Here is a 72,089-nt window from a genome sequence, read left to right on the forward strand (position 1 = left end):
GGTGGTGTTCAGGACTTCTGGCTCTTCGCTCAGGGATCACTCCTGACAGACTTGAGGAACTCTATGTGGTACAGAGAATCAAACCTGGGTTAGCCAGGTGTAAGGCAAGTCCCTATCCACTATACTGTCATTTCAGCCCTGGGCTAGTAATTTTTTTTATAGTACATTTAGAAACCAAGAACAGTAATTACAAATTATTGGTTTGAGGACCATATCCAGTGCTATTATGGGGCTCCTTCCAGTCTGGTGCTTGTAGGTTGCTCCCAGTGGTGTAAGACCATGTTATGACAGGGATAATCAATATTCCAAAATTTCGTGTATTATTTACTCATTTTTATGTTGCTAAAATATAAAACTTTAAAATAATATAAATGCTATGAACTAAAAAGATGAGTTATTTACATTTGATTAAAAATGATATATACCTCTCAAGCTTAACAAACAGACCTGGCTAACTTTTCCTAAATAAGTTTGGTTTGGGGACATAACCTGGCAAGGCAAGCACTTTACTTCTATACTGTTTTTTTTTTTGTTTTGGGTCACACCCAGCAGTGTTCAGGGCATACTCCTGGCTTTGCACTCAGGAATCATTCCTGGCTTGGGGGACCATACAGGATGTCAGGATTAGAACCACCATCTGTCCTGAATTGGCTGCACTGCACACAAGGCAAATGTACTACGGCTCTGTTACTGCTCTGGACCCTTTTACTCCTATACTGTATCTCCAGCACCCTGCCCTCTCCTTTTCCCACTCAAAACCTAGCAGGGGCTCAGGGGACCATATGTGGTACCATGAATTGAATCTGGGCTGGCCATATGCAAAGCAAGCACCTTCACCAAAGCATCAGAAAATCACCACTACAGTCTTGTCTATATCTGAATAGTCAGCAAATCTGTTCTACATCTATTAAACAACTGCCTGACCATAGGCATTTGATACTTACATAACTAAAAGTTTTTCTATAGACCATTTTTGACAGCTCCCAGGAATAGCTCACCTAATAGAAGGCCAAAAGTAATTCTATTACATCAACAATGGAAATCTTGCATATGGATTTTATTGTATGTTTTACTTAATAAACATTTATTTAGAAAGCACCCAGATTGGGCCCGGAGAGATAGCACAGCGGTGTTTGCCTTGCAAGCAGCCCATCCAGGACCAAAAGGTAGTTGGTTTGAATCCCGGTGTCCCATATGGTCCCCCGTGCCTGCCAGGAGCTATTTCTGAGCAGACAGCCAGGAGTAACTCCTGAGCACAGCCGGGTGTGACCCAAAAACCAAAAAAAAAAAAAAAAAAAAAAATTGACGGGGGCCGGAGAGATAGCATGGAGGGTAAGGAGTTTGCCTTTCATGCAGAAGGTCATCGGTTCGAATCCCGGCGTCCCATATGGTCCCCCGAGCCTGCCAGGAGCGATTTCTGAGCGTAGAGCCAGGAGTAACCCCTGAGCGGTGCCAGGTGTGACCCAAAAACCAAAAAAAAAGCACCTAGATTTGTGTACATCTTTTTTTGTGTGTACGAAATATATTTAGATTAATGGGTGGATCTAATCTTTTAACAGCTTAACAGCTAAGACTCACTTTCAGACAAATTCATTTCTTAGGAAGAAGGAGCTCTTAATGGCAAGATACTTGGAAAATTGGATAAAATAGGAAAGAAGAAACTCAATTATATTCCCCCCAAGACTCAGAACAACACTGCTTTTTTTTTTTTTTTTTTTTTTTTTTATAGCTTTCATACCCTTGATTAGAACATTCTGAACCAGGACTACATGAGGGAAGTTCTTTTAGAGAATAATCTGACTAGAAGAAACCAATTCCACTGCAAGCAAAGGTAGTCAGCAAACATGTCTGAATTATGTCAAAGAAACCTACCTTCATTACCATTCAATATTTTCAGTCTTAAAACTACAGGCAGGCCTAGTTTTAACTACTTAGGTTATAGTTCTTTTAAAAACCATGTTTTCGGGGCTGGAGCGGCAACGCAGCAGTAGTGCATTTGCCTTGCATGTGTTTGACCTAGGACGGACCGCGATTTGATCCCCTGGCATCCCATATGGTCCCCCTAGCTAGAAGTGATTTCTGAGTGTATAGCCAGGAGTAATCCTGAGTATCACCAGGTGTGGCCCCAAAACCAAAACAAACAAACCAGTGTTTTCAAGGCCAAAGACATAGTACAGTAGGTAGGGTGTTTGCTTTGTACATGGTCACCCAGAGTTTAATTTCCAGCATCCCATATGTTCCTTCAAGAACACCTGGAGTAATCACTAAGTACCACCAGGTATGCCCTCCACCAATTAAAAATAACCATAAAAATCAGTGCTTTCTTGTGAAGGAACTTTGAATGCCGAAGATTTCTTCAACTGTCACTTGTATTCTGCAAAACACATTGCTTTATAATCAGTAGTATGGGAATTAACATCTGATTTAAGAGATACCAAAAAACACTCATAGAATTGAAAAGTCTGAACCAAGATGCAAGAATTTGAACTTGTTGGGTTTGTGATTAAATGATAATTAATTCTTAGCCATTCAAAATATTTCTCAAAAAGTGAACACTGATGGTGGGATTGGTGTCTGAATATTGTATGCCTGAAGCAATCAAGAGTTACTTTGTAACTCTGTAATTAATAGTGACTCAATAAAAGAATGTTTTAAAAAATAAAATTGCAGGGCCGGAGAGGTGACGCTAGAGGTAAGGCATCTGCCTTGCAAGCGCTAGCCTAGGATGGACTGTGGTTCGATCCCCTGGCATCCCATATGGTCCCTCAAACCAGAAATGATTTCTGAGTGCATCGCCAGGAGTAACCCCAGAGCATCAAAGTGGCCCGAGAAGCAAAAAAAAAAAGTAAAGTGTATGCACCTAGAAACTTTATAGTAACAAATCTAACTAATACTTGTCTGTTATATAAGGATCATATATTCAGGAAAATATACTTATATAACCAACTCTTAATTTTAAACCCTTTACAACTATAACTTTATTTAATGGTAGTCAAAATTGAGATTGTTCTTAACATATGTGGAGATTGAAATAAAAGAATACAAAGCATCCTTAAAAAAAGCACTCAACTCAATACTAACTCCTTCAATACTTACTGCCAAACTTCTGTTGAATCTCAGTCTATGAATAGTCTTGTAATAGACTAACAGCAACATGAAAGATGATTTTTTAAACATTCATTACAACTATTAACGATCTAATTAAAAATGTATGTCTATAATAGTGATGACACTAACATGATATGTAAATAGAAACAAAGATTTAAAAAAGTAGTATTTCTAAAAATACTGGACAACTTCAGGTGTTTTCCTTCAAATTCGCTTTATGTAATTGGGTGGATATAAATTAATGAACAAAAACTTAAGCAAGATACATGGAACAATTTAACAGAACTTGATAGTCTTGATTTTTTTCCCTAATTCATCATTAAGAGTTTTCATCATAGGGCTCATAGAAAATTAACCAACATATGAATACTACAGTCAAATGTCAAATCCATAAGAAGTATTTATGACATAGTAAATTCTTCAATAATGCAATGAGGCAGAACCTTGAAGATACTTACATTTTGTATGTAGAAAAGTGTTAGAGTCAAATATTCAACTCATCACCAAATAAACATTCCTGATTTGTCAGATTGAAACCGATTCTCCTTTTGCTAATGACTGATTTTTAGCTGTAATATCAGAGTTGAACAAATAAGTCATCTCTGAGTATGTTAAGGGAAAAAAAGATGCTAAATGAATAAAACATTACAACTACATCTTTACTAGATCATCTCTAATACTTTAGAAGCTTAGAGACTCAGAGTGTTCTTATAACTGCAAAAAAAGAAAAATTCCTTCTGAGATCACAACTATGAAGTCATGTGATTATACAAATTCTGTATTTGTGTGCAAAACATGAAATACATTATCTTAATTCTCCCTGCTAGTCAACTAGCAGGATTTTCCTTTCCAAGAAATAGAGACTGAGATGTATTCTATATAACTTCAATAACCTCAGCACTACAATAATGAGAGATGCAATATCCTTTTGCTATGGTTCAAGACAACAGGGAAGAAGGTCACAGAAAAGAACAAATCAAAACTGTTACAAGTGATAAACTTCAGTTTCACCATGGTGCCACTTTCATTTTTACATAAGCATGGTGGCAATAATTCAAGCTCAATAAACCAAAATCTTAATATTTAAAATTTCCTGGACTTGTATCACCATATTAACAACCAAAATAATTAGACAAAACATATACAAAGGGTAAGTTTTAAATCCCATTTTACTATAGTTGGTTTCTTGACACATTAACTAATTTTTTAATAGAAAAGGGATAGTGCATCTCAGTTTGCTTACAAGCTAGGAGATCATTTGAATTCTGCATTTCCTAACTGCAAACAGATATAGCACTTATAATAGGTTATAAATAAACTGGTTTTCAAGCATAGAGCCAGCCCCAACGATAATAATACACTATTTAAAAAGACCTAAGGCAATGAATTCCATTTCCAATGGAAAAAAAGAACTGTGCAAACAAGCTTTAAACTACTTTCTTTTTGTGCCAGTGTTATAAAATGTAGCTTTTAATAAAACCTTGACCCAAATGCCAGCAATTTCAGAAAAGAATTTGAGTGGTGGGCAGGGGGTAGGGTTTATTTCACTTAGGAAAAACAACCACTATCTTTTTCCTAATCTTCAACACACACAATTTAAACATATACAGCTGCTGTAACACTTTACACAATTCCTATGTACTGGAGCAATAACAAGATCTAAATACAATTATATTTTAAACACTGGGTCAAGGCTTTACATAAAAATACCAACCTACTTTCCCCCCTAAATTTCTAAAATATCACATACTTTTCTCCCAACATCTGCAGCCATTCAGGAATTTTAAGGAAACTTTTGTGCATGATCTTAATTCCTAATCCCTGGCTCTTTGGGCTCAGTGACAAAAGATCAAAACCACCAACAATGATGGTTCACTTGAAGTCAGATGAGAGACCCTGGCTCAATTAGTCTCGTAGGACGAAAGCAGTGCTGCATCAACTGGCTCCATGCAGGAGGGGCATGTGAAGGATCTCATCAACCAGTCATCTATACAGTCCAGGTGATAGATGTGCATGCACGGCAGAAACCGAATTGGGTCCCCATAAACAAAGTCCATCATACAGATCACACACCTGTTAGGGGTGAGGGAGAGAAATCAGAAAGCATTTTTTTAGAGAAATGACAAAGAACATTTTAAAATCCATTATAAAAAATAGCTTTTCCAGTCATCTGTTTAATGAAGCATGCAAACTGAAACACCCACCCCCTCGACTCATTCCCAATAAATTTAATCCATCTACCTCTTATTTCAACCCTTGGAATTTATCATTTGAAAGTAATCACCAGTGTAAAGAGAAACGAACTGATTGGGATTCAAGTTCATTGATAAAACATAAAAAACTACAAATTATAGAACTATTACAACTGAAGGGGAAAGTATTTTACATAGGAACTCAGCTAGGAACACTGTCTCCCAAAGTGGGTGAAAGCACCACTGGAGAATAATGGAAGGAACTAAACTTCAGGTATAATGAAAAAGTGCTCTGTTCACTTAAGATTGATTTCAAGGATATGCTGAATGATTTTTTTTTCCCTCCCTGAAAAAGAGACAATAGGCCAAGTTTGGTAATTTCTGAATTAGAAAAAAAATATTCTTTTTTTTTTGTTTTTGGGCCACACCCATTGATGCTCAGGGGTACTCCTGGCTATGCGCTCAGAAATCACTCCTGGCTAGGGGGACCATATGGGATGCCGGGGGGATTGAACCACGGTCTGTCCTAGGCTAGGGCGCCTTGTGCCTAGTGCCACCACTCTGACCCCTGAATTAGAAAATCTTTGTTACTGAACATTTTACTGAATTGAGTAATAGTGTAAGCATAGGAGTATATTAGTTTTTACTTTAGTAAAACATATAAACTCAGAACTATTAACTTAAGCCTATTCGCTGGGCTGCTGCAGGCTCTTTAATAAACACCATTTTTTTTTTAAAGTTCACTATATTTTGCTACAAGTTCAATTCTGCAATGTTTCTTCTAAGAAGTACGCAGTACTATGAGCACTAAGTAATAAATATGGTGCTATGGCTCAAACAACCAAACAGTGAAATAGTAAATTAGATTATGTCTGTGTTGGTAAAACCATTCTCTATCTAAACAATGGTTTAACTCATTACAGACACTAAGCTCTGAGAAAAAAAATCCCAGAAGTAAAGTTTTATATTAAACTTACTAAGCTTAATAAAATTATTTTTCAGAAAATAGGAGCAAGAGTGCATGTGGGTATTTGCCTTGCACATAGTCAACCTGGATTCGATCTCCAGCATCCCGTATGGTCCTCCAAGCACTACCAGGATTAATTCCTGAGTGCAGATTCAGGGAGTAACAAATGAGCTCTGCTGGGTCTGTACACATGTGGCAGGCCCCAGCCCCCCCTCCCCCAAATAGAAGAGGGGCTGGAGAGATAGCATGGAGGTAGTGAGTTTGTCTTGCATGCAGAAGGACGGTGGTTCGAATCCCAGCATCCCATAAGGTCCCCCGAGCCTGCCAGGAGCGATTTCTGAGTGTGGAGCCAGGAGTAACCCCTGAGCGATGCTGGGTGTGACCCAAAACAAACAATCAAACAAACAAAAAAAGGAAAAAAAAAAAAAAAGAAATAGAAAAATTTAAAGGCTTTTAGGAAACAATAGTTATATAACTACCAAAACATTCCTGTACCACAATCTACCTTCAGGAGTGATTCATCAGCAGAGCCAGGAATAACTGAGCACTGTCAGGTGAGACCAATCTGCCCACTCCAAAATATTTTAATAAGGTGCCTAAATCTAGGTGTGGGTGTGCAATACATATTTTGGGATAGTTCTCAAAACTTTGTCTCCGAGAGTAAAAACAAAAGGTTCTTCGACATCTTGTTACTGTTTTCCAAAAATTAGCTAACTATTTACAGAAATATTGGTACTAGTTTACACAGAGATGATTTTTCTTGTTTTGTTTTGTCTCCCAAGCAATGCTCAGGGAGTAGGAAGCCAATCCATGGCAATACTCAGTTAATTGGGCCAGTGATTCAGTGCTGGAGCCTGCCACAGTGTTGTTCTCCAAGATACTGGGGACTACACGTACCTTTAATCCCTATACTACTCATTCCAGATAAATACTATACTAATAATATAATTATTATTATAATCCCTACTACTCATACCAGGTAAATCATTGTTAACTAACATCAAATGTCATCCACATGAACAAGCAAAATATACAGTCAGAAAAACATGTAAAAATTGCTATATCTAAATATTCTAAGGCAGTGGTTGGCCACATGTGGCTCTTTACACTTTTAATTTGGCGGCCGCTCCCGGAGTCAGGACTCTGCTCCTAGCCTCTGTCAGTGCGCGCCCTGTGTGGCTCTCAAAATAAATTTCAATCGTGGTTTTGGAGAGATTAGGCTCACTTGAAAAAAAAAGGTTGCCAACCACTGTTCTAAGGGATTGATAAAAATATTTTAAAATGCAGAATCTTTTTCTAGTCAGTAATAAATATTAAAACTTACTCCCGGATTTTTTTTTCTGATCCATCTCTTCCAGGGTCATAAACTCCTTTAGGCAGATGTTGTATAAGGCCTATTCTTTGAGCTATCCTAATTTGTTCCTCTTCAGTCAGCTGAGTTGCTAGGCGAGTCTGACTAGGTGTTGGATGATAGACTGGAACTGGAACTTGTTCCTAAATTTTAAAAAAATAAAGAAAAGCATAATTTATTTTTATTTTTGGTTTTTAGGTCACACCTGGCAATGCTCAGGGTTACTCCTGGCTCTACTCTCAGAAATCACTCCTGGCAGGCTCGGAGGACCATACGGGATGCCAGGATTCAAACCACTGTCCTTCTGCATGCAAGGCAAATGCCCTACCTCCAGGCTATCTCTCTGGGCCCAAGAAAAGGGTAATTTTTAAAGTAATTTTTCCTGAGTTAGTGTTATTTTTTTTGTTAGTGTTTGGGGGAGCATGCTGCCCTTGTTAAGTTGGGTCACTAGTGCAGAAGAATGATTTAGCATATCTGACCAAGAATATAAACACAAGTTTCAATAAAAAACTAGCATGGATTACTATTTCAAGTATTTCTATATGAAGACTATATAGCCCAGATTTCTTTTTTGTTTGTTTGTTTGTTTTGGGGCCACACCCTGTGATGCTCAGGAGTTACTCTTGGCTATGTGCTCAGAAATCACTCCTGGCTTGTGGGACCATATGGGATGCCAGGGGATGGAACCTCAGTGCGTCCTAGGATAGAGGCATGCAAGGCAAATGCCTTACCGCTGCACCACCACTCCGGCTCCCTGATTTCTTTTAGAGGCTGGAAAGATAAATAGTACGGGGGGTAGGGTGGTTAAGGCATTTTGCTTTGCATGAGGCCGAACCTACAGTCCCCTGAGCACAGCCAGCAGTGATTTCTGAGCACAGAGCTAAGAATAAGCTCTGAGCACTGTCAGGTGTGACCAAACTGCCCCTCCCCCAATATTTTAAACTATTTAACCAGACTGGATATGTAGTTTTGTATCCAAAACTATTAAATTTGTATCCAAAAGAACAAAAAATTTCTTTTAGGCTTTGGATATAAATTTGCACATAAAAGCAAAGTGAATGAAATGAAGGGAAATTTGTATAAAATAAAATTAAAATTTCAGGGGCCACACAGTGGTATTTGCCTTGCAAGCAGCCTATCCAGGACTGAAGGTGGTTGGTTCGAATCCCGGTGTCCCATATGGTCCCCCGTGCCTGCCAGGAGCTATTTCTGAGCAGACAGCCAGGAGTAACCCCTGAGCATCGTCGGGTGTGACCCCCAAAAAAAATATTTTTTTCAGGGGCCAGAGAGATAGCATGGAGGTAAGGCGTTTGCCTTGCGTGCAGAAGGTCAGTGGTTTGAATCCCAGCATCCCATATGGTCCCCCTGTGCCTGCCAGGGGCGATTTCTGAGCATAGAGCCAGGAGTAACCCCTGAGCGCTGCCAGTCTGACCCAAAAACAAAACAAACAAAAACTATTAAAATATGTTTACTCCAAAAAATGCCCAGCTCTTCTCAATCCTTAAATATTGTTTATAGTGGACTGAGGTCGGCTGGACATACCTGGAAGCACGTGGTACTTATTCCTGACTATGTACTCAGGGACCACACACAGTGTTAGAGACTAAACCAGGTCAGTTAGCATGTGCCAGGCAGCAGTGCCTTAAGCCCCTGTACTATTTTTTCTGGCCCAAAGACAGTATTATTTTGGGATCCAAACAACTGCCATTTATTGGAGTAACCACATTTAAGCTATTTAACATGTGAATTTACTTGGTTTTGTTCTAGGCAAACCCAGCAGTTCTTGAAGTTCTATTTGGTGTTGGGGATTAAACCCAGGTTCCCTGCATGTACAGCATGCACTTAGCCTCATGCACCCAACTATCAGGCCTTGATTTTACTTTAATTTTACTTTAAAGGAAACTGGGGATTAGTTTCTATCATATAGATTATATTGGATGATGATGATGATGACGATTATTATTAATGTTTCTGGGCCACACCCAGCAGCACTTAGGGGTTACTCCTGGCTCTGTGCTCAGAAATTGTCCCTGGCAGGCTTTGGGACCACATGGGATGCCGGGGATCAAACCCAAGTCTGTCCTACTGCTGTGCTATCAATCTAGGCCCACATTGGAAGATTATCAAGAATATTGCAAACATTCAGTTAATCGAGTGTAATTATCAATTGATAAAAGACTTGTGCTGACTTCCACAAGAAGGCAAGTACCAAACTCTTTTCTCTAACATAGTTCCAAGGCCTTCTTTCAAAACTATCAAAAATGCAATAACCATTTTCTACATGCAAAAATTTAAGCAATTTGTTGCTCAAACTCAGAAAATCTCTTGTGACATAGATTTTGAAGCCATGTTTTATGGACTAGAAAAATAACTTAGACCTAAAATAACATGAAAGTTACATGACTTGTCAGTTACTAATGATGATAAATGTAACTGTTGCAGCTCAGATTTAAATATTCACAATTTTATAACAATGAGGCAAACTGCATAAGTTTCACAGTTTTTGAGCCACAGAGATAGCACAGCAGTAGGGCATTTGGCTTGCAACACAGCCAAGCCTGGATGGACTCCAGTTCGATTCCCGGCATACCATATGGTCCCTGTACCTGCCAGGAGCGATTTCTGAGTGCAGAGCCAGGAGGAACCCCAGAGGACCACTGGGTGTGACCCAAAAACCAAAAAAAAAAAAAAAAAAAAAAAAAAAGTTTTGTAGTTGAGAGTGAGATTAAGAAAAACTTGTACTACTGCCACAAATTAGCTATAGACTGCTGAACAAGTTATTTAACCTGATAAGCCTCAGTTTCTCCAAACAGTATTAGTCCCACTGTAAGAATTAAATGAAGCGGGGGGGGGGGGGGAGAAAAAGAAAAAAGAATGAAAGGGCAAGGGCAATGGTTCACAGAATTGAAGCATGTGCAGAAGTTCCAGGTTGAATCCCCCAAGCACTGCCAGGAGCAATCTTCAACCTCCAAGCAACAAGTTAGAAGCAGCATCCAAGTGCTGCAGAGTATGATCCACAAACCAGTAAAATAAAACAAAGACTTTCAAGATTTTCCTCATAAGATACACAAATAAAATCATTAAATATTAGAAACTATTATTTTTTTTAGCTTTATTATATGATGGTAGAAGAATAATCAAATGTTTAAGAAATAGATTGGGAACTGAAGGGCAGGAGAGAAAGTGAGGACTGGCAGAGAAAGATCTGAACATTAGTAATGGGATTTAGTGTTAGAATATTTTATTTCTGAATCTCAATCATGAATAACACAGTAGCTTTGTGATGCAACTTAGAATATTAAAATAATAAAAAGTAACAAAAGAAATATATTGGGGGCAGAGAGACAGTATAGGAAGCAAGACACGTCTTTGCATGCAACCACAACTAAGTACCCTGGTTTAATTTCTGGCACTATGTCTAGTTCCCCTAGTACAGTCAGGAGTCACTCCGGAGCACAGAAACCAGGAATATCTCCTGAATACTGCTAAGTGTGCCCCACTCTTAGGCAAAATAGATAGGACTTAAAAAAAAAGAATAGTGGCTGGAGAGATATCATGGGGGTACGGCATTTGCCTTGCATGCAGAAGGACAGTGGTTCAAATCCTGGCATCCCATATGGTCCCCTGAGGCTGCCAGGAGCAGTTTCTGAGCAAAGTGCCAGGAGTAACCCCTGAGTGCTACCAGGTATGACCCAAAAAAACTCCAAAACCAAAACAAAAAAAATGGGGCCGGAGAGATAGCATGGAAGCAGGGTGTTTTGCCTTGCATGCAGAAGGACGGTGGTTCGAATCCCAGCATCCCATATGGTCCCCAGAGACAGCAGGAGTGACTTCTGAGCATAGAAGCAGGAGTAACCCTAAGCGCTGCCTGGTGTGACCCAAAAACCAAACCAAACCAACAAACAAACAAAAAAAAGGAATAAACGTATTGGACATTGGTAGAGGTTTATCTTTTAAAAAGAAATCTGGGGCCAGAATGCTAGCACAGGGCCCGGAGAGATAGCACAGCAGCGTTTGCCTTGCAAGCAGCCGATCCAGGACCAAAGGTGGTTGGTTCGAATCCCGGTGTCCATATGGTCCCCCGTGCCTGCCAGGAGCTATTTCTGAGCAGACAGCCAGGAGTAACCCCTGAGCACCGCTGGGTGTGGCCCAAAAACAAAAACAAAACAACAACAACAACAACAACAAAAAAAAAAAAGAATGCTAGCACAGTGAGTAGGGAGAGCATTTGCCTTACACATGGCCAACCCGGTTTCAACCCTGACGTCCCATATGGTTCCTGAAGCTTGCTAGGAGTGATTTCTGAGCGTAGAGCCAGAAATGACCCCTGAGCACCACCAGGAGTGGCTCCCAAACCATAAATAAATAAAAATAAATAATGAAAAATATATCGTAAGAATAGTTCAAATACCTTCTAACTATTGTTCTCATTTCATAAAGCCAACTAGCCTACAGTCACATATTGAATTACTGAAATAATACTAGAATTTGAATTCTGCTCTCTTTTGTTGTTTTGGTTTTTGGGTAACACCCGGCAGGCACTCAGCGGTTATTCCCGACTCTGTGCTTAGAAGTAACTCCTGGCAGACATGGGGGATGTGTGACCCCTAAAAAAAAAAAAAAAAAAAAAAAAAAAAAACTTCAAAAAATATCAAATCCAGGCCGGAGTGATAGCACAGCAGTAGGAAGTTTGCCTTGAATGCAACCAACCTGAGTTCAATTCCTGGCATCCCATAAGGTTTCTCGAGCCTGCCTGGAGTGGATTTCTAAGCACAAAGCCAGAAGTAACTAACCCCTGAGCACCACCAGGTGTGGACCCAAAACCAAAACCAAAAAAAAAAAAAAATTTCCTTTTTTTTTTTTTTTTTTTGGGCCATATCTGTTTGGCACTCAGGGGTTACTCCTGGCTAAGCGCTCAGAAATCGCCCCCTGGCTTGGGGGGACCATATGGAACGCCGGGAGATCGAAAAGCAGTCCATCCTACACTAGCGCTTGCAAGGCAGACACCTTACCTTTAGCGCCACCTTCCCGGCCCCCAAAAAAGATATTCTTTTTTTTTTTTTTTTTTTTTGGTTTTTGGGCCACACCCGTTTGACGCTCAGGGGTTACTCCTGGCTATGTGCTCAGAAATCGCCCCTGGCTTGGGGGGGGGGGAACCATATGGGACGCCGGGGGATCGAAACGAGGTCCTTCCTTGGCTAGCGCTTGCAAGGCAGACACCTTACCTCCAGCGCCACCTACCCGGCCCCCCCCCCAAAAAAAAGATATTCTTAAAAGTCAAATTACAAAGCTTTTACATTGGATCCTTCAATAGAGGGTTACTGCATGTATTTCTTCCAGTAAAGTTCAGAGAAGGTCAAGCTACCTGAAAACATCAGAAAGATGTTTTCAAATAGTAGAGGGTGGTTCTTGTACTCACTTTGAGATTTCTTTTCTTTTCTTTTTTTTTTTTTTTTGGTTTTTGGGTCACACCCGGCAGCACTCAGTGGTTATTCCTGGCTCCAGGGCTCAGAAATCGCTCCTGGCAGGCTCGGAGGACCATAAGGGATGCCAGGATTTGAATCAACGACCTTCTGCATGAAAGGCAAACGCCTTACCTCCATGCTATCTCTCCAGCCCCAGGATTTATTTTCTAATGTCACTGATAGACTTGAATTCCAATAATTATTTTTTTGGTTTTTGAGTCACACCCAGTGGTGTGTGATCCAAAATCAAATTGATTTCTATGTCCCTCGCTTTGATCCATTTTCTAGCTGTCCCTGAATATTAGGCACTTCCTTGCTTTGTTTTGATCCTGTCAGTTCTGTGCTTTTGAACCCTAAAACTAGACTACCTTTCTTTCCCCCCCCCAAGACTACCTTTCTGATTTCCAGTTCTACTCTTATCTGACTTTGAAAAGCTGCCATGCGTACCTTGACAGAATATATAAAAACTCATTCTAGAGCTTGCTTCAGCAGCACATATACTAAAATTGTAACAATACAAAGAAAATTAGCATAGCCCCTGAGCAAGGATGGAATGCAAACTCATTAAGTGTTTCATATTTATAAAAAAAAAAAAAGCCTCTTTCTGTATGGGGGTCAAAGGGGTCAGAGATAAATACAGCAAGGAGGGCATTTACTTCACAAGCAGTCAACCCAGGTTTGATCCCCAGCATCCAAAAACAGAAGAAACCCACTTTAAAACATTTGGTCTAGGGCCCAGAGAGATAGCACAGCGTTGTTTGCCTCCCAAGCAGCGGATCCAGGACCAAAGGTGGTTGGTTCGAATCCTGGTGTCCCATATGGTCCCCCGTGCCTGCCAGGAGCTATTTCTGAGCAGACAGCCAGGAGTAACCCCTGAGCACCGCTGGGTGTGGCCCAAAAACAAAAACAAAAAACAAACAAACAAAAAACAGTTGGTCTAAGTATGAACACTAAAAAACTCCAAAATTCTTGTAATATGGGTAGAGAGGTAAAAAATAAAGAAAATCCACAAACAACTCACAATGTATTCATTACAAATAAAAACAACTGGGGCCAGAGTGATACGCAATGGTAAGGCATTTGCTGGCACACAGCCAATACAGAATGGACCCTGCTTCGAATCCCGACATCCCATATAGTTCCTTAGTCTGTCAGAAGCAACTTCTGAATGCAGAGCCAGGAGTAACCTGAGCGCCGCCGGGTGTGATCCCAAGACAAACAAAAAATAAAATAAAAACAAAATTAAAAAAGCAACTATATTGCTTCATCTCTCAGCGTGTGTGTGTGTGTGTGTGTGTGTGTCTGTGTGTGTAATTCTTTCGTTTCACAAATATAGTATGCACAGAACATAGAAAGCAGAACAAAGGAAAACTACTTTTTGAAGAAACAAGATGTTAATAGACATTGAAATAAAAATTATCTCCATGTTAGGATATAATTTTTGCTTTGGTAAATTTTGCTAAACAAAATGAACTCTCTTAATCTCACCTCAGTATTTTATTTATTGTGGAGAGATTTTGGGGCCAGACTCAGTAGTGCTCAGAGTTTACTAGTGACTCTACTTAGAAAACACTCCTAGTGGGCTTGGGGAATCACATGGAGAGCCAGGGATCGAACCCATGTCAGCCACATGCAAGCCCTCAATTAAATATTTTAAACATTCTAATTAAATTTACACTCACTTTATTTTTTTATTATTATTTTTTAGGTTTTTGGGCCAAACCGTTACTCCTGGCTATCATTCAGAAATCGTGCCTGGCTTGGGGGACAATATGGAACGCCAGGGGATTGAACCGTAGTCCGTTCTAGGTTAGCATGTGCAAGGCAGACGACCTACCGCTTATACCACCGCTCAGACCCCTACACTCACTTTTTAGAAGTCAGAGAGGGAAGGAAATGACTAAGAACTCCTCATACTTTGAAGATGAATGCAGCCTCACCTTTCTCAGCACATATACTTAATTCCTATCATGCTTGTTAAAAATGGCCTGATGGATGACTTACTGTTTAGAAGCTAGAGATCCAGTGGAATTTTTAAGCTGGCAAGAGGGATCTTATCCCACTTATGTCAGCTAGAAGACATTAAGTAGAAAATGAGACAGGGATATAAAATCATCAATTTCTAAGATTTAGATTCCAGTGCAGTTCTCATTATTTCCTGATGACTCAGTTTATATAAACTCTGTGTAAATACCAAATCTATGTTGGGCACCTGACTTTTCCTCAGTGTCTATATTCCCTGCTAGATAGCCCTGCACACATGTTGGTACATTTCAAAGTTAAATGAATTAAGTACCTTCTCTTTTTACTCCTCTAGGAAAGATGACTCTGGGAACTGGTACCTAGTTCCTAAGAATCTTACACTATAAACCTTTCCCTTTTCTGCCAACCTTCATTTATTTTTGCCACAATAAATCATAGCTGTGATAAATTAAATTCTAAATTCTGTGATTCCTCTTATGAAATTATAGGTAATATTTAAGATGACACACCTTGATAGTGTACTGATCTTTGCCAAATGTTTTTTGGAGCTACTCCTGATACAGGACTCGGGGGTTCCTCCTGGTGGTGCTAGGGAGACAAGGTTGTGAGCCAGGGATTAAACCCAATACCCAGCAGCAAATCTTGTACCCAAGCTCTAATTCCTTTGTTATTAAAGTAATTTGGTAATGTTCATTAGAAATGCTCCTTTGGGGGCCGGGCGGTGGCGCTGGAGGTAAGGTGCCTGCCTTACCTGCGCTAGCCTAGGAGACGGACCGCGGTTCGATCCCCCGGCGTCCCATATGGTCCCCCAAGCCAGGAGCGACTTCTGAGCGCATAGCCAGGAGTAACCCCTGAGCGTTACCGGGTGTGGCCCAAAAAAAAAAAAAAAAAAAAAAAGAAATACTCCTTTGTGGGCTGGAGAGATAGCATGGAGGTAAGGCGTTTGCCTTTCATGTATAAGGTCATTGGTTCGAATCCCTGCATCCCATATGGTCCCCCCCAGTCTGCCAGGAGCATGGAGCCAGGAGTAACCCCTGAGCTGCCGGATGTAACCCAAAAAACCAAAAAAAACCAAAAAAAAAACCAAAAAAAAGAGAAATGCTCCTTTGTAAAGTGTTTTTTTTTGTTTTGTTTTTGGGCCATACTTGGCAGCGCTCAGGGGTTACTCCTGGCAGGCTCGGTGGACCATAAGAGATGCCGATATTCGAACCATCGTCCTTCAGCATAAAAGGCAAACACCCGGGGCCGGGCGGTGGCGCTAGAGGTAAGGTGCCTGCCTTGCCTGCGCTAGCCTTGGACGGACCGCGGTTCGATCCCCTGGCATCCCATATGGTCCCCCAAGCCAGGAGTGACTTCTGAGCTCATAGCCAGGAGTAACCCCTGAGCGTCACCGGGTGTGGCCCAAAAACCAAAAAAAAAAAAAAAGGCAAACACCCTACCTCCATGCTATCTCTCCAGGCCCATGTAAAATTGTTTTTTTTTTTTTTTTTTTTAAAGAGTAGTATTTGTGTCCCATATGTTGGTGGCTGGAGACCATGGGAAGCCCCACTCTCTCAATCACATGATAACCTTGGAGGTCCCCACAGCTCTCCTTACTGCACTCTCAAACTACTGTCTGATACCAAAATTTGGAACCTCTGGGTCGGAATGATAGCACAGCAAATAGAGAGTTTGCCTTGTACATGGCTGACCTGGGTTCGATCCCTGACATTACATATTGTCCCGAACCTGCCAGGAATAATTTCTTTCTTTTTTTTTGTTTTTGGGTCATACCTGGCATCGCTCAGGGGTTACTCCTGACTCTATGCTCAGAAATCGGTCCTGGCAGGCTTGGGGGACCATATGGGATGCCGGGATTTGAACCATTGTCCTTTTGCATGCAAGGCAAACACCTTAGCTTCATGCTATCTCTCCAGCCCAAGGAATAATTTCTGAGCACAAAGCCAGGAGTAACTCCTGAGCATCATCAGGTGTGTCCCAAAAGTCAAAAAGAAAAAAAACTCTTTGGGACCAGAAAGATCATTCAGACTTAAGGCACTTGCCTGGTACATTGCCAATCCTTGTACCACATATGGTCCCCCATATTTGAGCACAGATACAAGAAAGAGTAAGCCCTGAGCTACTATGGTCCACAAAAAAAATTCCTAAAGGAACCAATATTTTGAACATTTATCATCTAGCTGTGACACTTTGTTACATATTGTTATGGGCTGAACTCTTTTTTTCTTTCTACCACCCAAATTCTTTTTTTTTTTTTGGTTTTTGGTTTTTGGGCCACACCCGGCATTGCTCAGGGGCTACTCCTGGCTGTCTGCTCAGAAATAGCTCCTGGCAGGCACGGGGGACCATATGGGACACCGAGATTCGAACCAACCACCTTTGGTCCTGGATCGGCTGCTTGCAAGGCAAACACCGCTGTGCTATCTCTCCGGGCCCACCACCCAAATTCTTCTTTTTTTTTTTTTTGGTTTTTTGGGCCACACCCGGTGACGCTCAGGGGTTACTCCTGGCTATGCGCTCAGAAGTCACTCCTGGCTTGGGGGACCATATGGGATGCCGGGGGATCGAACCGCGGTCCGTCCTAAGCCAGCGCAGGCAAGGCAGGCACCTTACCTCCAGCGCCACCACCCGGCCCCACCACCCAAATTCTTAAGTTAAAATTCTAATCCCAAGTACTTCAAAATGTGACCATTTTAGGTTACACTTTAAATTTGTCTTGACCTCTTCTCCCATTTTATATTCTTCATCCAGTAACTTCTGCTCAAATTGGAAGCTAAAATTACTGAGAGAGAAGTTAGTCCAATCTGTATCTTTCTCTTAAACTCTAGGTTTACAAAGTCAGAGAGACAGCTCAACAGATGAGCTTGTGCTTTGCATGCAGGAGATCGGGGTTTAATCACAGGCACATGATCTCCAGAGCAAAACCAGTGATGGACACCTACTCACAGAGCTAGAAGTAGACACCAAGCACTAATAAGTGTGGCCCCAAAACACACACACAAATAAAATAAAATCCCAGGCTCTAGTTTGATATCTCAAAAGTATTTCAAATTTAGTATATCCAAAAAGTAAACTCCCCCCTAAAATCTAATTCTATTAGGTTTAGGTTCCTGATACAAGTGAATGGCATGACTATCAACTTAGTCCTGTAAAGCAGTGATATACTTAGCTTTTATCCTCTCATACTTATTTTCTATTGAAATACATACATACATAATTTACATGCTTATTTCCTCATGTTTATTGCTAGTATTCCAAACCAGTTCTCATTTCTTTCCTATTGTCCAAAACTGGCTAGCAAAATCTCAATGTTCTCTACCTAAAAGAGGAATGTTTCAAAAATTTATCTAACCCTCCTCATCTATACCTTACCTTAAAGACGCAATGATTTATGATGGAAGCCCAAATCCTTAATAAGACTTCCCATGTTCTGCATAGTATGGAACCAACCTACTAATCCTTCCTGAGTAAGCAGTTACTGCTTCCTAATTCCACTGCTCTTTTTCAGATATGTATATATTTTTTAAAAGTGACCATTGCTGGGGCTGGAAAGATAGCATGGAGGTAGGGCATTTGCCTTGCATGCAGAAGGACAGTGGTTCGATTCTTGGCACCCCATATGGTCCCCAGAGCCTGCCAGGAGTGATTTCTGAGGGTAGAGCCAGGAGTAACCCCTTGAGTGCTGCTGGGTATGACCCAAACCCCTCCCAAAAAAGTGACCACTGCTGAGGCCTTGCATGAGGCCAACCTGGAATGAACCCAGTTTCTATCCCCAGCATCCCTAATGGTCCCCCAAGTCTACAGAAATGATTTCTGAATGCAGAGCCAGGAGTAACCAGCGTGTTGCTGGATGTGCCCCACAATATAAGGTAGCTCATTCTTTCGGCCAGAGCAATAGCACAGTGGTAGGGTTTTTGCCTTGCACGCAGCAGACCTGGGACAGACCCAGGTTTGATTCCACGCATTCCATATGATCCCCAGAGTTTGCCAGGAGCAATTTCTGAGTGGAAAGCCAGGAGTAACCAAGTGCAGCCAGTATGGCCCATCCACACACACCCCAAAAAAACCCACCAAAATAAACAAAAGTGACCACTGCTATTTCCATTCTACCAATGAGCAAACGGAAGCATATAAAGAAACTTGCCTAAATTATACCGCTTGTCAGTGGCAAAGCCAGGATTCAAGGTCAGGGAGTCTAGCTTTAATTTCATAAGATCTCAGAAAGTTTCTCCAGATAAATTTATGCATAGCTTATTACCTTATATTTTGTGTTGTTTTTATGCTGAATGCTTAAAGAATTATTTGTCCTTGATGTTGAATGGGTTAGCCAATAATTCAGTATTGATCATTTTATAGGAATTCTGACTAGAGTACATTTTGATCTTCCAAACTGCAGATTCAGATTTCTTAAAGAAAAGCATGGTCTGCCTATAAAAGTCATAGTATCTATTTTAATGTTTGCATGAATATTGTTATCTCCACTCCAAACACCTCCTTTTCTTTTCTGGGAGCCTAGATCAATTTCTACTTTCTCAGAAATCTTCTTAACGATTCTCCTATTACAAGTTCTCAAACTATAAATAACTTTTCTTCATAGCATTTGTTAACAGTATGAGCTTTGCACTTAGTTATGATGTGAAAGTCTTCACCACTAGACCCATGATAAATAGGAACTGAATTTCTGCTCCTCATTGGATGAGAAATAAAAGTAACCTACTAGTACCATGATTAAAATAACTCACTAACTCCTGTGTTTATTTCAGTGCTTCTTACATTTCCTAGGATTACGAAAAACAGTTAAATATTTGAGAATGTGTGTATCACATTGGTGTTACAGAGCTTTGTCTTTATTTTTAAGTACAGTCTTTAAAAACAACTAATAGTGATTTATATGCCTCTATCACTAAATGTATTACAAATTTTAAGATCTGTACAAACTAAATCATTTCCAAAGGGAACTAAGTACAAAAAGAAATACTATAGGGCAGGAGTGATAACATGGTGGTTAGGGTGCTTGCCTCACATGTGGCCAGCCTGGGTTCATTCTTGGCATCTCATATGGTCCCAAGCCACCCGGAGTGATGCCTGAGTGTAGAGCCAGGAGTAACCTGAGGGCTGCCAGATGTGGTCCTCCAAAGAAAGAAATACTATGTATGAATCAGTTTATAAAAATATAAATCATTGGGCTTGAGAGACAGCACAGAGGTAGGGTGTTTGCCTTGCACACGGCCGACCCAGGGCCATGGTTTGAATCCTGGCATCCCATCTGGTCTCCCAAGCCTACCAGGATCGATTTCTGAGCACAAAGCCAGGAGTAATCCCTGAGCGCTCCTGGGTATGATCCCCCCACCACCACAAAATCATCAGGCTGGAACAGTGGGTAGGATGCTTGCCTTGCATGCAGCAGTCCTGGGTTCAATCCCAGGCATCCCGTTAGGTTTCCCAAGCACATTAGGAGTGATTCCTGAATGCAGAACCTGAGTGTATGTGGCCCCAAAATCAAACAAACCCAGCCAAAAAATCATCAAAGTACTAAATTGTAAATTAGTGTAATGGCTGGCCTTAAGAGTACTTCAATGGTTTCACTCACCTTTACATCTAGAAATATAACTCAACATAGTTTGTGTTTAGGATTAGAAAGATGTAGGGCTGGAGTGATAGAATGGCATGTAGGGTAGGTTGTCTTGCATATGGCTAACCTGGGTCAACCCCCAGGAATGATTCCTGAGCACTAACAGGTGTGATCTCAAAACTAAAAACCAAAAACAAGCAACTTCCCAGCCCCCCTCCCAAAGATTTGTGATTGGGTCAGAGAGATAGAATTGGAATTAAGCATCTACTCTCCTTTCCCTGAGCACCAACAGAAGTGATCCCTAATACAGAGGAAGACCCCTAATACAGAACCAGGGGTAAACTGAGCACTGCCAGGTCTGACCCCAAAACCAAAATAAGTGAATAAATTTAAGAAATTAAAAAGATGGGGCCCGAAGAGATAGCACAGCGGCGTTTGCCTTGCAAGCAGCCAATCCAGGACCAAAGGTGGTTGGTTCGAATCCCGGTGTCCCATATGGTCCCCCGTGCCTGCCAGGAGCTATTTCTGAGCAGACAGCCAGGAGTAACCCCTGAGCACCGCTGGGTGTGACCAATAACCAAAAAAAAAAAAAAAAAAAAAAAATAGAAATTAAAAAGATGAGGCCAGAGAGATAGCATGGAGGTAGGCGTTTGCCTTTCATACAAAAGGTCGGTGGTTCGATCCTGGCATCCCATATGGTCCCCCAAGCCTGTCAGGAGCGATTTCTGAGCATAGAGCCAGGAATAACCCCTGAGTGCTGCCTGGTATGACCCAAAAAAAAAAAAAAAAAAAAAAAAAAAAAAGATGTGTAGGGGCCGGAACAACAGCACAGCAGTAGGACATTTGCCTTGCACGTGGCTGATTCAGGATGGACCAATCCCCAGTGTCTCAGTGTCTCATATGGCCCTCCAAGCCAGGAGCCATTTCTGAGTGGATAGCCAGGAGTAACTCCTGAGCGTCACCAGGTGTGGCCCAAAAACCAACAAAAGTGTGCACTATATGTGCACTATAATTTGATTATTGTCCTTCCTCAGACCACAATTCTGATAGAAGCAGGTTCTGTGTTTATTCTGCTTACTAATATAAACTATTCGGCACAGAATATGGCATATAATAGGGATTTAGTACATATCATGAAAAAACTGAATGGGGCCGGGTAGGTGGCGCTGGAGGTAAGGTGTCTGCTTTGCAAGTGCTAGCCAAGGAAGGACCGCGGTTCGATCCCCCGGCGTCCCATATGGTCCCCCCAAGCCAGGGGCGACTTCTGAGCACATAGCCAGGAGTAACCCCTGAGCGTCAAACGGGTGTGGCCCAAAATCCAAAAAAAAAAAAAAGAAAAAAATGAATGATTAAATCAAAGTGCTCATTGTTTTTTGGGGGGGGTTATCAAGAAGTTTTATATAAAGTGCTCATTGTTAACAGTCCATCCTATATTCCAAGTCTTCTAAAAATGCTTTGAAAAAATTGCTAATAAATTTGTTTATTAAGTTGCAATAAAACCAAAAAAGGGGGGCCGGGCGGTGGCGCTAAAGGTAAGGTGCCTGACTTGCCTGCGCTAGCCTAGGACGGACCGCGGTTCGATCCCCCGGCGTCCCATATGGTCCCCCAAGCCAGGAGCAACTTCTGAGCACATAGCCAGGAGTAACCCCTGAGCGTTACCGGGTGTGGCCCAAAAAAAAAAAAAAACAAACAAACAAACAAAAAAAAAAAACCAAAAAAGGAAAATGCAATATAATGCTAATCAGGATTTCTTATTCAAGTGGAAATACTTGGTTCATTGTCTTGTTCAAATTTCTACTTCTATATCCCATGGGGATTTCAATACAATACAATCCAAACCAAATTATTTCTTCCTACGGCCCAAATCTCAAACTCAGTATATTTTTGTGCTCATTGTCTAGGTTAATGGCAGAGAAATACAGTGAAAAAAGCAAAGATATTGTATGGACTATCTGATCTGTCTCTTATCACTATGATGAAATACTTACTTACTGCTTTCAAGCCTAAGATTCTAAATCAGAAAACATTGTATCTATTTAGACTGTTGCTTAGGAGTAACTAAAAATAGTGAAGTAAAGCACCTACCAAAACAGTATCTGGACCTTCCTATGATGACATTATAAGTCATCCAAGGTAGAAATGTCATCCTTCCTAAATCCTGATTCTCTTTCTTCCCCTCATCTACTTAAATGCATTTTTGTTTGTTTGTTTTTTGGACCCCAGTGACGGTGCCATTCAGGGGTCACTCCTGGCTTTGCGCTCAGAAATTGCTCCTGGCTTGAAGGACCATATGGGAAGCCTAGGTCAGTGGCATGCAAGGCAAATGCCCTACCACTGTGCCCCCCTCTGGGCCCTACTTAAACATCTTTCTTTTTTTTTTTTTTTTTTTTTTTTTTTTTTTGGTTTTTGGGCCACACCCTGTGAGGCTCAGGGGTTACTCCTGGCTATGCGCTCAGAAGTTGCTCCTGGCTTCTTGGGGGACCATATGGGACGCCGGGGGATCGAACCGCGGTCCGTCCTAGGTTAGCGCAGGCAAGGCAGGCACCTTACCTCCAGCGCCACCGCCCGGCCCCAACATCTTTCAATGTAAGTAGTGTTTCCTGTGTAAATAGGAGACACATATATACTTTGCCGTGTGCGTTTTAAATTTGAGGTTAATTCACAATTAGAGAAAACAGATTTTAAATAAATTTAAATGTTTTTTCTCTCAATTTTCCACAATAAGTCTTTTTAGAGATGATGGGGCCTACACTTGAAGATTCTCCTGGCTCTGCACTCAGAAATTTCTTCTGGCAGTGCTCTAGGGGATGCTTAGGATAGAACCTGAGTCAACTATATGTAAGGTAAATGTCCTGCCCACTGTACTATCTCTAGCCCCACCACAGTAAGTCTTGATGCAAAGAAAATAAGACTGACACTAAAGAGAAAATGGTAGAGGTCATTTTTTTTTTTTTGGTTTTTGGGCCACACCCGGTAACGCTCAGGGGTTACTCCTGCTATGCGCTCAGAAGTTGCTCCTGGCTTGGGGGACCATATGGGACACCAGGGGATCGAACCACGGTCCGTCCAAGGCTAGCGCAGGCAAGGCAGGCACCTTACCTCTAGCGCCACCACCCGGCCCCCAGAGGTCATTTTTTTAAGTGAAGCAAGATATTTTTGTTTTGTTTGGGTCACACCCGGTGGCGCTCAGGGGTTATTCCTGGCTTTGCGCTCTGAAATTGTTCCTGGCAGGCACGGAGGACCAGATTGGATGGCGGGATTCAAACCACCATCTGTCCTGGATCAGCCACGTGCAAGGCAAATGGCCTACCGCTGTACAATCTCTCTGGCCCCGAAGCAAGGTATTTTTATTGAATGAAATTTAATAAGGGAGGAATAAATGTTCGAGAGAACACAGGCTTCTTCAGTGAAAAATGCAGAAAAAATAACTCAGCAAAGATGTGCTCATGGGAGAACATGGGCTTGAAAGAGCAAACCTAGCCTATTATTTTTTAAATAGGGATCACATCTAGTAGTATTCAGGGGATCAAGAATTAGGTTACACTAGGCAGTATTTGGAAGACCATGCAGTATCAAGGACCAAAACTAGAACCTTTTATAAGTGAGGTATGTGCTCTATCACTTGAGTCAATCTGTGGCCCCTGCTTTAAGTGTTTTACTTAAATAAAAGCAATCATTTTATTTTATCTTTTAATTTAATTAAAGAACCAGGGTTTACAAAGTTACTGATAGTTGAGTTTTAGGCATATAATATTTCAACAACAACCCTACTACCAGTGTCAACTTCCATCATCATTGCTCCCATATTCTATCTCACACACACACACACACACACACACACACACACACACACACTCTGTCTGCCACCTTGGCAGGCACATTACAAAGTTCAACGTTTGCAGCTTAGATATCATGTTTTCAATGTTCCTAGGTCTGTAAAAAGCAATCATTTTAAAGTAAAATATGTTATGAAAAAGAAATGCAGATCATGGATGGGGACAGAACACAAAAAGAACAAAGAATCATAAACTATGCTGAGAAGAGCAAAGGAAAAAGAGAGTCTGTCACACAAAAACATCAACCTTTTGATGAGAAAAATCTCCAAAGCATTCCAGTGATAAAGGATCAGAAAAATGATGCATAGTGTGAAAAACAGAATAGGCCTCAATCTCAGGGATTTACAATCTGACAAACAGAGCAAAGTGTAAATTTCTCTATGCAAGTCATTGCATTAAACGTTGGACACAACTTAGGGAATATGATATAAAGTTCAGAAACTAAAATAATGCAGTGGGGAAGTGCCTAAATAATGTGCTGAAGCTGGAAATAGTATAAGTCTGATTCGTGGTGAAGGAAAAATAAAGTCACTGCTAAAGAATGCAGCATGTCACCAAAAGCTGTATCCTTTATCCCAGTAGGAAATAGGAGTCAGCTCTTCTGATTTTCTTCTTACAGTCTTACAAGCTGTTGCTGGCATCCCTCCTCACCAGCTGCAGTCTCCTACTGGTAATGTTTTTCTTTGAATTTTGTCAGACTGAAACTTAAGGCCATAAAATGGAGGATTTGTAATATATGGCACTGATACATATTCTAATTTTGATGTCCATTCAATCAATCTTGACCAAAAAGCAAACAACCCATTAAGGCCTCTCAAAGATCAACATTAATAATTCCTGAACCATAAAAGATAACAATTATATACATCGAAGTGGGAGTTGCACAGCATCATCTACAAATACCTATATAAATAATGTCATAATTAATGAGTAAATATACACCCAGAGCAAACTACATGGAAAGCGAATGTTTCTTCCTGGACATCCAATTGGTGGTTGTTTTTAAAATAATGATTTCTTCCATTAAATACATAATTATTCACTATGCACTTATACAGGGTTGATGGGCACTGCCACTATAGATACTTAGCATTACTGTTATGTTTATTCATCTATAAATTCAAGACAGCTGAAATCAAAGATTTCAGATTTTGAACGTAGGCAACAGATATAGAATTTCTTCTCTCTCTTTTTTTTAAAAATTCGGGTCACACTTAGTAATGCTCAGGGAACCATATGGGATGCCAGAGATTGAATCTGGTCAGTCACATGAAAGGCAAAAGCCCTACCTGCTGTGCTATCATTCCTGCCCAGATACAGAATTTCTTAAATATTTAACTAACTTCATTTCAGATGTTTTGAGTAAACTAGATATACAGTAAACAGAATGTAAGTCCCCCACAGTTCCAACTGTCCCTAAATTGCCTATGATTTATAAACTTCTGGGCTGGGCATACATTCCAGTAGATAGACTCAAAGACTAGTCAACATTTGATGATTTGTATATACCTCCTGGTACATGAAGAAAATCTGAATCAATGGGATTCTTTAGAAAAATGGAATCAGCCAGAGTGATAGCACAGTGGGAAGGATGTTTGCCTTACATGTGGCTGACCCAGGTTCAGTCCCTGGCATCCCACATGGTCCCCTGAGCCTGGCAGGAGTAACTTCTGGGTAGTCAGTAATTTCTGAGTGTTGCCCAGTAGGATTCAAAAGCTAAGGAGGAAAAAAAATGGAATTAACTGACCTAAAAACCCTATGGAGGAATAAAACAAAGGCATGTATAAGCAGGTTATCAGAATAGGAATGGTAGAAAGAAGCTGTTTTGATTCCTTGCCAGCTCTGTTTCAAATCCATGTATGTAAATCAAATAATCAAACTTTGCTCCGAGGTAATTTTGCCTAAAAACAGTCTCCAAAGAACCACCAACCAGGGGCCAGAGAGATACATGGAGGTAGGCCATTTGCCTTGCATGCAGAAGGACAGTGGTTCTAATCCCAGCATCTCATATGGTCCCCCGAGCCTGCCAGGAGCAATTTCTGAGCGTAGAGCCAGGAGTAACTGCTGAGAGCTGCTGGGTGTGAGCCAAAAACAAACAAACAAACAAAAACAAAAACCAAAGAACCACCAACCACTCCTTTCTTTTCTTTCTCAAGAAGCAAATTTGTTTCCAGAAAAGAAATGGCTTCTTTTTACTAAAAAGACTTTCTCAACAGTATTATAGACTTTTTGGGTAGTTGCAGGCCAAGAGAAACCCCTGAAATTTAAGAGCATGCAGTATTACGGGATCTACGACTTTGCTACCTTCAAAAAGATCCTGAGGGGCCAGAAAGATAGCACAGTGGATAAGGTACATGCCTTGCATGCAGTCCTCCCAGTTCAATGCTAGCATCCTAAATGGACCACCAAGCCAGCCAGGAGTGAGTTCTGAGTGTAGAGCCAAAAGTTACCCCTGAACACTACTGGATGAGGGCTCCTTTTTCCCAAAAAAGATCATAAATATTTCCCTCTCGTTTAAATGTAGATTTTATTTATTTATTTATTTTGGTTTTTGGGTCACACCCGGCAGTGCTCAGGGGTTACTCCTGGCTCTAAGCTCAAAAATCGCTCCTGGCACATGCTCAGTGGAGCATATGAAATGCCGGGATTAGAACCACCGACCTTCTGCATGCAAGGCAAATGTCTTACCTCCACGCTATCTCTCCAGCCCCTAAACATAGAATTTTTTAAAAAAAATTTTTGGGCTATATCTAGAAGTGCTGTGTTCTTTTGCTCCAGCCCTACCTTATGCTTTTTTTTTTATTAAGAGATCAATATACATAAAACTATGGGTACACTAGTCTTATTTTATATCTGAAAACTCTGGGGCACCCTCAGGATGGGGACGAGCTGAGTACCCCTGTGCCAAAGCCCCAGCAGCCACATCCACACCCCACCATTGCTGCTACATCAATGGCCCGACTTCACTGCTTCACAATCACTGCAGACAATAAATGGATAACTTCAGGTACGCCAGTTTGGGGGCTGAAATTCTGTGGTCATCTCCATACTTCTAGAAGGACGCCTCAGCAGCCACACCTATAGCTGCTGTCCTGTCAATTCATAGTCCCAGTTCCACAGATTCTGAATTTCTAGAGCATGTGGCTGCATATCTGGCCATATTACACCTTCAAATACTCAAATCTGAACCTCAGTAGGAACACACACCAAATCAGATGTGACAAAACCAATTAACACAGAATGCTCAACTAGCAACAATTTAGTAAACCTTCAAATAATGGCTTAATTTTCACATTGTGAAATATAACTCTTTTCATGAATTTTCTTTTATTAAGTTTTTTCAATAATTCGTTACTATTTCGTTGTATCAATCAACAAAGTAAATTATTTTGTGCCTGCTAAAGGCGCAGGCTTGGAGGTAGGTGAAAAACTGGGACAATGGTGGAAGGAATGTCATACTTGTGATGGGATTTGTGTTCGAACATTGAGTTCCAGACACAATAGTTATTATGAAAAATTCTGTGAACTACTGTGTTTAAAGAAAGTAATAAAATTTTAGACAAAATATATGAATTGGCCAGTCAGATATTGTAGTAGGTAGGGAGTTTGCTTTGCACACAGCTGACATGGTTCATTCCCTGGCACCATGTATGTGAACCCCAAGCCGCCAGGACCTGGTATGGCCCAAAAACCAAAATTAAATAAATATAAGACTCCACCCTGAAAATAACTATTTCAATGTCTATCAAAAAGGGAACTGAGGGCCCGGAGAGATAGCACAGCAGCGTTTGCCTTGCAAGCAGCCGATCCAGGACCAAAGGTGGTTGGTTTGAATCCCTGTGTCCCACATGGTCCCCCGTGCCTGCCAGGAGCTATTTCTGAGCAGACAGCCAGGAGTAACCCCTGAGCACCGCCGGGTGTGGCCCAAAAACAAACAAACAAAACAAACAAACAAACAAACAAAAAAGGGAACTGAAAGTCAACTGAATATTATATAGCTTTAGAGAAGAATGAAGAAATTCACTGGTGAAGAAGGTACACTGTATGACTGTAACTCAATCATGAACACTATCTGTGGAAAAAAGAACTACTATGAGCAACCTTGTAACCATGGTGTTTAAATAAAAAATGAAAAAGGAATAAAGAAGCTATTACATACTAACAGGAATATAGCAAAATGAAGGGGGTAATAAGTAAGGTGCAGGATTATGTGAATACACTACTTTTGTAAGGGGCTGGGAGGAATACTTATATTTTCTCAAGAGTGTCCTAAAGAATTCACAAAAAAAAAAAAATCAACATTTGCTGGAGCAATAGTATAGGATGTTTGCCTTGCATGCAGCAGACCTGGATTCAATCTCCAGCATCACATAAGGTGGTCCGCCCTCTGGCGGCAACATCACAAAGATTAATTCCATGAGTAGCCCCTGAGTATCACCAGGTATGACTCCAACAAAACTAGCACAAAAAAAAAAAAAAATAAAGAGCCCCATAAAAATACTAATGGCAACTAGCTGGCTAAGGGATGTAAAACTAAGTGGTAAAAGAACAAAGAATTTTAAAAATCTTTACTTTCAGACTTGCTATCCCTCCTGTAGTACTTCATCACTTTTCACCTTCTCAGAAACCCCAGAAACATATTTTTGGATTCTCTCCTTATCCAACATTTTCTGGAATCCCTCCTCCATCAGCTTACATAGTATGAGGAAGTCTTTCTAACTGAAACAAATTAAATCCAGAGACTGGAGAGCTAACTCAATGGGCTGAGCTCATGAAAAGCACTAAAGAGTACAACAGTGCTCGCTTTGGCAGCACATATACTAAAATTGGAACGATACAGAGATTAGCATGGCCCCTGCGCAAGGATGACACGCAAATTCATGAAGCATTCCATATTTAAAAAAAAAAAAAGAGTACAACAGTTAAGTACTACATATTCACTGCCTTGCATGCAACCGTCCCAGGTTTGATTCCCCGGCATCCCATATGGTTCCCTGAGAACAACCAGAAGTAATTCCTAAGAACAGAAGTAACATTGAACATCAGTTCCTGAGCCTCACCAACTGTGGCCCAAAATCAAAAAAGCATTCAGTAAACCTGGGTTTAATCTCTGGCACCACATGATCCCACAAGCACCTCAAGGGTATCCTCAGATTTCAGGTAGTATCTTCAGAACACAGAGCTGGGATTAGCCCCCTCCCCTCAGGACTGCCAGATGTGGCCACCAAAGCAACAAAAATAATCTACCTTCTATTTCATGTTGTGTTAAAGCACTGTTTCCATACAATCTCATAGTCAATTTTTTGCCCAAACCATCCAATTCTGAAGGTTTTATACCGTAATCTCTTCGATAGTCTTTCCAAATAGTCTGTAACTAAATTCTGTTTTGGGTTTCCTTCTGGGAGTAGAGGCCTCTAAGAGGGTCAGGGGCCACTTCCTAAGACAATTGGTCAACTAGGCAGGCAGTTTAGTATCAGCGGAAAGCTGTAGTATTCTCAAGCCCTGCAAAGCAGTACTCTTTAATTTGTTTTTAGAGACTGGGGGAGGGTAATAGTGGAAGTTTAAGTCACACCCAGCAGTGCTCAGGACTTAACACTAGCTGTGAATTCAGGACCACTAGTGTCACCCCAGTGGTACTAAGGGCCTCCAGGACTATACCCAGCAATGTGATTTCAGAGATCAAATCCAGATTGGGCACCTAACTATCTCACCAGTCCATTTTTATCATTTTAAATCACTTAGGTATCGTGATTTAAAATACTGTTGACACGAGTTTCAGGCATATAGTGTTCCAATTCCAAACCCAACACCAGTCAGTGTCCAAGTGGCAATGCCATTATCAAAGCCCACTCCCATGACTCTTAACTTATTTTGCTAATCCCCTAGACCTCAGTGTGGCCCTTTACTGATATTGTTTCCTTCCTCTGGCTCCTCCTGCTCTACACAGATGAGCCCATGGTCTGTGTCATGCTCCCCATTTTCACCTGTGGATTCCTTGGAATATCGGCAAGAGTGGAGACAGAGGTAGAGAAAATGTTATTTCTTATAGTATTTCTTTTTTTTTTCTTTTTTTATTTTTTGGGCCACACCCATTTGATGCTCAGGGGTTACTGCTGGCTATGCGCTCAGATATCGCCCCTGGCTTGGGGGGGACCATATAGGACGCCAGGGGATCGAACCCCGGTCCTTCCTTGGCTAGTGCTTGCAAGGCAGACACCTTACCTCTAGCACCACTTCACCGGCCCCTCTTATAGTATTTCTTACTACTCTTAATGCAGTACTCTTTAATTTGTTTTCAGAGACTGGGGGAGGGGAACAGTGGAAGTTTAAGTCACACCCAGCAGTGCTCAGGACTTACACTAGCTGTGCATTCAGCGATCACTTCTCTGACAGACTTGGGGGATCTTGGGAAAACTTTTATTTTTTTCATTTTTTTGGTTTTTGGATCACACCCAGCAGTGCTCTGGCTCTGCGTTCAAAAATTGCTCCTGGTGAGAATGCCATCTAGTCCAGCCTCTATGGAAAACAATATGGAGATTCCTCAAAAAACTGGAAATTGAGCTCCCATATGATCCAACTATACCACTCCTAGGGATATACCCTAGGAACACAAAAATATAATTCAAAATTCCCTTCCTCACACCTATATTCATTGCAGCGCTATTTATAATAGCCAGACTCTGGCAACAATCAGATGAATGGCTAGAGACTGTGGTACACGTACACAATGGAATATTATGCAACCGTCAGATGACGTCATGAAATTTCCCTAAACATGAATGTACATGGACTCTATTAAGCTGAATGAAATAAGTCAGAGGTAGAGAGATAGATACAGAATAGTCTCACTCATGGGTTTTATGAAAAATTGAGGACTTTTTTTTTTTTGGGGGGGGGGCCACACCCGGCATTGCTCAGGGGTTACTCCTGGCTGTCTGCTCAGAAATAGCTCCTTGCAGGCATGGGGAACCATATGGGACACCGGGATTCGAACCAACCACCTTTGGTCCTGGATCGGCTGCTTGCAAGGCAAATGCCGCTGTGCTATCCATCCGGGCCCAAATTAAGGACGTTATTGTAATAATGCCCAGAGACAATAGAGATGACTGGCTCACAATATGAAGCTCAATACGAAGAGTGCTGAGTACAATTAGGGAAATAAGTACACTAACACCTAGCAGGACAATGTTAATGAGTGAGAGAAGTAGAATGCCTGTCTGGAATACAGGCAGGAGTGGGGGTGAAGGCGGGGTGGTGGGAAGGTTGCACTGGTGAAGAAGGGAGGGGTGTTCTGTTTATGACTGAAACCCAACTACAATCATGCTTGTAATCATGGTGCTTAAATAAAGAATTTTTTTTTTTTTTAAAAAAATCGCTCCCGGTAGGCACAGGGGACCATATGGGATGCTGGGATTTGAACCACCCCCCTCTGTCCTGGATTGGCTGCTTGCAAGGCAAATGCTCTACAGCTGTGCTATCGCTCTGGCCCCATGGGAGAGCTCTTCTAAAATGCAGACAGAATATACATATTTCTCTCTAACCCACTTGAAATCCTTTAGTGGTGATCAGTCCTCTGCTTGAAGGTCATATCCAAATCCTTAATAAAGATAAATGTAAAGAATGTGACACAATCCTACATACTCATATACAAACATGTGTCCACTTCTAAAATATGCTCTTACAGCCTAATTTAGATTTGTAAGATCTTCTGTAAGATGAAGGACATTCAAATTTTAAATGTATTTCACAATCTTATCTTTTGGCTCTGTATCTTGGGATATTTACTGTAAGTCATGACATAATAAGGATTGTGATATCATTTGATGGTCACAGCTAGGACTCTTCAAAAATTAGGATGGATGGGGGCCAGAGAGATAGCATGGAGGTAAGGTGTTTGCCTTTCATACAGAAGGAAAGGTGGTTCGAATCCCGGCATCCCATATGGTCCCCTGTGCCTGCCAGGAGCTGCCTGCCAGGAGCGATTTCTGAGCAGAGCCAGGAGTAATCCCTGTGCGCCGCTGGGTGTGATCCCCCCCCCCAAAATAAATTAGAATGGAATATGTAACATGTAGTAAGGGATATAGTTTCACAAAATACTTCATTTTCATAACTCAAGTATGATATAAAATGCATTTTTAATGCTGTGGATTAGCACTCAGTGGTAGAGTGCTTGCCTTAAATGTGTGAGGCTCTAAATTCAATCCCTAGCACCAAACAAAAAAAGTACTTTTATTGTAACTTGCCAGTAAATACTTGAAGACCCAAATTGTTAGTCATCTTTTTTTGTGATGCAAAAAAATTACCTATGGGGCCGGGCGGTGGCGCTAGAGGTAAGGTGCCTGCCTTGCCTGCGCTAGCCTAGGACGGACCGCGGTTCGATCCCCCGGCGTCCCATATGGTCCCCCAAGCCAGGAGCGACTTCTGAGCGCATAGCCAGGAGTAACCCCTGAGCATCACCGGGTGTGGCCCAAAAAACAAAAACAAAAACAAAAAAAATTACCTATAACGAGAAATTAACTACTTCTATTTTCTCAATAGATTTTAAAATAGGTCCATTTCATGCAATAAATTCCTAAAAGGAAGTCTGTCAATTACAACAGCAAAACTTAACTGAATTCCTATTCCACACACCTATCAAAAACTCTGTGGCTCAAACCTCAAAGGCTTTGTGGTTTCTGGCAGCAGTGAGATACAAGCCCATGACCTGTAACTCAGAGACTACCTCTCAGGGATTCCTCCTTTGTGGTACAGAAGCCATTGACAATCTGAGGCAAGTTATAACCCCTTCAGTGTTTTTTAATGAATACATAGAATATCAAGAAAATCAATTCTACTGAAATGCAGCACTATTCCAACACAGTCCATGGATCTATGAATATGTAATTCAATCTACAGATTATGCTATTTCTTTTTTGTTTTTGTTTTTGGATCACACCCGGCAGCGCTAAGGGGTTACTCCTGGCTCTGTGCTCAGAAATCGCTCCTTGCAGGCACGTGGAACCAAATGGGATGCCGGGATTTGAACCAATGCCCATCCTGGGTCAGCTGCTTACAAGGCAAATGCTCTACTGTTGTGCTATCTCTCTGGTCCCCTATTTCTGAATTTAGATCTTACAAGGAATCCCAGCTTAATAAAGCATGCTTTAAGTAACAATACAAAAAAAAAATGTAGAAATAAAATGCTATCCACTAGAAAAAAATTCAGGCATTGGAACTGTAAGGGAGTTGTATTTTGTATACAACTGTAAGCTTTGTGAATGAAAACTCAGTATTAAAGAAGGCTTAGTATTTAAAAGGTTCCTTTATTCTTCTATTTGTATACCGATGTTTTTCTACCAAAATTGGATTTTCTTAAGGTTTTCAAAGGAATTTTTAGCATAGAAATTTACACGATGCCTGTGACTCGTCTCCTAAAAATTCAATTAAGTAAAAACACTTTGCTTTGAAATTAAAAAAGGGAGGAGGGCACACAGAGCAGCACTCAGGAATTACTCCAGATTCTGTACTCAGAAAATACCCCTGGCTATGCTGAATGAAAAAAATATAACGGGGAAAACATAGAACAACAATTCCCACTCACTGCTGGTGGGAATAAAAAGAATTTCCATAGTTTCCAAAATTTCCCAACTTTGGAAGTTTGACAGCATCTTCAAAACTAAACATACTCACCATACACAATGCAGCAATTATGCTCCTTAATATTACCCAAAGGAACTAAAATCCACTCAAAAATCCACACATTTGTATTTGGAACAGTTTTATTCATAATTACCAAAATTTGTCCACAACCAAGATGTCCTTTAATAGGTAAATGGGTAGAAATATTGGCACATTTAGCGGCTGGAGCAGGTAAGAGCATCTGCTGTACTATTCAATCCTTGGCATCCCATATGGTCCACTAGCCCTGACAAGAGGAGTAATCCCTGAGCTCAGTAAGTCTTGAGCACCAATAGGTGTGGCATTCCCCTCCCCCAAATATGTATTAGTATATCCAGAAAATATAAATGAGTATATCCAGAAAATATAAATGAGTCATACAAGAGGCTCAAATGCTTAATACTAAAAGAAACAAATGAGGGGCCAGCGAGGTGGCGCTAGAGGTAAGGTGTCTGCCTTGCAAGCACTAGCCAAGGATCAGGACCGCGGTTCGATCCCCCGGCGTCCCATATGGTCCCCCCAAGCCAGGGGCAATTTCTGAGCCTTAGCCAGGAGTAACCCCTGAGCATTAAATGTGTGTGGCCAGAAAAACCAAAAAAAAAAAAAAAAAAAAAAGAAAAGAAACAAATGCATATTACTAATGAAAGTCAAAGTGAAGTGACTATATATGACTCCAATAACATGCTAACAAGAAAAGGCAAAGCCATGGTGACAGTAAAAGGACTAGTGTGCCAGGTTAAGAAGGGATGAACAAGCAGAGCGCAGAGGAATTTAAGAGTAGTGAAACTACTCTGCATGACGCTATAATAATGAACACACTTACAGAATGAACATCACTAAAAGTGAAATACAAACAGAATAGGAATTATGGAAGAAACTGCCTCAATAAGGTTCAAGTTAAAAATATGATAGTGCCAGAGTGGTAGCACAGTGGTAGGGCATTTTCATTGCCTAAATGTGGGCTCAATCCCTGGCACCCATATGGTCCCCCAAGCCAGGAGTGATTTTTGAGCAGAGCCAGGAGTAACCCCTGAGGGCTGCTGGGTGTTGAAACCCTCAAAAAAAAAAACAAAAAACAAAAAAACAAAACAAAAAAAAAACTGCCAGATGACACTGAATATTTACAAAGATTTTCAGTGATTAGTCATAAAGTATCATTAAGGAGTATGAGTTAAGGAAATTTTTTTTTTTTTTTTTTTTGGTTTTTGTGATCACAGACGGCAGCACTCAGGGGTTACTCCTAGCTCTACGCTCAGAACTTGCTCCTGGCGGGCTAGGGGAACCATATGGGATGCCGGGATTCGAACCACCATCCTTCTGCACGCAAGACAAACGCCCTACCTCCATGCTATCTCTCCAGCCAGAGCTAAGGAATTTGATAAAATTTATTTAGCCGTAGTGAATAGAATGAATAGGGATGAGTATTAATTAGATTGCTTTGAGAAATAATGAGAATCTTAATTATGGGAACAATATAAGAAGGAAGGTAATCAATTTAAATCTCAGGGTAGGTAATATCTAATGTCATTTCACTGAGAAGTGTTTTAAAAGCTTCACATCTTTCTCCTTTTCTTTTGTTTGGGGGAAAGCAAAGAGAGGACAGACACAAACAGCTGTGCTCAGGGCTAACTCCTGGTTCTAAACTTAGGGATCACATCTGATTGGCTTGAGGAACTATATATAACCAGTGCTGAAAACCTAAACCTGATCAGTCACATGCAAGGCAAGCACCCTACTCATTGTAATAGCTTTCCAGCCCCATTCTTAAAATTTTCAAATAAATTATAACCAATCAGGCTGATGACAACTCCCCAGCCCCCCAAAAGAAAACTGGAGGTGATAAACGTTTGTTTTTTGTTTTGTTTTGGCCATATCTGGTGATACTCGGGGGTTACTCCTGGCTTGCACTCAGATATCACTCCTGGGATGGGGGACCATATGGGACAACGAGGGATTGAACCACATGTGGTCCGTGCAAAGGCAAGGCAGACGCCTTATTGCTTTGCGCCACCACTCTGGTCCCAAAGGTGATAAATGAATTCAGGTACAACTTTGCGTTTTTTTTTGTTTTTTTTTTGTTGTTTTTTTTTTTTTGGGTCATACCTGGCAGTGCTCAGGGGCTACTCCTGGCTCTGTGCTCAGAAATCGCTCCTGACAGGCTCAGGGAACCATATGGGATGCTGGGATTGAACCACTGTCTTTCTACATGCAAGGCAAACACCCTACCTCCACACTATCTCTGCAGCCCCCTCAGGTACAACTTTGAGAGGGACAAAATTTCACACAAAAGCAATTCTTTAAATTAAAACATTATTTTGCTATGAGAAATTATTTTGTAGTGATTTTTACTAATACATAAGTAAAACCTTTACCTAGAGTTATTAGAAATACAAGGAATGATCAAATGACAAACTCAGAATACTTAAAAAAAAAGGTGTTTAATTATATATTCTAGCTCTTAAAGGGGGGAGGGTTACTTTTTAATGAGTTCTATAGGGCAGCAAATCTATATTAAAAATATCTTCTAGGGGGCCAGAGAGATAGCACAGCGGTAGGGCGTTTGCCTTAAAAGCGGCCGACCCAGGACCCAGGACCAACGGTGGTTCGAATCCCGGCATCCCATATGGTTCCCTGTGCTTGCCAGGAGCGATTTCTGAGCACAGAGCTAGGAGTAACCCCTGAGCGCTGTCCGGTGTGACCCAAAAACTAAAAAAACAAAAAACAAAAAACAAAAAACAAAAAACTTTTTTTTTAGTTTGTTTTTGGTTTTTGGGTCACACCAGCAACACTCAGGGGTTACTCCTGGCTCTATGCTCAGAAATCACTCCTGGCAGGTTGGGGGGGGGCATATGGAATGCCGGGATTTGAACCACCGTCCTCTGCATCTAAGGCAAATGCCTTACCTTCATGCTATCTCTCCAGCCCCTCTTAAAAATATCTTGGAGGAGCCAGAGCAATAGCACAGTGGTTGGGTGTTTCCTTGCATGCGGCTTATCCAGGACAGACCTGGGTTCAATCCCCGGTGTCCAATAAGGTCCCCCAAGCCAGAAGCAATTTCTGAGCACACAGACAGGAGTACCCTGAGCATCACTGGGTGTGGCCCCCCCAAAAAAAAAATCTTAAAGAGGTCTAGTGATAACACAGCGGTAGGGTGTTTGCCTTGATGCTGCCGACCGGGGACCAACTTGGGTTCGATTCCCAGCATCCCATATGATCCCCAGATCCTATCAGGAGCAATTTCTGAGGGCAGAGCCAGGAGTAACCCTTAAGCACCACTGGGTGTGGCCCAAACAAACAAACAAACAAACAACATATATATATTTATCTTGGAGAAAGTTTTAGTTGCAATTTGATATATCCAAATGTTACTTGTGTAAGTTCTTTAAAACAATATAATATGGAACCAGAGAGATAGCACAGCGGTAGGGCGTTTGCCTTGCAAGCGGAGGACCCAGGACCCGCATTGGTTCAAATCCCAGCATCCCATATGGTCGTTGTCGTCGTAGTCGTCGTCCCCACCCCCCCCCACCCCCGCCTGCCAGGTGCGATTTCTGAGCGGAGTAACTTCTGAGCGCCGCTGGGTGTGGCCCCAAAAAACAAACAAAAAAACCATAATATGATAAATCTTCCCTTTCTTTTACATATTTACATATTTACATGTGATAGCCATATGGAATCAGATCTCTCTGAATCCCAAATAAGAGCTACACTGTACTTTCAAATGTAATGACAGTAACTTCTTGTCTACTGATTTTATTTTTTTTTAATATTTTGGGGGGTCATACCCATCAGTACTTGGGAATTACTCCTGGCTCTGCGCTCAGAAATTGCTCCTGGCAGGCTAGGGGGACCATATAGGATGTCAGGGATCAAACCTGAGTCCATCCTAGGTTGGCTGTGTGCAAGTTAAATTTGCCCTACTGCACTGTGTTATCGCTCCGGTGCCCTCTTTTACTGATTTCATAATTTGAAATAAATTAATCACAAAGTACTGGACATGAAGATTAGTAAATTCCAAACTATGTAAATTAATGGAAAACTGATATCTACATATCCAGACATTTATACTAAAAAAAAGTATACTAAAATAGAAAATACTATAAAGTGGCATCTGTTGTCCAATGACAACAGAATTTTTTTCAAACAGAATACCAATCTTTTTTTTTTTTTTTTGGTTTTTGGGCCACACCCTGTGACGCTCAGGGGTTACTCCTGGCTATGCGCTCAGAAGTTGCTCCTGGCTTCTTGGGGGGACCATATGGGATGCCCGGGGATCGAACCGCGGTCCGTCCTAGGCTAGCGCAGGCAAGGCAGGCACCTTACCTCCAGCGCCACTGCCCGGCCCCCAGAATACCAATCTTAAATTAGCAGATGACAAATTGGATCCTTAGAGGGAGACTGGTACCTCAATCTTTTCACGTATACTTTTCAGAGTTGGGTCTACATTTCTCTGGCTCTCTCCCCCCTTATGAACTTTCGTTCCCTACTCTTCTACTATCATTTATCCTCCCTCTTACAACCCTTTTAAGACTGTCCTTGATAAACAAAATCTGCCACTTTTAAAAAAATTATTTAGGGCCAGAGCGATAGCACAGCGGTAGGGTATTTGCAGAAGGCTGACCCAGGACTGACCTGGGTTCAATCCCTGGAGTCCCAAATGGTCTCCAAGTCAGGAGCAATTTCTGAGCACAAAGCCAGGAGTTAACACCTGAATGTCACCAGATGTGGCCCACACACCAAAAAAATTTAGACAAGAGTTCAACAAAAGACATGCTAAATTTGTTTTCACTAATTCAACAAAAGCTTTTTTTTCCCTTTCATTCCTTTCTTATTAAAATAAACATTTTGGGGCTGGAGAGATAGCACAGCGGTAGAGCGTTTGCCTTGCAAGTGGTCGACCCAGAACGGACAGTGGTTTGAATCCCAGCATCCCATATGGTCCCCCATGCCTGCCAGGAGCGAAGGAGCGAATACAGGGCCAGGAGTAAACCCTGAGCGCAGCCAGGAGTGGCCCAAAAACAAAACAAAACAAAAAAAACAACAACCATTTTGGGGGCCAGAGTGACAGCACGGTGGTAGGGCTTTTGCCTTGCACGTGGCAGATCCAGGACAGACCTGGGTTCGATCCCCTGGCATCCCTTATGATCCCCCAAGCCAGGAGTAACCCCTGAGCATCACTGGGTGTGGCCCAAAAAACTAAAAGCAAAACCAAAACATTTTGTTGTAGACTATATATGGAAAAATAGTGTCAAATATTATCAATAGCTTCTTTAAACCAATTCCTATTATTTTTTAAATACAACTCATTTTAGTATTGACTCATTGATTCCTTTAAAATGATTCCCAATTGGGATCAAAACATAGTATAGAAAAAGTTTGTTCAAATCCCCAAAGCTGGAGCCAGAGAAATAGTACAGTGGGTAAGGTGCTTGCCTTGCATAAGGCCAACAAGTTTGGTCCCCCAAGTGTCCCATATGATCCCTTGAGCCTTCGAGGAGTAACCCAAGCATTCACAGGGTGTGGCCCCCAAACAAAAATGAAAGCAACCAAGGCTCTAGCACTACATATAGTCCTCAAGCATAGCCAGTGCTGATTTTTTTTTCTTTTTTTAGTACTGATTTCTGAACAGATCCAGGAGTAAGCCCTGAGCAGGGCTGGGTTTAGTTACAAATCAAATCAAAACAAATGATCCACAGTCACTGAGCCCAGGATGGCTCCATGCAAAGCAAGCACCATACCCACTGTACTATCATTTCAGCCCCCAAATACCAATTCTTTTAAATCCCCCCTTCCTGGGGTCGGAGAGATAGCATGGAGGTAAGGCATTTGCCTTTCATGCAGGAGGTCATCGGTTCGAATCCCGGCGTCCCATATGGTCCCCTGTGCCTGCCAGGAGCAATTTCTGAGCCTGGAACCAGGAATAACCCCTGAGCACTGCCGGGTGTGACCCAAAAACCACAAAAAAAAAAAAAAAAAATCCCCCCTTCCTCAGGGAATTTAGTAAGAAATGATAGATAATAAAGTAGTATGTATTCAAAGCTATGGGGAAAAGCCAGAACAGGGCGAGAGAATTAGAGTATTGGGGCTGGTTGCAATTTGAAATAGGGTGGTCAGAGAAGATTTTATAAGGGTAATATATGAGTAAACGTAAGGAAGTCAGCATAATGAAAGCTGGAAGAAGAACACTCCAGGCACAGAAGTAACCAGGCCAAAGTAATAGTTTGTAAGGTGCTTGTCTTACATGCATTTGACCTGGGTTTGAGTCTTGACATCCCATATGGTCCCCAAAACACTGCCAGGAATGATTCCTGAGTGCAGAGAGAGGAGTAACAACCTCTGAGCATCCCCAGATGTGTCCACCCCTCCAAATACAAACAAAAATAAATGACCGAGGCAAAGACTGGTATACAGTAGAAATAGGGAGGACAGAGAGGCTAAAGGAAAGCCAGCAGTGAGGAACAACAGAGGAAGAGAAGGATTTGTAATATGGGCAAAATTAAGATTATACAGGATTCATGGAACTATGGAAGAAATCTTTTTTTTTTTTTTTTTTTTGGATTTTGGGCCACACCTGGTGGTGCTCAGGAGTTACTCCTGGTTTTGCACTCAGAAATCACTTCTGATAGCCTATTACAGAAAAAGACCAGTGATTTCTTTATACATACACACACATGCATACACTCATATTATGCTTACAAAAAAATGCAGGGCTGAAAAGATAGTATAGTAGATAAGGCATTTGACCTGCACATAGCTGACTAAGTTTTTGAGCTCCCTCCACTACCAGGAATGATCCCTGAGCACAGAACCAGGAGTCAGCCCTGAGAACCACTAGGGTGGACCCAAAATAAAAAGAAATCATTTGTAATTATGCTGCAATTGAAACTATTCTTTAGGAAATAAGCCAATAACCCTATATTTCTTAAAGATTCATGTATTTGGGTCCGGAGAGATAGCACAGCGGCGTTTGCCTTGCAAGCAGCCGATCCAGGACATAAGGTAGTTGGTTCGAATGCCGGTGTCCCATATGTCCCGTACCTGCCAGGAGCTATTTCTGTGCAGACAGCCAGGAGTAACCCCTGAGCACCGCCAGGTGTGGCCCAAAATCAAACAAAAAAAAAAAAAAAAAAAAAAAAAGATTCATTTATTTTATATAGTTTTTTTTTTTTTAGATAATTTAAATTGTTCCTAAAAATCTAAATTCTTTGGGGGGGCACCTGCAAGGCAAATGTCCTACCCTATGCTGTTGCTTAGGTCTTAAAAAAAATCTAAATTCTTTTGGGAAACTTTTTTTTTTTTTTTTTTTTTTTAGTTTTTGGGTCACACCCAGCAATGCTTACGCATAACTCCAATTCTTCAATCAGGAACTACTCCTAGCGATGCTGGGGGACCAAACACTGGGGATCAAACCTGAGTAGGCTACGTACTAGGTAAGCACCTTACCAAGCTTTAGTATCTCTCCAGCCCAATATTGTTGGAGCCACACCCTGATGTGCACAGGGCTTACTCCTAGCTCTGCACTCAGAGATTGCTCCTAGTGGGCTCTGGGCACCATATGACATACAAGGAAACAACGCAGTTTGGTTGCCTGTGCTTGCATGTAAGGTAAGCACACTACCTACTGTACTACTGCTCCTGCCCCAGAGAACAAATGTTTTTATACAAAAGTTTCTCATTATGCTCCCATCTTTTCAAGTCGTTATTTTCTTCCAATTGATACCAAATTTATGCATCAGTATCTGAGTTATTCTCTTCAGGAAAAGGTAGTTACAAAAAGCATCTGCTATATCTTGCAAAAAAAAACATACTTTTATAACACACATCACATAAGCCTCCATTATCTTTTTATTCTAGAAAAGGCACATATAATTCCCACAAATTCTCAAAAAGTTATCCATAACATTATGAGAACAGAAGAAGCCTATGCCAAAGATACTCAGTTGCCTGTAAACAAGGCTCTAAAATAGGGAGACTAAAATAAAAATTCATACCTCTAAAAACTGTGCCCAAGGAAGCAAATGCAATATTGTATTTCATAGACAGATAAATATTAGCATATTTAATGTTATACATACACACATGCATACACTCATTATGCTTACAATAAATGTAGGGTTGAAAAGATAGTATAGTAGATAAGGCTTTTGACCTGCACATAGCTGACCAAAGTTTGAACTCCCCTCACCCCCACTACCAGGAATGATCCCTGAGCACAGAACCAGGAATCAGCCCTGAGAACCACTGGAGTGGACCCAGTGGTTTTACATAGTTTAAAGATTCATAAAAGGCCTGGAGAGATAGCACAGCGGTGTTTGCCTTGCAAGCAGCCGATCCAGGACCAAAGGTGGTTGGTTCGAATCCCGGTGTCCCATATGGTCCCCCGTGCCTGCCAGGAGCTATTTCTGAGCAGATAGCCAGGAGTAACCCCTGAGCACTGCCGGGTGTGACCCAAAAACCAGAAAGAAAAAAAAAAAAAAGAAAGAAAGAAAGAAAAAATCAGCTCAAATTATGGGGGCCGGGAAAGTGGCGCTATAGGTAAGGTGTCTGCCTTGCAAGTGCTAGCATAGGACGAACGGAGGTTCGATCCCCCGGTGTCCCATATGGTCCCCCCAAGCCAGGGTCGATTTCTGAGCGCATGGCCAGGAGTAACCCCTGAGCGTCACCGGGTGTGGCCCAAAAAAACAAAAAAAAAAAAAAAAAAAGATTTATAAAAAATAAGTTATAGCCTCAAACTATTGACAACCTTTGTAGGAAAATGGACATATAAAAATAGAAAGGAGGTACTGGAGCTATATATAGTACAAAGGGAAAGCCTTTGCCTTGCATGAGGCTGACCCAAGTTCAATTCCCAGAATATTATAAGGTCCCCTAAGCATTGCCAGGAGTGAGCCCTAAGCACAACCAGGCATGGCATTAAACAAACAAACAAAAAGGGGCAGGAGTTGGGGAGGAGATAATATTGGGCCTGACAGTTAAAATAGGTTGGGCATGTGCTTACATGGAGAAGGCCCAAGTTGGGGCCGGAGAGATAGCATGGAGGTAAGGCATTTGCCTTTCATGCAGGAGGTCATCGGTTCAAATCCCGGCATCCCATATGGTCCCCCGTGCCTGCCAGGAGCAATTTCTGAGCCTGGAGCCAGGAATCACCCCTGAGCACTGCTGGGTGTGACCCAAAAACCACAAAAAAAAAAAAAAAAAAAAAAAAAAAGAGAAGGCCCAAGTTTAATTTCTTGTACTGGGGTGCCCCCAATGTGAGGACCCAAGCCAGGAGTCGTCCCTGGGCAGCACCACCAGTAAGTTCATCAGTAAAGGGGAAAAAATAAACACACTTGTGTGTGTACACAACTAAACTAAATTCAAGGTTTCTAATTCATTCAACATGTGTTTTTTGGTTTTTGGGCCACACCGGGTGATACTCAGGTGTTACTCCTGGCTATGAGCTCAAAAATCGCTCCTGGCTTGCGGGACCATATGGGATGCAGGGGAGGGGGGGTCAAACTGCGCTCGGTCCATCCTAGGTTAGCATGTGCAAGGCAGACGCCTTACCGCTCTGCGCCACCTCTCCGGCCCCAACATGAGTTTCTTATGTGCCAAAAAGCTTTGGGGACACAGTTCCTGTTACCAAGGGATTACTGTTTTTCACTTATCACACAGTATCTACTTTAAGTCGAATATGAGGAAAACAAGTGCAAACAGGAGACTCAAGTTACCTTAACACAGTTTACTTTGGTAAAAGGGAGGAATTCCCCAACAATAGAAATACAAGCAACTCAGCATGGACACACCTAAGTGAAGCCAATGATGGAGGGCTCAGGAGGACACTAGCAGCAGAAATCCTAATTTAGAGCAGAGGGAAGGGAGAGTAAGTTCAGACATAAAATAACATAAGTTCTCAAAGAGGATACGATGTTCACCTGGCAGACCCTGGGACACCGTTTCAAGCAAAAGGGACAATGGAGCAAGATGAGAGTGCCTAGGATGGTATACTTGGTGAACCTCGGTTACAGAATGTGAAACATCAGTCAGTTGAGAAGATTTACTTATGCAACTGTTACTACTTGACTTTCCTAGTAGGGAAGAAAAGATTTTAGTCAGAAAACTAGCAGACGTATGATCAGGTTTTTCAGGTGTGATGAGAGACACTGGCTTCAACAGGAATGAAAAAAGATCAACATTAGATAATGATGTCACCACATGAAACAACAAAGGAGCTGCCCAGTTAGGAAACTAGACCCTTTTCAAGGAAAAAAAAAAGAAAAAATTAAGGCAGGGAATTACCCAAGCCCTTCGTGGGGAGTTTGGCAGGAAGGAGCTGTGTGAGAGAAGAAAAAAAAAACTTTAGTCAACATTCAGAAGACATTTTGGGGGCTGTGATATATTGTGAATAAGACAACATATACCTATTTGGGGTCTCCTCAAGAGAACTCAGCTCTTCATGAGCTGTGTAAATAAAACACATCTGGGGACTGCTGAGTGCGATAGGGAAAAAAAAAGCCTTGAAAGAATGAAAGAAAAGCCTTTGCAGACAGGCAGACAGACAGACAGACAGACACACAAGGAACAAACAGAAGGTAGATTGCTTTCCGTCAGGCTGAAGGGTTTCCAAAGTTCAAGAGAATGAATGCAGTCTTAAGAAGCCGGGGCGTTTAAAAGGGTTGTCTGGGGAGGGGCGGAGCAAGAGGAGGGGTTAAAAAGATCAATGTAAACAACATAATAAAACAACTCCGGGTCGCAGGCGGGGACTCATTAAAAAAAAAAAAAAAGAAAGAAAGAAAAAAAGACACTAAAAAGATCTCTCTGGAGCAGGCAGACAGAAGGTCAGACAGACAGACAACTACCCGAGACAACCCAAGCGGCCGAGAGAGAGAGAGAGAGAGAGAGAGAGAGAGAGAGAGAGAGAGAGAGAGAGAGAGAGAGAGAGAGAGAGAGAGAGAGAGACAGAGACAGAGACAGAGATACAGACAGAGACAGAGAGGAGACAGAGAGGAGACAGACGGATCCCCAGAAAACCGAAAGGGGTCGGTGTGTGTGTGTGTGGTGGGGGAGGTGGTAGAAAAATTCACAGCGACCTAACCCTGAAAGAACCCCATCATCCATCCTTCCAGATGCCCCCCGATCCCCAAAAGAAAATGAATAAATAAATAAATAAAGCCCCCCCCCACAGCTCAAGATTAGTCACGAATTCAGGCTTAGCGACCAGGCAGGGAGCCCCAGATCGCTTCCCCCTCGGCGAGGTCAATGGACGGGGCACCCCTCGACTTGAGGAGGGGGTGCCCCAAGATCCGGACACGGCTCCTGACAGACACACACAACAGAGGGGGGGCTCTGGGGGGCTCCCCAGCTCCGGGCCACGCACGCACACCCCCGCCCCTACCTGGTAGGGCGGCGGCGGCTCGTGGTCGGGCTCGGCGCCCTCGCCGAAGCTGGCGCGGTCCGACTGCGACTCGTGCAGCAGCGAGATGTCGTCCGAGGTGGGGGACTTGAGGCAGTTCCCCATCTTCTTCCGGGCCGCGCGGCGATCTGGACAGGCGGGCGGGCGGGCGCGGGCTGGGGCTGGTTTTGGGGCGCGGGCGGCTCGTCAGGCTCCGGCTCCCCCGGCCCCGGGCGCCGCCGAGGAGCCGCTCATGCCAGCCCGCCCGGGGTCCCGGGGGCTCGAGCCGCGCCGCGCCGCGCCGACTCCCGCCGGGGTGGCGGCGCTCTCGCCCGTCGCGGTCGCCTCTCGCCTCGGCCCGACGCGACGCGACGCGACGCGCGACACGGCAGGCGCGACACGACACGAGACGCGACGGCGGCGGGCGGGCGGGGCGGGGGCGGAGCCGGAGCCGCGGCGACTCCCCACCCCGCCCCCCGCGGCGCGGCGCCCACCGGCTGCTCTCGAGCTCCGCCCTACTCCACGTCCGGAGCCGCGGCTGCCTGCGCGGCGGCTGCCCCTGCCGACGCCCGAGCGGCGGCCGCCGGCCTCATCCTACTCCGCCTCGGAGCGGCGGCGGCGGCCGGAACGAGGCCGGAAGTGGACGTACGTGCTGCGTGCGTACGTGCGTGCTTGCGTCACGCCGCCGTGCGTGCTCCGGGCCCGCCCCTCCCCTCTCGCCCCGCCCCCGGCGCGGAAAGGAGTGGGCGGTTCCGCCGGAGGCTACGCCCCCTTTTTCGCTCCCTCCCGCCTGCGGCTGTACCCCGGACTCTTGTCAGTTTCTGTTTCTCCTCCCTGTTGGCTGTTGGCTATGCCAGGAGTCCAGCTCTTTGGTTCCCCTGTCCTTCCCGTCTCCCCCTTTCCACTTACTGCAGGTTTTACCTGCGCACTCAGCTGACAGGTCTCTCGCTAGCTCTCACTCCACCTGAGTGGTCTCTTTTCAAAACCATCATCTCTCTACCTGTGGCCTTTCTTCCATGGTATCAAGTCTAAATAAGAAATTAGGCTTTACCTTTCCAGCCACTTCCTTTTCTTCTTCAACACAATCTTTTTTCATATATATTGTATATATATATATGTATAGTATATATATATATATCACTTTTATTTCTTTTCATTCCTGTCACTACTTCAATTCATCATTTCTTGCACAAAACTACTGCAATACTCAGCTCTTCTCCCCATATTCACTGGTACCCACAGCTAATCCAATATTTGTGTGTTTTTTTTTCTTTTGGGGGTCATACCCAGCACTGCTCAAAGGTTACTCTTGGGTCTGCGCTCAGAAATTACTCCTAGCAGTCTCTGGAGACCCTATGGGATGCTGGGGATGGTATCCCAGTCGGCTGCATTCGAGGAAAACCCTACCACTGTGCTATGGCTATGCTACCTGCATGATTTTTTTTTTAAGTAAATTTGAAGGGCCTGAGAGATAGCACAGCGGGTAGGGCATTTATTTGTCTTGCAAGGCATCTGCTCTGCCCTTAGTAAGCCCTCAGGGCCCTCAGTGTAGTTCAAAAACAAAACAAACAAACAAACAAACAAAAAGTAGATCTGCTTGCCTTGTATGCTGCCTACTGACTGAGGTTCAGTCCACTCCACATCATCTAATTCCACCCCACCCCACCACAAGCACTTCCAGAGTTATTAAGTCTAGAGCACCGCTGGGTGTGGCCCAAAACAAACAAAAAGTCTAAGTCCTTCCTGGGGCCAGTGCGATGGCGCAAGGGGTAAGGCATCTATCTGCCTTGCCAGCGTTGGCCTGGGACAGACCGCATATCCATCCCCCAGAGTCCCATATAGTCCCCCAAGCCAGGAGCGATTTCTGAGTACATGGCCAGGAGTAACCCCTGAGCGTCACCCAAACACCAAAAAATCTTTTCTGTTTAAAACTTTCAATGATTTCGTGATAACATTGATGCTATTACTAAATTCATTTGGGGGGGGGGGGTTGGGCCTTTTCCAGTGGAGTTCAGCGGTTACTCCTGGCTCTGCGCTCAGAAATCACTCCTGACAGGCTCAGGGGACCAAATGGGATGCCAGGAACCAAACTTGGGCCTGTCTCAGTTTGGCCATGTGCAAGGCAAATGCCCTACTGCTGTGCTATCACTCAGCTCCTATTACTAAATTCTTGTGGCTTACAAATATATCTCCCTAATCTCATTGACATCACTAATAAACTCTACACTGTTAAACACTTTTGATCATCTAGATAGAAGATGGTTTCTTCTGCCTAAGGCCTCTATCTATACTGTTATTATCAGAAAACACTTTTCCTCGTTTTTCAACTTCTCATCTACCATCAAACTAAGCTCCATTCCCACTTGTTCTTCCCGGACTCAACTTCATTTCTCTGGAGAAGCCTCTTCAGGAACCTTACTTTATGGGCTAATTTCTTCTTCTGGTCTCCTTTTCTGTCTGGGCTCCCTTTTCTGTCAGACCTTGGTTCAGATCAAGATGAATTTCTACTTCTGTGCAAAGCCTGACAAGGCTGAGTAGGCTCTCCTTTTCGTTGGATAATTAAACAGCTCAAGGAGCATTCTATGCAAAGGAAAAGAAGAAAAAAGATGGGCCGGGCGGTGGCGCTAAAGGTAAGGTGCCTGCCTTGCCTGCGCTAGCCTCGGACGGACCACGGTTCGATCCCCCGGCGTCCCATATGGTCCCCCAAGCCAGGAGCGACTTCTGAGCGCATAGCCAGGAGTAACCCCTGAGCGTCACCGGGTGTGGCCCAAAAACCAAAAAAAAAAAAAAAAAAAAAGAAGAAAAAAGATGAGAATGATCCTAATAGTCATTCAACAAGAAAACAAGAAGTGGGTCTTTACTCTCACTTACCTTTCACCTCTCATTTAAGAATGTGTACATGACAGAAACTAATTTACACCTACCTCTTTCCCAATCTAACTCTGAATCCATCTGAAAAGATAAATAAATAGATATGGCTTTTCTGTCTTCATCCACAACTCTAAAGAGTTCTAGAGGGCTAAGAGGAAAGTGATGATTTAATACCCAGAACCTCATATGGTCCTCTAAATACAAGCACTGCAAGGTTTATTTCTGGCACACCTGAGCACTTTGACTATGACCCAGCCCACACTCTACAAGAAAAAGGGAGGGTAGGAAGGAAGGAAGGAGGGAAGGAAGGAAGGGAGGGAGGGAGGGAGGGAGGAAGGAAGGAAGGAAGGGAGGAAGGAAGGAAGGAAGGAAGGAAGGAAGAAGGAAGGAAGGGAGGAAGGAGGGAGGAAGGAAGGAAGGAAGGGAGGAAGGGAGGGAGGGAGGGAGGGAGGGAGGAGGGAGGAGGAAGGGAGGAAGGAAGGGAGGGAGGGAGGGAGGGAGGAAGGAAGGAGGGGAGGGAGGGAGGGAGGAAGGAAGGAAGGAAGGGAGGAAGGAAGGGAGGGAGGGAGGGAGGGAGGGAGGGAGGGAGGGAGGGAGGAAGGGAGGAAGGAAGGGAGGGAGGGAGGGAGGGAGGAAGGAAGGAGGGGAGGGAGGGAGGGAAGGAGGGGAGGGAGGGAAGGAGAGAGAGGGAGGGAGAGAGGGAGGGAGGGAGGAAGGAAAGGAGGGAAAGAGGGAGGAAGGAAGGAGGAAGGAAGAAAGAAAAGGAAGGAGGGAAGGAAGGAAGGATTCTCAGAGGCATTCTGTGTGCTCTAACTTTTGAGTCCCTCATCTACAAAATCACTCTTATTTAAAGGTACTTATATTCCACAATCCACATTAAATAAAACACTTCTGCTATATGCCCTCTTCTCCAAGGCTTGCTTTTCTTCCCATTATTAGCTCACACCCAAATAGAATTATCCATCACGCCATGCTTACTTAAGAATCTTTAACACAGATGGCCTGAATACAGCAGGTAGGGCATTTGTCTTGTGTCCCACAGACCCAATTTTGATAACTGGCATTGAGCCATCCATGAGTGATACCTGAGTGTAGAACAGGGATTTTATCCTCACACCACTGGGTGTGGCTTCCCAAAACAAAACAGAAGAACCTTTCACACATTCCAAAGAATCATTTCCTAGAAAAATTAGATTATTGGCTCCTTTGGGAGATAAGTCTCAAGTATTTGTCTCATTACTTTATTTTCTTTGTCTACTTTGTACATAATAAATACTTCCTAATGAAGTCCTTGCTTCTGTAACATCAATCCATTTTCCACACTATTGACATAAAAACAAAAATATGACTCAGAGAACATATAGATTCTTCTTCCTGAAACTTCATATTAGCATGGCATTAAGATCTTCAACAATTCATTCCCATTTCTATTTCTGATGTGACTTTAACTCCAACCAGTCATCCTACACTTCAGCCACATTATACTGTTTGTCATGCTCTCATTTTCACTGTAATTTTCCACCTCTGTCTGGCTTGTTTCCTGTTCCATCTCATTGAAATCCAGTCATATTTTAAGACCCTTCATATCTTTTTTTCACTAAGCTATTTTTGATTTCACTCAGATGAAATATCTGAGAGAATTTTTTTTATAATACTATATTAAAATGTCACATCAGGCACCAACATGATCATTGGAGTATTATTTACAAAAGCAGGAAACAAGTTAAGCACCCATTGACAGATGACTAAGAAAGATGTGGTATATGTACACAATGGAGTGATATTCAATTATTAAATTAAAAAAGGATTAAATCCTGCCATTTGCAACAACATAAATTGTAATAGAGGGTTTTGATTTAGTAAAATAAATCAAGAGAAAGACAAACACCACATGATTTTCCTTATATGTGGTAGTAGAAAAACTGAACAAACAATAAACTAAATAAAGCAAAATTAAATTTTTAGAAGTAAGTTTTAGGATAGCAGAGTGGATAGAGTGTTTGCCTTGCATGAGGCCAACTCAGGTTGAATTTCTGTCATCTCATATGGTCCTCCCAGCCTGCCAGGAGTGATTTCTGAGCACAGAGCTAGAAGTAATGGCAGATGTGACCCAGAAACAAACAAACAAACAAACAAAAAAGTTTTAGATACAAAAAGATAGTACTGGATTTAAGGAGATTGAATTGTATTCAACTGACCCTGGTTTGATCTCCAGCATTGCATAAATCCCCTGAGCCAGGAGTAAGCCCTGAGTACCTCCAGGTGTACTTCAAAAACAAACAAAAATAAATGAGTTATTATTGTATTATATTATTATATGATATCATACATTACTATTTCAATAAAACATTATGAGGTTTCTTTTGGGGGGCACACTGTGGTGCTCACAGCTTACTCCTGGTTCTGCATTCAGGAATCAAACCTGAAGGGATCAGGAGGTCTGGCCCCTAACTGCTGTTTATTAACCTGTAATATACATTTAAGAACTCTATAGATATAGATATGTATGGATATTATTATTTTACAAAAAAGAATAAGATTTTACATTTGTGGAGTAAGCAAGATCTAAATAATATAGGGGCCAGAGAGAGCGCACAGCGGTAGGGTGTTTGCCTTGCACACAGTCGATCCAGGACAGACTGTGGTTCGAATCCTGGCATCCCCTGTGATCCCCCATGCCTGCCAGGAGCGATTTCTGAGCACAGAGTCAGCAGTAACCCCTGAGCATCACTGGGTCTGATCCAAAAACAAAACAAAACAAAAATCCAGATTTGAGTAATATAGATAATAATCTTTTTTTTTTTTTTGGCCTTTTGGGCCACAGCTGATAATAATGCTCAGGGTTTACTCCTGGCTTGGTGCTAATAAACTACTTCTGTTATGACTGAAACCCAACTACAAACATGTTGTTAATCATGGTGCTTAAATAAGATACTGTTTTTTAAAAAAAGAAATTACTTCTGGCTGTTCTTGGGAGGCCATATGGAATGCTAAGTCTGCCACATGCAAGGTAAGCGCCCTACTCACTAAACTATCTCCAGTCCCTAATAACCTTTATTAACTGAGAAAACATTTTTTTAAATCTTGGTATTCATCTCTCATGTGAAAATAAGACAATTGAGTAAACTCCTTTTTGTTTGCTTGTTTTGGAGCCACACATCCCAGTGTTGAGGACTTTGAACTCAGGGATCATTCCTGGTGGGGCTGGGGAACCATACGGGATGCCAGAGATCAAACCCAAGCAGCCAGGCAAAACACTACTTGCTGTGCTATCATTCCAACCTCTAAAAGACTCTGCTTGAATGCCTTTGTAGCCATTGTACTTTCCAAGGAAATAGTTACTCAATGATCTTTATTATTACTGTTAGGAAAAGCCCTAAAGATGTGTCCTATAGTCAACAGTCCTATAATATTATAGTCCTTTGGTTTTGTTTTGGTTTTGTTTTTGGTCACACCCAGCAGTGCTCAGGGGTTACTCCTAGCTCTATGCTCATAAATCACTCCTGGCAGGCTTGGGGGACCATATGGGATGCTGGGATTCAAACCACCATCCTTCTGCATGCAAAGCAAATGCTCTACCTCCCTGCTATCTCCCCGCCCCCGCTTTTTTTTTTTTTATTATAGTCCTATAATCACAAAACATTGTTTAAAATGGAATGGAAACCAGTAACTAAGATTATTGTATCCAAAAAGGCTCTCCCCTTGACCTAATTCTACTTAGGCTCCTCTAAGTCCTCAAGATCCTAACCTGTGCTCAGTTCTTGGTCATCCTTTGTCCCTTGTACAATTTAACTAAATCTAGCTTGACCCAGTTTAATCACAATCTTTTGCCCTCAGTCTCTGATCTCTGATCACATTGGCCTTCTTTCAGCAAAAAAAAAAAAAAAAAAAAAAAAAAAAAAACTATCAAGAATGTTTAGCTTAAATTCCCCCTATTCATAATGATTCCTCATAATGATGACTCCCAAATGATGCTGGGAGGCCTGGGGACTCCACCAGTGATTCTTGGCCAAGAAGGCCATAAATTCAATCCAAGGGCCTGTTAATGTGATGCTATTTAGGCTCTGCATGAAAGTAGGAATGTCCACATCTCAAGAGGGAAAATGTGCAAAGTCAAGAGAGATGACGTGCATGAGGGAGCATGTTCATGGGCCCAGGGAGCACACGTGCCTGATATTTCAATTATCTCCAATTTTGTCTTTTCCAAAGTGTTATAGACTGAAATCATGCAGCATGTAGTCTTTTCAGATGAATCATTTGCACTTAATTCCAAGTCCTTTCATAGTTTGATAGCTCATTTTCTTTTAAGCACTGAAAAACATTTTAATGTCTGGATAAACCACTGCTAATCCATTCTCCTGCTGATAGTTGTCTTCCTAACTTCTCAGTTCTGTTCATGATGAATAAAACTACTGTAAAATTCCTGTGTAAGGGGGCCAGAGAGATAGCACAGTGGTGTTTGCCTTGCAAGCAGCCGATCCAGCACCTAAGGTGGTTGGTTTGAATCCCGGTGTCCCATAGGGTCCCCCCTGCCTGCCAGGAGCTATTTCTGAGCAGCTAGCCAGGAGTAACCCCTGAGCACCGCTGGGTGTGGCCCAAAAACCAAAATAAATAAATAAAAATTTTAAAAAATTCCTGTGTAGGATTTTGTGAAATTTTTGTGATTTATTTTAATTAATTAATTAATTAATTAATATTATTATTTTGGTTTGGGGTCACAACAATCCTCGCATAGGGGTTACTCCTGCTTCTGCACTCAGAAATCACTCCTGGCAGACATGGGACCATATGGGATGCCGGGATTCAAACCACCATTCATTCTAGATTGGCTGCTTGCAAGGCAAATACCCGAATGCTGTGCTATCTCTCTGGCCCTAATTTATTTTAATTTTATTGTGCAAAAAATACAGCTGATATAATATTTGCCATATTATAAATTTTGAGCATACAATTTAGTGTTATTTAATACATCATACCACCATCTCCAGAACATTTTTAATTTAAATAAAAAATATAAAACTTATGTCTGGGCCCAGAGAGATAGCACAGCAGCGTTTGCCTTGCAAGCAGCCGATCCAGGACCAAAGGTAGGTGGTTCGAATCCCGGTGTCCCATATGGTCCCCCGTGCCTGCCAGGAGCTATTTCTGAGCAGACAGCCAGGAGTAACCCCTGAGTAACGCCGGGTGTGACCTCCCCCCCCCCAAAAAAAAAACAAAAACAAAACAAAAAAAACCTATGTCTATCAAAAATTTCTCTCTTCCTCTAGTACTGCAATCACTATTATACTTTCTTTCTCTATGATTTGACTACTCTAAATACATAAGTAAGAGGCCGGAGAGATAGCACAGTGGTAGGGCATTTGCCTTGCAAGCATCCAATCCAGAGTGACCCGCTTCAATTCCCGGCATCCCATATGGTACCCCAAGCCTGCCAGGAGCAATTTCTGAGTGCAGAGCCAGAAGTGACCCCTAAGCGCGGCCAAGTGTGGCCCCAAACCAAAACAAAACAAAACAAAAAATACATAAGTAATACCATACAATATTTTTTATGTCTAGCTTATTTCACTAAGCATTATATCTTCAAAAATAATTCATGTTGTAGCCTACATAAATTTCTTTCTTTTTGGCCCCTTTATCTACAGAGTGATTAACTGCACTATTATCTAGTCCTATATTGTTTTTCCTTCATAGACACATCTATGATAAAATTAGGTATAGTAAGAGATAACAAAAGTGCTAATAATAAAAAATTAAAATAGGGTGCTGTAGTAAAAAGTAGGTGAGTGTGGGCTCTCTCAAAATACTTTTGTGTAATATTTTAGGATATTAGTTGAAACCAAGGAAAATGCAATCATATGTAAGGAGAGACACTGTTCTGTTTTATAGCATGTTTTGTGTGTTTGGCACAAATCACTGCACATTCAGCCATTGATGTGGTTTCTGAGAATAATGCTATGACATGGATGTATAAATATCAAAAAAATTCAAGAGTAACCCTGGACATGCTCAGGATGTGTTACTCCTGGCTCTTGCTCAGAAATTATTCCTGGCAAGGTTAGAGGACCATATGCCAGGGATCAAACCAGGGTTGGCTGCATGCAAGTCAAAAGCCCTACGCTCTGTGCTATCTCTCTGGCCCCCAATCCTCTTGGATATATACTAATAGGATGAGACTTATGGGGTGAAAATATGTTTAGTATTTTTTAAGAACCACTATTATTATTTTCCACAGAACCTGTACCATTTCATGTTTTATCCAGTGTCTAGTATTCTCTGTATTCTTGTCAATACTTGTTTTATACTTTTTCTTTCCATTTCTTTTCTTTCTAGAAATTTCTGCTTGTGTTCTTCCCTTCTTTTGTCCTTGCTGTTGTGATGACCAGAAGTTGCATGGACATTTGGTTGTGGTGCTCATCATGAGGTACACAATTTAAATTTCAGAGCTTGCATATGTGCTGTCTGGGAAGCAGGGGGTGGTGTCACATGTTCTAACTGTGGTGCTCACACATATGCTTTTCAGGGCTTGCACATCTGACTGCAGCACTTGCATATTTTTTTAGAGTAGTGCTCACAGTATATAGTTGCAATACTTAGAGACACCAGTATAGTGCACTGAGATTGCATAGTCTGTGTGGCACTAGAGGGGAGGGGCAGGGAGGGGAGGGGAGGGCAGGAGAGGGGAGGGGAGGGCAGGAGAGGAAGAAAAGAAAAGCAGTCATTGCCAAATCCAATGTTGTGAACTTTTTGTTCTGTTCATTTTTTTTCTAATAATTTTTATTTGTTTGTTAATTTTTGCTTTAGAACTTTTATTTAGATCCTCAATCCCTTTCCAGTTAATTTTATGTGGCATTATTTTGCATATATAGATCTGAGTTTTCCAAACCATTTGTTGAAAAGAATGTCCTTGATGAAAGAAGAGTTATCAAATATCTTTGACCATATGTGAGGTTTTATTTTTGAGTTCTTTTTCTATTTTACTGATCTACATGTCTGTCTTAATGCCAATGTCACACTGTTTTAATTACTGTAGCTTTTTAGTCAGGTTTGAAATCAGAAGTGTGAGTACAAGTATCTACTTCTTTAAAGAAAAATCTGTCTATTTTGAGGCCCTTGAATTTCTTTTCAAATTTTTTATCTTTAGGTTTCTATATATAAAACTATCATCTGTAAATAAGGACAATTGACATATTTATGATTTAGAATTCTATATATCTTTTTTTTTTTTTGGTTTTTGGGGCCACACCCATTTGATGCTCAGGGGTTACTCCTGGCTAAGCGCTCAGAAATTGCCCCTGGCTTGGGGGGACCATATGGGACGCCGGGGGATAGAACCGCGGTCCTTCCTTGGCTAGCACTTGCAAGGCAGACACCTTACCTCTAGCGCCACCTCGCCGGCCCCAGAATTCTATATATCTTTTATTTTTCTTTCTTTTCTATTTCTCCCCTCTTTTTGAGGGGGTTCACACCCAACAGCACTCAGGGGTTACTCCTGGCACTACACTCAGAAATCGCTCCTGGCAGGCTCGGGGGACCATATGGGATGCCAGGATTCGAACCACCATCCTTCTGCAGGCAAGGCAAACACCCTACCTCCATGACATCTCTCTGGCCCCCTTCTCCCCTCTTTTCTTCTCTTCTCTTCTTTTTTCCTTTCTTCCTTCATTCTTTTTCTTCCTTTCTCCCTTTCTTTTTTCTTTCATTTTTCTTTTTCTTCCTTTTTTTCTTTCTTCCTTCTTTCTTTTTTCTTTTTTTCCTATCCTTTCTCCTTTCTTCCTCTCTTCCTTCCTTCCCTCCTTTCTTCCTTCTTCCTCCCCTTCTTTCTTCCTTCCTTTTTTCTTCATTTCTTCCTTCCTTCCTTCCTTCCTTCCTTCCTTCCTTCCTTCCTTCTTTTCGTCCTCCTTCCTTCCCTCCTTCCTTCCTTCCTTCCTTCCCTCCTTCCTTCCCTCCCTCCCTCCTTCCTTCCTTCCTTCCTTCCTTCCTTCCTTCCTTCCTTCCTTCCTTCCTTCCTTCCTTCCATCTTATTTTTTCTTGTTTAATTGTTCTCAACTGACTAGAAGTGATGAAAGTAGTTTTCCTTATTTTGTTCTTGATCTTGAGAGGTAAAGTTTCAATCTTTCACCATTGAGTGTGATTTTCAGCTGACTTTTTCATACATTGTATTTATTATGTTGAGGTAGTTCCTTTTTATTCCTAGTTTTGGGATTTGAGGTGTTTAGTTTTGATATTGGTGAGTTTTTGCTTGTTTCTTTTTTGTTTATTTTGATATCTTTATCATCTAAATTTTATTACATATTTTTGCATCAATTGAATTATATTTCCCCTTTATTCTGTTACTGTAATGTATTACATTTTATACATTATAAAATAATTTTCCTTCAATTTGCTGCTCATTTTTTTGCTGGTATTTAGTGGTTGGGGCCACACTTGCAGTATTTGAAAAGCTACTTCCAGATCTGAGATTAAGGGTTACTCCTCACTGGATCAAGGGATCATATGTGGTGTCAGGGATTGAACTGGGGTCAACTACATGCAAAGCAAGTATCCTGATCCCAGTATCTCTGGCCCTTGTTAGTTGATATTTTGCTCAATTTTTTTGTTTTGTTTTGTTTTGTTTTTGGATCACACCCAGCAGCGCTCAGGGGGTTCTCCTGGCTCTACGCTCAGAAATCGCTCCTGGCAAGCTCAGGGGACCATATGGGATGCCGGGATTCGAATCACCGTCCTTCTGCATGAAAGACAAACGCCTTACCTCCATGCTATCTCACCTCCATGCTATCTCTCCAGCCCCTTTGCTCAATAATTTCTTAAAATCAAGGTAATAAAGGGTGTTTGTAGTTACCTTGTAGTATCTTTGTCTGTTTTTTTTTTTGTTTTTTTTTTTTGGTTTTTGGGCCACACCCGGCGGTGCTCAGGGTTTACTCCTGGCTGTCTGCTCAGAAATAGCTCCTGGCAGGCACGGGGGACCATATGGGACACCGGGATTCGAACCAACCACCTTTGGTCCTGGATCGGCTGCTTGCAAGGCAAACCCCGCTGTGCTATCTCTCCGGGCCCCTTTGTCTGTATTTTATATCAATGTAACTACTAGCCTCAGAATTAGTTAAGTTTGTTTTTATATATTGAAGTTTGCTTAAATATTTTGGGGAAAAATTTTTTTATTATTCTGCTAACTTTATTCTTTATACACAGTTTGGGTAAAATAATAACCAAACAAGGCTTCCACTGGCCCCTAACCCATTCCACTTCTCCACTTTTGAGGCTTTCTGAAAGCAGCTAATAGTCGAAATTGATAATGATTCCCAAGATCGGAAGAGCTTGAGAGCAAAGCTGTACATTTGATGTGAGGGGAAAAGTAAGAAAGAGGAAGGGTGGGCGCTGGGCGAAAGGCGAGGAGTGGGTCAGTGTCCGGTTCAGCCTCAGTAGCCTGGAGGCTGCCGCCTGCGAGATGCGGCCCGAGGGACGGAAGGTCAGTCACCCTGGAAAGGTCCTGGCTGAACTCATCACCTCTCGTTCACTCTTCCCAAAACTAAAGCTGTCATTGCCCTTAAGCTGGATGCAAAAGATTTATTCAACACCATTCTTATAAAACTTAGACTGAATTAAAAAAAAATAACTGATGCAAACAACTTCACAAATACACTTACAAATGTCTGGATAATGTCACTAACATGATATATAAATATGTATTTAGAGTAACACTTACATATTGGCCGTAAGAGCAAGCATACCTTTAACAAAGAAATGCATGGAGAAGCCTCGGTTCCAATCTCCCAGGCAAAGAGAGGCACCCTCTGAGATGGCCTCCGAACCTTTGACCCGAAAGGCCATAGCTGCAAAGTAGGATTTACTAAGATGGCAACTCTAGATCGCTGGGATTCAGACCTCGGGAGGGTGAAGCCCCGGGCCTATTGGCACCCGTAGGACCACAGGAAGCCTCTGGTCTGGTAGCCGCACTGTGAACCACGGGAGTGCTTGAGACTAACTCATCGAGACATCGCCTTCTTGGGGTGTCTCCAGGCCTGTGGGGGCTCCTGACCTCCTCTGCCCTGGCTCACCTGAACTTCAGGCTGCCCATCTTGCCCAAACTGATTTCTAACAGGCAGAGCAGCGTAAGTAGCAATACTTGTTCTGAAAACGAACTATGTGGAGGGGGGTAGCAAGAGAATGGCAGTGGCCAGCCTGGTGCCATCCAGAATCCCTGTTCCCAAGCATTTAATACTGTCTCAAACGTGAGTGAGGACTTGAATCAACTGGCAGCCCGCACGGCATTTCCCACAAGGCCAAAATGCAGGGTGGTGGGGGTAGGGGCTCTAGCCAGGGAGGGTTGGGGAAAAATTTTAATAAAAGTTTGATATATTTCCTTAATAGAGTTCCTGTTCTATTACATCTAGTTGATTTATTGTATTAATTCTTTTTTGTTTGCTTATTTGTTTTTGGGCCATATCAGGCAGCACTCGGGGGTTATTCTTGGCTCTACACTCAGAAATCACTCCTGGCAGGTTTGGAAGACCATATGGGATGGCAGGGATTGAACCCAGGTCTGCTCCGTGCAAGACAAATGCCATATCTACTGTACTATTGCTCTGATCCCAAATATTCATATTTCTTCTTCTTCTTCTTCTTCTTCTTCTTCTTCTTCTTCTTCTTCTTCTTCTTCTTCTTCTTCTTCTTCTTCTTCTTCTTCTTCTTCTTCTTCTTCTTCTTCTTCTTCTTTTTGGAGCCACACCCGGTGGCACTCAGGGGTTACTCCTGACTCTGCTCAGAAATTGGTCCTGGCAGGCTTGAGGGACCATATGGGATGCCAGGGATAGAACCCAGGTTCATCCCAGGTTGGCTGCATGCAAGACAAATGCTCTACCACTATGTTAACACTCCAGTCCTCATATTGTTTCTTATAGTAAAATGTCTATTCTTTTCTATTTATCCTGTATCTATTCTGTGTGGATACCATAGGATATATTAAATATTAAGTACCCTATTATACAATCTATTGTTTTTTGTTTTTTTTTTGGTTTTTGGGCCACACCCGGTAACGCTCAGGGGTTACTCCTGGCTATGTGCTCAGAAGTTGCTCCTGGCTTGGGGGACCATATGGGACACCGGGGGATCGAACCGAGGTCCGTCCAAGGCTAGCACAGGCAAGGCAGGCACCTTACCTTTAGCGCCACCACCCGGCCCCCTATTATACAATCTAATTTGTATATTTTTCAGGAATATGCCAATATTAAGCAAAACTCTTCCTGAGTTCTAATTCTTGGTTATTAATATTCCTCAATTTTTATTTTTATATATTCTTTTTTTTTGGGGGGGGTTTGGGCCACACCCGGTGACGCTCAGGGGTTACTCCTGGCTATGTGCTCAGAAGTCGCTCCTGGCTTGGGGGACCATATGGGACACCGGGGGATTGAACCGCAATTTGTCCTAAGCTAGCGCTGGCAAGGCAGACACCTTACCTCTAGCGCCACCACGCTGGCCCCTATTTTTATATATTCTTTGTACCAAAATATAAACTCATAATTTGGCAGAGAGAAGTAGACCCTTGTAAAGGGATTGATATTGAAACATTGTCTGTCTGAAACTCAATCATAAATAACTTTATAATTTCACAGTGACTAAGGAAAACAAGAGAGAGAAAAGAACACTACACACTATATATTAGTATATATACTAATTATATAATTATAATATATAACTTATAATAACACACAATTATTATATATAAGTATATAATTTATATTATAAATTATTTATAAAATACATAATTATAGGGCCGGAGAGATAGCATGGAGGTAGGGCATTTGCCTTGCATGCAGAAGCTCAGTGGTTCGAATCCCAGCATCCCAGATGGTCCCCTGAGCCTGCCAGGAGCGATTTCTGAGTGCAGAGCCAAAAGTAACCCCTGAGTGCTGTCAGGTGTAACCCAAAAACCAAAAAGAAAATTTTTATATACATAATTTATATTATAAATTGTATTATATTATACAATGTATAATGTATATTATAAAATGTATAATTATTTATATAATTTTTTTATTTTTGTCAGTACTGGGGATCAAACCAGATTTCATTATGTAAGAATTGTGCTTTAGAACACTGCACTACATCTCCAGCCCATAATAATTAATCTTTTTCAGGTAAATGGTTTATCAAAAAATATAAGAGGAATGCTCTCATAAAGAAAGTGTCCCTTGGGGCCAGCGAGGTGGCGCTAGAGGTAAGGTGTCTGCCTTGCAAGCGCTAGCCAAGGATCAGGACCACGGTTCGATCCCCCTGTGTCCCATATGGTCCCCCCAAGCCAGGAGCAATTTCTGAGTGCTTAGCCAGGAGTAACCCCTGAGCATCAAACGGGTGTGGCCTGAAAAACCAAAAAAAAAAAGAAGAAAGAAAGAAAGAAAGAAAGAAAGAAAGAAAGAAAGAAAGAAAGAAAGAAAGAAAGAAAGAAAGAAAGAAAGAAAGAAAGAAAGAAAGAAAGAAAGAAAGAAAGAAAGAAAGAAAGAAAGAAAGAAAGAAAGAAAGAAAGAAAGAAAAGAAAGAAAGAAAGAGGGCCGGGCGGTGGTGCTAAAGGTAAGGTGCCTGCCTTACCTGCGCTAGCCTAGGACGGACCGCGGTTCGATCCCCCGGCGTCCCATATGGTCCCCCAAGCCAGGAGCGACTTCTGAGCGCATAGCCAGGAGTAACCCCTGAGCGTCACCGGGTGTGGCCCAAAAACCAAAAAAAAAAAAAAAGAAAGAAAGAAAGAAAGAGAGAGAGAGAGAAAGAAGGAAGGAAGGAAGGAAGGAAGGAAGGAAGGAAGGAAGGAAGGAAGGAAGGAAGGAAGGAAGGAAGGAAGGAAGGAAGGAAGGAAGGAAGGAAGGAAGGAAGGAAGGAAGGAAAAGAAAGAAAGAAAGAAAGAAAGAAAGAAAGAAAGAAAGAAAGAAAGAAAGAAAGAAAGAAAGAAAGAAAGAAAGAAAGAAAGAAAGAAAGAAAGAAAGAAAGAAAGAAAGAAAGAAAGAAAGAAAGAAAGAAAGAAAGAAAGAAAAAGAAAAGTGTCCTGCCGGCGAGATAGCATGGAGGTAAGGCGTTTGCCTTGCTTGCAGAAGGTCGGTGGTTCAAATCCTGGCATCCCATATGGTACCCCGTGCCTGCCAGGGGCGATTTCTGAGCATAGATCCTGAGCGCTGCTGGATGTGATCCAAAAACCAAAAAAAAAAAAAAAAAAAAAAGTGTCCCATAAAAGGAATAAACATGGAACGATTGTATTCATTTGTAGGATATGAAAAAAAAGATAATATGGTAGTAATACCCAAAGACAATAGAGAAGAGAAACAGAGGTTCAGTCCACGGTAGGAAGCTAACCAGAAAGAGCGGGGGAGTACAGTTAGGGCAGAGAAAGGAGCACTATGACAATGATAGTTGGAAATGATCACTCAGGAGGAGAACTGGGTGCTGAATGGAGATAAAGTGATAGGCATGATACCCCTTCATCCTTCATCAATACTACTGCAAACCACAGTATCTAAAGGGAAAAAAGGTAAGGAGAGAGGGGGGGCAGAGCAGGAGGGCAGGAAAGTGTAGACATCGGTGACAGTAAATGTATACTGGTGATGGGTATTATACATTATAAACAGAAGCTCATTCATGAACAATGTTGTGACTGTGTATTTCGCAGTGATTGAATTAAAGAATATATATATATATATAGGAGCTGGAGAGATAACACAGAGGTAGGGCGTTTGCCTTGCAAGCAGCCAATACAGGATGGACGGTGGTTCAAATCCCGGCATCTCAGATGGTCCCCGTGCCAGCCAGGAGCAATTTCTGAACGCAGAGCACCACCGGGTGTGACCCAAAAACCAAAAATTAAGAAGCAAAATAAATACATAAAGCTAGGGGCTGGAGCGATAGCACAGCAGGTAGGATGTTTGCCTCGCATGTGGCCAAACCAGGTTCAATCTCCATCATCCCATATGGTTCCCTGAGCCTGCCAGGAGTAATCCTTGAGTGCTGCCGGTTGTGGCTCAAGAAGCAAAACAAAAGAACAACAACAGCAAAAACAAAACAACAACAACAACAAAACTAGACATGTGAACATAACTCTGTGAAAGGAAATCAAGAGATGTGGGGCCGGGAAGGTGGTGCTAGAGGTAAGGTGTCTGCCTTGCAAGTGCTAGCGTAGGACGGACCGCGGTTTGATCCCCCGGCGTCCCATTTGGTCCCCACAAGCCAGGGGCAATTTCTGAGTACTTAGCCAGGAGTAACCCCTGAGCGTCAAACGGGTGTGGCCCCCAAACAAAAAAAAACAAAAAACAAAAAAAAGATCAAGAGATGTATAATCAGCACTCAAAATAATATCTTTAGTCACCTGTAAAGTGAAAACCACAATGAGAAGTGAAAAAGTTAAAACCAAAATGGCATTAAATAGCATATATTTGAATTAGATCTTAGAACCCAAAGAAGGCATTAATAATAAAATTAATTAAATGCAAATGAAACAAATTAAAGTATATATTTAAAGTATATATGTAAATAAAAGTATATACAATATATGTATACATATATAAAGACTGCTTCATAAGTAAAGTACACCAACGTGGAATGCAGGCAACTTCAGAATGGAGTGTGCCAAAATTGGTAATTATTTTAAATATCTCCTTTATAATATAGAAAGAAAAATTTGGAGATACCACCTAAAGTAAAACAATAACAGTTATTAAATATGAATTGCTTGATTTTTTTCCTCTTATGAATAGATCCTTTAATAGAGAGGGGAAAAAGTACAATTGCAAACCACTGTTACATAATGCAAGTTTTTCTAATTGCCCATGCATTTACTTTTTTTTTTTAATCTTTATTTAAACACCGTGATTACAAACATGATTATAGTTGTATGATTACAGTCATGTAAAGAACACCCCCCTTCACCAGTGCAACATTCCCACCACCAATTTCCCAGATCTCTCTCCTCCCCACCCCCCTACACCTGTACTCGAGACAGGCTTTCTACTTTCCTCATTCATTCACATTGTTATGATAGTTTTCAGTGTAGTCATCTCTCCAACTGCACTCATCACTCTGTATGATGAGCTTCATGTCATGAGCTGCACCTACCAGCCCTCATCTCTCTTGTCTCTGCAATACTGTTAAAAATGTCTTTCATTTTTCTTAAAGCCCATAGATGAGTGAAACCATTCTGCGTCTTTCTCTCTTCCTCTGGCTTACTTCACTCAGCATAATAGATTCCATGTACATCCATGTATAGGAAAATTTCATGACTTCATCTCTCCTGATGGCTGCATAGTATTCCATTGTGTATATGTACCACAGTTTCTTCAGCCACTCATCTCTTGAAGGGCATCTTGGTTGTTTCCAGAGTCTGGCTATTGTAAATAGCGCTGCAATGAATATAGGAGTAAGGAAGGGATTTTTGTATTGTATTTTTGTGTTCCTTGGGTATATTCCTAGGAGTGGTATAGCTGGATCGTATGGAAGCTCAATTTCCAGTTTGTGAAGGAATCTCCATATCGCTTTCCATAAGGGTTGTACTAGATGGCATTCCCACCAGCAGTGAAAAAGAACTTTTAAGAAAAACTTTATTTAAAAAGCCAGTCTAGGGTCAGAGAGATAGTAGAGCGGTAGGGCATTTGCCTTGCACTGGCCAACCCAGGACAGATGATGGTTTGATTCCTGGCATCTCATCTGGTCCCTCAAGCCTGCCAGGTGTGACCCAAAAACCAAAACAAAACAAAACAAAAAAGAAGCCAGTCTAATGACCACAAAGACCCTCAGTTTTCACTTATTTTAGGATATTTTACGATTCCTTATTCTCAAGAACAGTTTCACTCCATATTTATTATTGACCTAAAGTTTTCTTGAACTGAGAGAGAGTTGAAAGGGCTGGAATGCACACTTTGCATGCTGGATCCTTGGTTTAATTTCCACCCTCTTTTCCCATTAAACACCATTGTGAGTGACCTTGCAACCATAAGTTGGAAAAAGTCCCCAAGTAATGCCAAGGGTAACAAACCAAAAAAAGCCTTTTCTTTTCTTTCTTTCTTTCTTTTTTTTTTTTTTTTTTTGGTTTTTGGGCCACACCCGACGGTGCTCAGGGGTTACTCCTGGCTGTCTGCTCAGAAATAGCTCCTGGCAGGCACGGGGGACCATATGGGACACCTGGATTCGAACCAACCACCTTTGGTCATGGATCGGCTGCTTGCAAGGCAAACGCTGCTGTGCTATCTCTCCGGGCCCAGCCTTTTCTTTTTTTATACTTTGGTTTTTGTATATTGATGAAGTTTCTGATTAAGAATTTAGTGAGTTTGGGAGACAATATAGGGATTAATGTGCATGCCTTACATACTGACAATTCCTGGCACCACATGATCTCCCAGCATAGCAGTGTTAGTGTCCAGCCCTGGAAGCATGGGAGCACCTCTGTGGGTAGCTTCGAAGACCAAGATCACCATCTAGGTGGCCTGGGTAATCCATGGGGACCTCATCCTCTGGCTTTCATGTTGTGCCTGCTCTGTGGACTGAGCAGAGACACCAGGCCTCCTGGGCACTGCTTGGGAGGCAAAAACTAAATTGGTGATAATTTGAATGAAGGTTATTTATATGTGATGGTTCATTTATTTTATTTACTTATTTATTTATTTATTTGTTTATTTATTGGTTTTTGGGCCACACCCGGCAGTGCTCAGGGGTTACTCCTGGCTGTCTGCTCAGAAATAGCTCCTGGCAGGCACCGGGGACCATATGGGACACCGGGATTTGAACCAACCACCTTTGGTCCTGAATCGGCTGCTTGCAAGGCAAACGCTGCTGTGCTATCTCTTCGGGCCCCCATTTATTTCTTTTAGTTTTCAAGATTTTAAAAAAACTGCAGGATGAGTCTTTGGAATTCATTTTGGAACTCATTGAGTGTTGTGTATGTAAATATTTTAGGGGATTAGTATGTTGCTGACCCTAACCTGATTGGTGATTGTGCCCTACCCTAGGGTGTGACCTGGCATTCTGTCCCCACCCTAGGGTAGGGCACAATCACCATTCAGATTAGGGTCAACAACATACTAATCCCCTAAAATATTTACATACACAACAATTGAGCTTCTTCGACATTGATATTATTGTCTTTCACCAAATATGGAGTCACTTAAACTTTCTCTGCCCCTTTCTCTTTTTTTTCTGAATTTTTACAATGCATGTATTGGTCTACTCAAAGGTAACCTATAGGTCTCTTAGGTTCTCTGTTCACTTTTTTTGTTTGTTTTGCTTTGTTTTTTTTGGCCACACCTAGTGATGCTCAGGGGTTACTCCTGGCTATTTGCTCAGAATTGCTCCTGGCTTGAAATACCAGGGGATTGAACCCAGGTCCATTCTAGGTTAGTGTGTGCAAGGCAGACACCCTACTACTTGTGTCACCGCTCCAGGCCCATTCACTTTTCTTTTCACTTGTCACCTTTTTTCTTTCTGTTTAGCATTTTCAATAATTTCTGTTATTTAGCTTTCAAGGTCACTAATTATTCTGACTGCTCAAGTAAATTTGTATTTGAAACAATAGTAAAATTTTATTTTATTTTATTTTATTTAGTTAGTTATTTTTGGCTTTTGGGTCAAACCCTGCAGCGCTTAGGGATTCCTCCTGGCTCTATGCTCAGAAATCACTCCTGGCAGGCTTGGGGGACCATATGGGATGCCCGGGATTGAACCCAAGTCTTTCGGCAGATTGGCTGCATAGATGGCAAATGCCTACCAATGTGCTATCATTCTAGCTCCTGATCTGTGTTTTGTTTGTTTGTTTGTTTTTAGTTTTGGGACCACACCTGGTAGTGGTCAGGGGATGCTCCTGACTTTATGCTCAGAAATCACTCTTGGCAGGCTCAGGAGACCATATGGGATGCCAGGGATCAAACCTGAGTTGGCTGCATGCAAGGCAAATGCCCTATCCACTGTGCTATCACTTCAGCTCCTGTTCTTAACCATGTTTTTCTATTTTTGTTGTTACTTTGGTTTATTTTTGTTGGTTTTAAATGTTTGTGTTGAGTATTTCTTTTCTTTTTTTTGGGGGGGGTCATACCCAGCAGCGCTTGGGGGTTCCTCTTGGCTTTACACTCAGAAATCGCTCCTGGCATGCTCAGGGGACCATATGGGATGCTGGGATTCAAACCACCATCCTTCTGCATGCAAGGCAAATGCCCAACCTCCATGCTATCTCTCCTGCCCATGTGTTGGCTATTTCTGTCAGGATCAGATCTAGTCCTCTCAGGTCTTTCCTGAACTTTTTCCCGAGTGTTTATAGTCACTTTCTAAGTTTTCCATATATGCAGTTGCTTTTTAATATATTGGTATTTGAAATTTGATTCTCAGAGGGGGGAAGAAAAATTAAAGGAAGATAAAAAATAAAAAGGAGGTATCAACTCTTCAAATTTTTGCAAATCACTTTAGCTAGACTGGTAGGGGCTTAGAATGGGAGTGTGAGAATATAGAACAGTTGCTGACAATTGTCTTTGTGATCAGACATAGCAATCTGTGACCAAATCCTGATCCCTGATGTATAGAGGACGATCCTTTTTGAGTCTGGACTATGCAGAGCCTCTCCAGAAATATAAGTACAGCTCTCTGCCATTGTTTGGGAATCGGGGAGGAATGGCTGCTACTGTAGTTGAATGATAAATAAAAATTAACTTCTCAGTCTTCCACTAGAAGTCATAAGCAAACCTTCAGTAGACTCTGGAGATCAAAATAGTCATCTGAAGCAGATCCTGCTAATGTAGTCGTTGTGAAGGCAGATGGAGAAACAGATTCATGGAGCTTCCTACTTTGCTTCCCAGAATCCTCTCTTGGTAGCATCTTGTTCTGTCTAAAATGAGTTCTAGTGTCCAATATCTTTTTTTTGTTTTGTTTTTTTGTTTTTGGGTCACACCCGGCATCACTCAGGGGTTACTCCTGGCTCCACGCTCCGAAATCGCTCCTGGCAGGCTGGGGGGACCATATGGGACACTGGGATTCGAACCGATGACCTTCTGCATGAAAGGCAAACGCTTTACCTCCATGCTATCTCTCTGGCCCCTTGATTCCAATATCTTAATAGTCAAACTAGCATAAAGCTCATGTAATTCTCTTTAGCAATTTTATTCCAAAGAAAAAAATGGAATAAAAATAGGTAACAGGTTAAATAATTTTATATATTTATTCCAGGAGATATTTTCTAAACTATTAATCTCATCTATTTTATTTTGTTTATTTGTTTTTGTTGATCTATTTTGATATTTATTTTTCTTGTAGAAACTGATAATTTGTTATACATAGTGCTCATCAGAGATAACTTTCATTGGAATTAAGTCTATTGTGTAATGTTTTTGTCACATTCACTACAAAATTTTAATATTTAAAATAATTTTCAAGAAAAGTGTAATTAATTGTTGATATATTAGGTGAAGCATGAAAACTCAAAAATTACTAATTTGTAAAAAATATAGAAAATAGTCAAAAATATTCTCAATTTAAGAATGGCAAAATGACACACAAGTAGAGAATTTGGAATTTAGAAACTTGAAAGTAATGTGGAGAAATGAAAACGACATACTTGATAACACAATTTTTCACATAGTTTTTCTGTTTTCCCTCTTCATCTCTTCTTTGTATTAGTTCTTAAAAATGGTTTGTGAAATGAGAAAAATGACTCCTAAAATAATTTTCCTTTAACAGATAAAGATATATAGAAAGTATTGCCCTTGCTCAACTTATGCCAGACAAATGAGGTTCTCTATTCTAGGATGAGAAGGGACAATCCTTTGAGTTTTCAGAGGAAAAATAAGCAGAGAGATTTGTAAGTTTGAATAGTAAGTCATAGTATATTAAACTCAAAGGATGTGAGAAGAGAAATGGGAAACTGGCCTCTCTCATCTATATCCACAGATGCTGTTCTCAATTTAACAAAGGCACACTAGCAACCAACAAAGCCAGAAGACTGTGTCACACATTTTCTACATGTCACTAAGGTGCCCAACCCAGAGAACAACTTAGAACTGAAAATCAGACCTTATTCTATTCTTTTTTTTTTATTTAAACACCTTGATTACATACATGATTGTGATTGGGTTTTAGTCATGTAAAGAACACCACCCATCACCAGTGCAACATTCCCATCACCAATGTCCCAAGTCTCCCTCCTCCCCACCCAACCCCCACCTGTACTCGAAACAGGCTCTCCATTTCCTTCATACATTCTCATTATTAGGACAGTTCAAAATGTAGTTATTTCTCTAACTAAACCCATCACTCTTTGTGGTGAGCTTCATGAGGTGAGCTGTAACTTCCAGCTCTTTTCTCTTTTGTGTCTGAAAATTATTATTGCAAGAATGTCTTTCATTTTTCTTAAAACCCATAGATGAGACCTTACTCTATTCTTAAAGCCACGGCAACTTAATGTGGAATTGTATCTGCCTAGAAGCACAAAGACCTTTGTCAGTGGAATGGGCACTGACAACATGTTGGAGACTCAGCTCAAGTAAAGTAGCCACTTACTGCACTACAGTACAAGTAAGACTCACAAGTCCTTGGGCCAGGCTCAATACATAACTTTCAAATAGTCACTAAAATACTGTGACTAATATTCATGATATGGCTATTACCCAGATTACACACATGTTCAAAGATAATATGTCTTTTGGGTATAAATATGGAACATTAAATGATCTTCCTTTAATCCTACTATCATGATTTAATAAAGACAAGGGAATGAGGTGCAATTGGAATAATAGGAAACTTTTGCTCTCAGTACTCATTATAAATGGGAAAGCATTAAGTTGAATTACCCAACCACCTTCTCCCTATGCTTGCCTCACAATCTCAGAAAAAAATGTAAGATTGCTAAACAGTTCGTATTTCACACATCCTTTAAATCAAACACTTGAACTCCTCAAATTTTCCCAATAATAACATACTTTTCAAGTCCAACTCAGCTTATGCCTAGAAAGACCACATTGTCTTCTCAAATTCTTTTTAGCCTTTGCTTCTTTCTGTTTGTAATGGGGGGTGAGGTAGAGGTTGAGGAAATGAGGGAGACAGAACCCTGGGCTTCAACTATGAAGAACTTTGTAAATCACTGTCCCTAAATAAAAAATAATTTTTACAAGTTCATAAAATTGTTTACCATGATCCAGATTCTCAAATAGTGCTTGATACTTCTTTAAAACAACCACTTTTGGCTAGTCCAATGTCTATGGCTGACGTCTAAATAGGTGGGTAATTTAAAATCTTTGTATTGACTCCCTTTTTTAAAAAAAATGGCTACAAATGTTAGTTTTTCACATTTCTTCTTCTTCTTCTTCTTCTTCTTCTTCTTCTTCTTCTTCTTCTTCTTCTTCTTCTTCTTCTTCTTCTTCTTCTTCTTCTTCCTTGTCTTCTTCTTCTCCTCCTCTTCCCTCTTCCTCCCCTCCTCTTCTTCCTCCTCCTCCTCCTCTTCCTCCTCCTCCTTCTCCTTCTCCTCCTCTTCCTCCTCCTTCTTCTCCTCCTTCTCCTCCTCCTCTTCATCCTCCTCTTCTTCCTCCTCCTCCTTCTCCTCCTCTTCCTCCTCCTCCTCCTCCTCCTCCTCCTTCTTCTTCTTATTTTTATTTTGGGTGGGGGGGTCACACCCAGCAGCGCTCAGAGGTTACTCCTGGTTCTACGTTCAGAAATCACTCCTGGCAGACTTGGCGGACAGTATGAGATGCACTACCTCCATGCTATCTCTCCAGTCCCCACATTTCTTCTTTTTCAATCAATATTTTTCTCAGATGGGGCTGGAGTAATAGCACAGCAGGAAAGGCTTTTGCCTTGCATGCAGCCAGTACAAATTAAGTCCTTGGCATTCTATATGGTCCCTGTAGCACCACCACCAGGAGTAATTCCTGAGCACAGAGCCAGGAGTCTTTCAACAAACAGAGGAAACAAATAGCACTGCAATAGGCAAGGGACTTTTATTATTATTACCAGCATGCTGGGGTCACCCCTTGTTAGGCAATGACCCTGACAATAGCTTGCAAGTCATTTTTAAAGGGAGCCAAGGGGATTTCCACATAGTCATAATTGACCTTTAAAACTATAGGTTCTCATACTGCATCAAACAAAAGCTGTATGCTTAGTAAAAAGAAAATCTTATCTTTACAGATCCAAGGCTCAGTTTTCAGTGTGTATGTTCTTCTCCTGTCCATCTAAGGCCAGTCTGCACTCTGTAGTCGGTCATCTGGACCATGTGCTTGCAAGGTCAGGTTCCAGAAACTGGCATTTGTTATTTTAGGCTTTGTTCCAGTTTACATACTTTGAGCTGGGCTTGTAATATGGTTGCACTTAGGTTAAGCAAAACTAAATTAGAGAAGCAGAATTAGCAACTAATTAGTAGTTAATTCTAATTTAAACTTGGTTCTAAACTGGGACCTGGAGAGATAAACTTAGATTCAAACATCCCCTTCTAGTTTCTAACATAAACAAAAGCAAAAACAAACAAAAATGAATTTTTTTTTTTTTTTGGTTTTTGGGCCACACCCGGTAACGCTCAGGGGTTACTCCTGGCTATGCGCTCAGAAGTTGCTCCTGGCTTGGGGGACCATATGGGACACCGGGGGATCGAACCGCGGTCCATCCAAGGCTAGCGCAGGCAAGGCAGGCACCTTACCTCTAGCGCCACTGCCCGGCCCCAAAAATGAATATTTTTAATGTGTTAGTGGTCAATTATTGGAAAGCATTGCTGACCAATCGCTGGATTGTTAATTTTTGATCTCAAATTGTCATGAAATCTCATTCTTGGTAATTATGTAGCACATATGAGGGGCAGGGAGGGTTTATTGGGAAGCTTAGAGAATAGTTAGGCAATAAGAGCACCAGAGCAGAGAAAGGCATTATTACCAAGAATTCTTTAAAGGACAGCATTTTTTTGCTGTTCTTTGATTGATGTTTCATAAACTCCAGTAATAATCTCAAAGCATTGAGTGATCATTATTGATGGTATAATATTGAGCTACATTGAGGAAACAGTTTGTAACAGCAAAAATTTGTGTAATAAAAGGCACAGCACCAAGACCAAATTGGAGAATACATCTCCAGGAGAAAATGCCCGCAGACAGCCCGCTAAGGATCTCTAGCTGTCCAAGATGAAGATGGAGTCAAGGAAAGACATTGGCAGTCTGCCTTTTGCAGTTTAAATGTCATTGGTAAGAAAAATTGGAAACATTAGTTTGTAGAATCATATTGGAACAAACTTTATTGTCGTGTCCAGTTTACTGGTACAAAATAGAGCTGAGAGGCAATTTATAGTACTAGAGTCTAATATGTACAGAGATAAAACATAGTTTTTCTTTTTTGGGGTGGGGGTTTGGGCCACACTTAGTGGTGCTCAGGGGTTACTCCTGGCTCTGCATTCATAAATCATGCCTAGCAGGCTGGGGAATCAGATTGGATTCCAGGAATTGAACCTGGATCAGTTTTGGGTCCGCTGCATGCAAGGCAAATGCTCTACCGCTGTGCTTTCACTCCAGCCCCAAAGCATCATTTTTCTAATAGTTTCCACTTTAATTGAAGATAACCAATCACAACAAAATGTTTGTGAAATAAATCATTTTATTAAAATATTTACCTAATTTTTATTTATATAAATATAAGAATAGGGATTAACCATACAGAATTTCCTTTAAATTTATTTACTTATAGTGACTATGAAATTACAAAGTTATTCATGATTAGTGTTAAGGCATACAATGTTTCA

General features: G+C 41.7%; 1 protein-coding gene and 2 non-coding genes across 3 annotated transcripts; 2 read left to right on the forward strand and 1 right to left on the reverse strand.

Moving 5' to 3' along the window:
- Window positions 1-3,305: 3,305 nt before the first annotated feature.
- RNF11 (ring finger protein 11) lies at window positions 3,306-45,662 on the reverse strand. The gene is made up of 3 exons (XM_049775097.1): window positions 45,506-45,662; window positions 7,592-7,761; window positions 3,306-5,181 (listed from the first exon to the last, which is right to left on the reverse strand). The coding sequence occupies exons 1-3, from the start codon at window positions 45,626-45,628 to the stop codon at window positions 5,010-5,012; spliced, it is 465 nt and encodes a 154-aa protein (XP_049631054.1). The 5' UTR covers window positions 45,629-45,662; the 3' UTR covers window positions 3,306-5,009.
- Window positions 13,564-13,666, forward strand: LOC126012313 (U6 spliceosomal RNA). The gene has a single exon (XR_007496830.1). It is a non-coding gene; the product is annotated as a U6 spliceosomal RNA (small nuclear RNA).
- Window positions 29,271-29,374, forward strand: LOC126013099 (U6 spliceosomal RNA). The gene has a single exon (XR_007497432.1). It is a non-coding gene; the product is annotated as a U6 spliceosomal RNA (small nuclear RNA).
- Window positions 45,663-72,089: the final 26,427 nt, after the last annotated feature.

The sequence above is a fragment of the Suncus etruscus genome, chromosome 6 (assembly GCF_024139225.1).
Source record: "Suncus etruscus isolate mSunEtr1 chromosome 6, mSunEtr1.pri.cur, whole genome shotgun sequence".
Lineage (NCBI taxonomy): Eukaryota > Metazoa > Chordata > Mammalia > Eulipotyphla > Soricidae > Suncus > Suncus etruscus.

Excerpts from the sequence above, each read along its gene's own strand:
- RNF11 (XM_049775097.1), bottom strand. The coding sequence starts at position 45,628 with ATGGGGAACTGCCTCAAGTCCCCCACCTCGGACGACATCTCGCTGCTG. Across the intron at positions 7,762-45,505 it reads AGCCGCCGCCGCCCTACCAG|GAACAAGTTCCAGTTCCAGT; the intron begins GTAGGGGCGGGG and ends TTTAAAATTTAG. Across the intron at positions 5,182-7,591 it reads TCAGAAAAAAAAATCCGGGA|GTGTGTGATCTGTATGATGG; the intron begins GTAAGTTTTAAT and ends CACCCCTAACAG.